Source organism: Asterias amurensis, chromosome 20 (assembly GCF_032118995.1).
Source record: "Asterias amurensis chromosome 20, ASM3211899v1".
Classification (NCBI taxonomy): Eukaryota; Metazoa; Echinodermata; class Asteroidea; order Forcipulatida; family Asteriidae; genus Asterias; species Asterias amurensis.
In genome coordinates this window covers 12,021,496-12,076,796 of record NC_092667.1, presented here as the reverse complement: position 1 = coordinate 12,076,796, position 55,301 = coordinate 12,021,496, and the positions used below count along the sequence as shown (strand labels likewise).

General features: G+C 39.6%; 4 protein-coding genes across 5 annotated transcripts; 2 read left to right on the top strand and 2 right to left on the bottom strand.

The window, feature by feature from the left end:
* Positions 1-1,790: 1,790 nt before the first annotated feature.
* Positions 1,791-9,692, top strand: LOC139952367 (uridylate-specific endoribonuclease C-like). Its single transcript, XM_071951480.1, has 8 exons — positions 1,791-1,883; positions 3,246-3,418; positions 3,998-4,126; positions 4,985-5,098; positions 5,678-5,864; positions 6,277-6,476; positions 7,312-7,532; positions 8,915-9,692. Exons 2-8 carry the CDS (start codon positions 3,370-3,372, stop codon positions 9,137-9,139), a joined length of 1,125 nt encoding a protein of 374 aa, XP_071807581.1. The 5' UTR covers positions 1,791-1,883; positions 3,246-3,369; the 3' UTR covers positions 9,140-9,692.
* A 146-nt stretch (positions 9,693-9,838) lies between these two features.
* LOC139952402 (DEP domain-containing mTOR-interacting protein-like) lies at positions 9,839-36,196 on the bottom strand. The gene is made up of 9 exons (XM_071951516.1): positions 36,065-36,196; positions 32,083-32,578; positions 22,472-22,656; positions 21,389-21,509; positions 20,279-20,345; positions 17,358-17,472; positions 16,307-16,734; positions 15,362-15,466; positions 9,839-14,959 (listed from the first exon to the last, which is right to left on the bottom strand). Exons 2-9 carry the CDS (start codon positions 32,214-32,216, stop codon positions 14,819-14,821), a joined length of 1,296 nt encoding a protein of 431 aa, XP_071807617.1. The 5' UTR covers positions 32,217-32,578; positions 36,065-36,196; the 3' UTR covers positions 9,839-14,818.
* A 97-nt stretch (positions 36,197-36,293) lies between these two features.
* On the top strand, positions 36,294-45,574 carry LOC139952573 (sister chromatid cohesion protein DCC1-like). Its single transcript, XM_071951753.1, has 11 exons — positions 36,294-36,314; positions 37,286-37,450; positions 37,944-38,106; positions 38,666-38,885; positions 39,485-39,623; positions 40,662-40,726; positions 41,716-41,795; positions 42,108-42,185; positions 42,389-42,474; positions 42,741-42,803; positions 44,020-45,574. The coding sequence occupies exons 1-11, from the start codon at positions 36,301-36,303 to the stop codon at positions 44,129-44,131; spliced, it is 1,185 nt and encodes a 394-aa protein (XP_071807854.1). The 5' UTR covers positions 36,294-36,300; the 3' UTR covers positions 44,132-45,574.
* Positions 45,575-45,621: 47 nt separating this feature from the next.
* On the bottom strand, positions 45,622-53,091 carry LOC139952572 (uridylate-specific endoribonuclease-like). 2 transcript variants are annotated; one of them, XM_071951752.1, is made up of 8 exons: positions 52,972-53,091; positions 51,059-51,190; positions 50,102-50,242; positions 49,327-49,434; positions 48,778-48,952; positions 48,034-48,233; positions 46,802-47,025; positions 45,622-45,852 (listed from the first exon to the last, which is right to left on the bottom strand). In XM_071951752.1, exons 1-8 carry the CDS (start codon positions 53,033-53,035, stop codon positions 45,628-45,630), a joined length of 1,269 nt encoding a protein of 422 aa, XP_071807853.1. In that variant the 5' UTR covers positions 53,036-53,091; the 3' UTR covers positions 45,622-45,627. The 2 variants fall into 2 exon arrangements, with proteins under 2 accessions (XP_071807853.1, XP_071807852.1); XM_071951751.1 differs by lacking the exon at positions 52,972-53,091 and adding an exon at positions 51,764-52,161.
* Between the last annotated feature and the right edge of the window lie 2,210 nt (positions 53,092-55,301).

The window sequence follows — 55,301 nt, the reverse complement described above, 5'->3', positions numbered from 1 at the left end:
CAAAGAAAGCCCAACATGACAAGTTTGTTGGGCGCTACCATAAATCCATAGGAGGGGGGGGGGGGGGGGGGAAGTAAGAAAAGTGTACAAAATAACACACACCTCATCTCATAAAGGTATGTGTGTGGTTTATATGATTAATGGCCACAATTTCAGTCTTTGTCAACTATATTATTATTTTAAACCCAATCAAAAAATAAATATCCAAAAAAAGAACTCGCCGAAATTCACTTTCGCGACAAGTAGAATGGGTGATTTTAAGTCAAACTTCACATTTAATGAATAATGAGACCAATACAATATAATATGGAGTTTTTCTTAATTATCTGACTTGTTCGCTGAAATACTTATTCCATGCTTATTCTAACAGCAGGACTGAAGTTTCTGTGATGAAGCGATGTGTTGGGGAACATAATGTTCCCCAACACATCGCATACTGTTCATCACAGAAATCAGTGCAGGGACGAGAAGGGCAATGTTATTCTGCTGCGATGAAACTAAAGTGCTATTCACACGAAAGCACTTTAACTGGGGTCCCTTGCTTAATGTTAGCATGGTTGCAAAATGTAGCAATGTTTAACCATGGAGAATTTTAATTCTACCTCCATGGTTTAACCATGGAGGAATAACACATTTTGCAACTGCAGAACTTGGTCAGAAACAATTTTTACATGCTATAATTTAGCAAGGGCCCGCTGCTAAATTGCTCTTGTGTGAAAGGGGCTTAAACCAACATGACCGTCTGAAGACTCTTTTAGCCTACTTTAATGAGCGGTGTTTTCCACAATGACATTTAAGTCTCAACCCGTGCCATCATCAACGCGGCATTCCCAAATCCCGGTGTATGGACAATCCACCGTGTCAGCCCAGATGAAACTTTAAAGGAACACGTTGCCTTGGATCGGTCGAGTTGGTCTTTGAAAAGCGTTTTTGACCGTTTATTATAAAATGCATATGGTTAGAAAGATGATGTAAAATTAACACAACACAATTAAAGCTGAACTAGGAGTAAATAAACCTAAATACTTTTTGCAATATCATTCGTGGACAATCTAGGACCTTCAACGCATGCAAAATATTATTGTTCAAATACAAATCAACATTACACACAATGGGGATATACTGAATCAGAGAATCGGAAGGACCAAATTTGTAAATTAATACATAGCCAAACAGTTTAACAGTTTTGAAAAAAGAAGGAATGTAAAGTACAAACTAATAGAATGTTATTTTCAATCTCATTCTGTGTTATTGATAAATTAATAGGCTTTAATTAAAGGAACACGTTGCCTTGGATCGGTCGACTTGGTCTTTGAAAAAGCGTTTGTAACCGTTTGTTATCAAATGCATATGGTTAGAAAGATGTTGTTAAAGTAGAATACAATGATCCACACAAACATGCCTCAAAATTGCACGGTTTTCCTTTTACATCGTCAGATAACACGGTCGGCCATTTATGGGGGTCAAAATTTTGACCCCCATAAATGGCCGACCGTGATAGTTCGCGACGTAAAAAGAAAACCGTGCAATTTTGAGAGATACTTGTGTGGATCATTATATTCTACTTTTAAAACATCTTTCTAACCATATATATTTCATAACAAACGGTTTCAAACGCTTTTTATAGACCAACTCGTCCGATCCAAGGCAACGTGTTCCTTTAATATTCAAACACAAGAGGGCGCTATATACTAGTCTGCTGATCGCGGTGCCCTGTCTCACTTTATGGTTTGCGTTCGTTTGGCTTCCCTGGGTCTGCCCCCGGTGCGTTCGAATAGCATTGACGTCATTCCAGGGGCTCACTCGGGTTAACCCCCAGTGCCTTGCTTGTGGAGTGGGTCACTTGGGGGCTGGCCCAGGTGCATGACGTCACTACGAGAGCGGTGAGTGGTCGTTCGTTTAGCTACCCTCAGGGGCTCACCCGAGTGAGCACCGCGGGGTAAACCCAGGGAAGCTAAACAACGCATCATATAAATGTCTTTTATTTATGTATCTGAAACGGCAAACAAATGTGCAACAAGGGTGTTCTTTCTTTCTTTATTTCGTTGCAACTTCGATGACAAATTGAGTACAAATGTTCTTAGACTTGTTAAATATTTTCTGCATGTTTAATTGGGATACACCAAGTGAGAATACTGGTCTTTGGAAGATTACCAAAGGTGTCCAGTGCCTTTCAGGTTTGCTTTTTATATTCCCAACATTTATCTGATAATTTTCATGATACCTTCAACCGTGTTCTAAACTGAACCGAAGTCGCTATAGCTAGAATGACACATACGCCCTTCTGCACATTCTTCCAGCAATGTTTCAAATGCCTTCTTTTGTTCCTCGCATACCATCCATTCGGAATGCTTTTGATAACGCGATCACTATACATGATCTTTTGCCTGCTGTACAACTGTAACGCAGGCAAAATGTCCGGCTACACACCTTTGTTCCGACAACCCTTCGTTCCGAAATCCCAATAGTTTCCTATTCCTAACCCTATAACCCGGAATGCTTTTGATATTATAACGCGATCACGACGCATGATCTTTTGCCTGCAGCGGCTGTACAATTCTACCTCCTTGATGTAACGCAGGCAAAAAAATGTCCGGCTACACACCTTTGTTTCGACAACCCTTCGTTCCGACATCCCAATATTTTCCTAGTCCTAACTCTATAACTCTAACCCTAACCCTAACCCTAACCCTATTCCTAGCATGTAAATCAAGTGGGGTTGTTGGAACATTGGGGCGTCAACATAAGGGTGTCGGAACTTAGGGGGGTGTCGGAATTACTGGAGTGTCGGAATACAGTTTCATGGAGCTGTATGTTTTTATAGGATTTGAAACTTTGCATGGTGGAAGTAAAACTATGGGTGCGTTCATTAAGCTTCCCTGGGTCGACCCCGGTGTGTGGCGTGTTTTTTCTTCTAGGACGAACGTGGGTAATTATCTGCACACGTTCGTCATGGAAAAAAGAAACGCCACACACCGGGGTCGACCCGGGGAAGCTAAACGAACGCACCCTATGAGAGTTTTCTTTTGTAACACCTTGTGAATATCTCCCTTTTTGAGTAATGCGGTTCTTCCAACACTACTCAAAAAGAGATCACGTGCATGGTGTTACTGCAATTCTTAGTTTGCAGCTGTCTGGTTACATATATTATTATGGTCATCATAATGTCCGATGTTAATGGCCGATTATATTGGGATTAAATGATAACAAAATTGTAATGTGAACGAATCTTCTAATTTTTAAAGACTATAAGTCTTCAAGTATTATCATTGCGTCATCATTGGGGAGTGAATCTCTATAAATACCGAGCTCTGGAGGGTTTTATGGACAAGCTCCACCATTAGGCCAGTGTGTCATCATCAACCGAAAATGAAAGTGTTTGCTTTGGTCTGCGTTGCACTCCTACTGTCTTTGTCAGGTAGGTTTATTAAACCAGGCTGTTTTGTCGAATTTGCAACTAGGTCGCCATATAAATAAATATCCCCTCTCCTTATTTCCACCATGTTTTGATGCATATGCTAAATATGACCGCCAAATTTATTTTACCAGTGTACTAGGGAATAAAAGTTTTTACACAGTTCGCAGTATGCATGGGGGACAGAAATACCGGTGTCGCAGGGAAATCTGCCCCCCTGAGATTGTGTCCCCCACATAATTTACAGGGCAAACTGTATCAAATCAAACTTCTTCTGTAGCGCCCTCTTTTGAATCATCCTCCTTTAGCCCTTTGATTTCCCATAATAATTATCAGGCGAACAGTCAGCAGTCACCACCTCCCTCCCGTTTGAATCCCCCGCCTGCATCACATCCTGTAGCCTTTAGTCAATGGTTTCGTAGCTTGGAGAGCACCGACCACAGGCGACTGGCGTGCGTGGTCTCCCGCTCAGTCACCCCATCCCAGTAAGCCACGAAGGCCAGGCTACATATCCTGCAGCGTGATTCCCGTTCAAACTGCTGTTTATGTTTTGTTTTTGAATGTTTTATCTGTATACTATAGGAGCTGCTAGTTCATCATGCTACAATCGATGTGGTAACAGTTACAGCGGATCGTATTCTTGCCAGTGTAACTCTAATTGCGCCCGATACAGAGATTGCTGCAGTGACTATGTCCTGCACTGTCAACTCGGTAAGTCAAAGGAACTGCACAATGATGATGAACTATATTTATGTAGTAAATGGAAGCCTTTGGAACGCTAGGTGGCAGCAGACTTACCATGTTGTATAGACGATGTGACCTCTGACGTCACACGAAAACCATAACATGACTCGCACGCATACCGCCGGGCAAAACCTTTGTGTTTTGGCAGCCAGCTAGAAAGTGTACGCAATCTTACTATATGACTACGCAACTCAGTGCCCGGCGAAACATGACGTATATAGTGTTTTGTCAACAGAGGGCGGTTTGAGTGTGAACATAGGTCACATCGTCTATAGGGTACGTTCGATTAGCTTCCCTGGGTCGACCCCGCGGTGCTCACTCCGGTGAGCCCCTGACGAGAGCTAATCGAACGATCACACTCGCCCTCTCATGGTGGTGACGTCATGCACCTTGGGTCACCCCCAAGTGACCCACTTCACAAGCAGGGCACTAGGGCTAACCCGGGTGAGCCCCTGGAACACGTCAAAGCTATTCAAACGCACCGGGGAAGACCGGCGTCGACCCAGGGAAGCTAAACGAACGCACACATTGTTTATGACCTGAGCATGCACACATTACCGAGAACAATGGATTTGACCTGCTAGTGCGGCCACCAAGGTGTCCCAACAGTCCCCTGTAATTTCATAAAGCTGGATAATTCACAAATTTTCCTTAAAATCTTCTACCATTTCCCAACTGCCCAAAGATGTTTATGATTATATAATTCCACAGGTTCCTGTCAGGGACGTTGCGAGAAATCGTTTCTCGTTGCGAGAAAACGTTGCCTTAAAATATTCTACCATTTCCCAACTGCCCAAAGATGTTTATGATTATATAATTCCACAGGTTCCTGTCAGGGACGTTGCGAGACCAGCTACGACGGTAGCAAACCTTGTCAATGTAACACGTCATGTGACCGGTATGGCGATTGCTGTGTGGACTACGAAACCCAGTGCTCTGGTAAGTTAGTCATTAGGGAGGATTAGCTGCACGTTACGCGAGCAAAAAAGAGAACGTGAGCATATCTCACGTTTTATTAAGCATACGTGAAGTTACCACTTTTTACGTCAGGTACGTACGTGCAGACGTCATACGTGAGCATGCCAAAAGTGGTGACCTAGAAGTTACCACTTTTTACGTCAGGTACGTACGTGCAGACGTCATACGTGAGCATGCCAAAAGTGGTGACCTAGAAACGACACATTTTTGTTTGACGTTCACGTTCACTTTTTTGCGAATTGCTCGCGTAACGTGCAGTTAAACCTCCCTATTGCTTCCACACAATAACACTATAGGCCCAATTTCAAAGCGCTGCTTAACGGTAAGCAAATTTTCCTGCTTACTGTAGCAGAACAAATTGCTATGGTGTAAATAGTTTCACATGTTAGCAGGAAAATTAGGCGGTCATCTTGCGCGTTCGAAAAAGTGGGTAAGTGTATTCCATGTACAGCCACAGGCCTGCTTTAACTATGACGACAGTGTCCATTGGAGCTTTAAAGCTGGTTAAAAATAATTATTTGTTTGAATAACTGTTCCCAGGTGATAGCCCCGTTGTTACATCAGCACCAAGTAACCCCGGTGATGGCAGCGTCCCAACCAACATGGACGAGTTTGCCACTGCCGTGTGGAACGCCGATGTCAACCGCTTGAGCAGCTCCGATTACAACATGAACGTAGGAACTTACATCAGTAACTCCGGAGCCAAACAAGACGTCTCCAGCAACCCGTAAGAAACTAGTTATTATTAATATAATATAATAATAATAACAGTAATGACAAAGAACATTTACGTCGCACAACACATTTATGACTATATTATGCTCTACTACGCTTTAAAACAATTAATAAAAAAAGAAATGCAGAGCAAAATTACAAAGTCAGATTCCCTTGTGGTTCATTACTTGTTTTATTTAATATTAAAAAAATCGCATCCCCTGGCTGCTGCTTCCCGGACTGTACCGTAAATTTGGATGTGAACCCTGGTCACACGGCAGATAAAGGATATAATTGGGGCTTCTGCTGACTGGCACCCCTGAACAAAGAATTTGAGGCCCGGTGTTTTAGACTCATTCCGGAACAAACTGGAATGCACTTGTTTTTTTTTAAATTCTTCACACTTTTCCCCCCAATTCAAAAAGGATGTTCACATCTGTCAACACCGCCTTCTTTCAGCGTGACACCTACAAGACTCTAATTAGCCTCTTCGATAACTACATCACATCCCAAGGTCAATCTGAGGTCACCACGGCACTGGAGCAAGCTGAGCAAGATGCCTTCATGGACGCCATGTTTGATACCACTGTAATGAGTATTGCCTACCAGTACGTCAAATCATTGGGTAAGACCACGCCATTGCTTCATTAAGCTGCCGTAAAATCTTTGTCGCGTTCCCAACCGTTTCGTATATCAATGAATACAGGTTCACAACGTCATAAAAGAGGGCCCGACTGTTTTGCCCTTCAAGTCTCGTTCTAGTTTATTGAGAAATAGTTTAAGTCAGAGAATAGACTCTCGTCCATTATACCTTTAAAGACACTGGACACTATTGGTTATTGTCAAAGACCATGTCTTCTCACAGTGGTGTATCTCAACATATGCATAACATAACAAACCTGTGAACACTTGAGCTCAATTTGAAGTTTTGAGATAATAATGAAAGAAAAAAACACCCTTATCACACGAAGTTGTGTGCTTTCAGATGCTTGATTTTGAGACCTAAAAATCTAATTCTGAGGTCTCGAATCATTCGTGGAAAATTACTTCTTTCTCGAAAACTACGTCACTTCAGAGGGAGCCGTTTCTCACAATGTTTTATAATGATCAACCTCTCCCCATTACTCGTAACCAAGTAAGTTTTTATGCCAATAATTATTTTGAGTAATTACCAATAGTGTCCACTGCCTTTAAGTCAGAGAATAGACCTTGAAGTGTTGAGTGACTACAATGTATTCGCCTTCGGCTCGTACGTACATTTTATCTAAGGTTCTACACGTAGGAGTTGAAACCAACGGTTCTTTTCAGAACCACCCCAACTCATTAGACTACTCATTACATGGTGTTACCGCAAACCTTTCCATATCGTATTTCCACCATGCAGAGTTTCAAATCCTACTTGTTCTACACTTTCTTGTCCATTCCCCTTTTTATAACAACCTAATGTTCTCTTTGTACAGGTTATTACTCGACTTTATCGCAGTACAAGGAGTTCGTACGCGGTCTTATATTCACTCCCTACACACGCAAGGCATCTAAGGATACCTCCGGCTTTGAGCATGTCTTCACTGGAGAGTTCTCTGACAGCTCGTCCGTATCTGGATTCCACAACTGGGTCCGCATGTATCTTCTCGAACAAGAAGGGGTTATGAACTACTATGGATACATGAATATTCAAGAGGTAGGTCAAGCAGTGCCCAATTTCATAAAGCCCGTATTAAGCACACATAAGAAACAGGTTGCCAGCCAAAATTACATTAAGTTGGCATTGTTGTGACTCACGGGTGCCCCACTTAACTTTCGCTTACCAAAGAAATTTGTCAAGCAGTATTTTCTGCTTAACAGCTTAATGAAGTTGATCCCAGGTTGGTTTGTGTACGCTATGTCCGATCTAAAACATAAGGAGCCACCCCATAACGCTTATCAAATTCGAATTTTGGGGCATACAAACTGAAATGTATTTAATACGTAAACACATTTACTTCGAAGTGAAATGTTTGTAAAATGCTTACTAAAAGTTATTATTGCCATCAATTATTGCCATCAAAGTGATAACCGAATAATACATACTTTCCATTGAAATACTTATTGACTGGTTGACATGGATTGTGACATCTTTTGATAAGACTTAATACAGATAAACCCATCTAAGTCGGTATTAGTTTGACATGGCACATTGTGCTGTTCACACGATTAGTAGATAAAAAGATACAGGAATTGTTTAGTTGACAATGATATCTTATAGTTTAACATGCAATCGTCAATGACAGGAGGAGAGGTGTCATTTATTTTAATCACAAAGAACAATTTCCGACGATTTTGATAATAGGGAGGTTTCACATGCGATTGGATACGCATACGCATACGTTATCCGTTATAGAATTACGTGTAGCGAGCAGGATACCAGTGTCGTCTGCACGTACGTAGAGCGGATGGCGAGTAGCGTATGACGTAATAATGATGACGTATCCCTTCGCATGCGCCCCTTCTTAATAACTTGACGAGTGGGCTTTATGTAATAATGTGAGATTATTTCCTCTTCGTATGACCCAATTGAGTAGTCATTTATGCAATAAATTAATTAGTTTTGATTAATATGATACTTCTGGTTAGGAAACCAAAGATGGTGAACACCCGTTTCAGACAGGCGTGCCAGAGTCGCGCCGAACCAAATAGATTGGGAGTGCTCTAGGTCGACCCAAATAAATGTTGGTTTCAGACAGGGGAACTGAACACACATTTACATTGGCTCGGCTCATGACAAGATCGACGCCTGAAACCAACGCGCTCCAGAGTCGTTCCGAACGTCTGCAACCGTCGATTTTTCGATTTCTAGTAGCGCGTCCAGTCGCTCCTAACTGTTTCAGACGTAAAACTTTTCATGTACTTACTATCTTATATTCAGAATTTGGTTTGACGCGACTCTGGAGCACCTTTCTGAAACGGGCGTCGACCACTAAGTTCAGCCCCCATTAAAAATAAGCAAATAAACCAGGAACACAATAACGAATCACACCGGGGAAAACAACTGTTGTCATTATTTTGTTGTTTCACTGTTTACAGCCAAACCAGATACTGTACCAGTTTGAATGGGAAAACCGCGTCAAGCCAATTACTTCGATCATGCATGGCGTCAGCCCCGAGTTTGAAATGGCCATCTTCTCCACGTGTTTCCTGACCCGACGCAACGCCGTATGTGACATGACGATCAATGGCGGCAGTGCTTCCGTCCAGACGTGGGACTACAACGGCGCCGATGTCTTCGGCTCTGCATACTTCATTGCTTAAACAAAAATAAAATTCTCCAAGTTGAGCTCAGTTTGAGCTCTCAAAGTTGATTTAAAATGATATTCCGATGGCCCTTTTCGAATCCACGGCCTCGGCTTTGGATTCGGCTTTAGGTTCCGTTCTCTCGTCTGAAGCCCTGAGCACGTACGCAAATCACGTGCAAATATTCAAAACAACCGCGGGGCCAAGCTAGCCTAGGCTGAATCTTGAGCCGTGGTTTCGAAAAGGATCCAAGCTAAAAGATTATGCGTCATCTTCTTCCAGCAAACACGGGACGGTCGACTTGGTATATCAACGGACGACATGTCTTTTACGCTAACGGTCGAAGTGTCTGATTTTACATTCGTTCATATTTGAATATTTCACGTAATGTTTAATTTTGAATCTGTTTGGGTTGATGTAAGTATACCACTGTCAACCCTCCAAAATAATATGTCCACAAAAGAGTCGTCTGACGACTCGATCCAAGCAAAGGTAACACTATTAAACTGCAAACTACAACTCTTTCCAGTGTGCTCAATAAAATGCATGGAGTCAAATTCCCTGGTAATAATCCTTCGTATTGCCAACTTTCAGAACTACAATAATGCAGGTATTAAATCATTATTAAATATCAACTGAAGAAATTTTGTGTTCTGTCCGGGGCGTTTGAACCCCTATTCTATTGTGTCACAAATCCACCGTAGGCCACGCCCCCACTTCACACAACCCGTCTCCAATAAAATTACCATCCAAACTAAATTAAAGGCATGAACACTATTGGTAAACACTCAAAATAATTGTTAGCATAAAAAGCAACGGGGAGCTGTTGCTAAGTATAAAACATTGTGAGAAACGGCTCCCTCTGAAGTAACGTTAGTTTTCGAGAAAGAAGTAAATTTTCACCGAACTTGATTTCGAGACCTCAGAATTAGATTTTGAGGTCTCGAAATTAAGCACCTAGGGGCACACAACTTCGTGTTACAAGGGTGTTTTTCTTCTATTATTATTATCTCGCAACTTCGACGACCAATTGAGTTCAAATTTTCACAGGTTTGTTATTTTTTTGCACATGTTGAGATACACCAAGTGAGAAGGCTAGTCTTTGACAGTTACCAATAGTGTCCAATGTTTAAGTATTGCCGTTCATTATGTATTTAGACAAACACAATCGAATCTGGAAAATACCGTCCGTCTGTTTATTCACACAAAATAAACATGGAACTTACAAAGTTGGATGAACACTTTGCATAATAATATACTAATATGGAATACATAAAGCATAGGGTAGACAAGTCGTTCAATGTCTGTCGCGGTGACTACCGTACTAAACTATCTCGAGATACTGCACGCGAGACAACTTCTCTCAAAGAGAGCAGTAGTCATGAGACTAGCATGGCCATTCCATGGTAAAACAGCCCAACTCGACTTTTTTTGTTTACATAAAATAATTTCTTGATAAGAATGAGGCAATTTTTGGTAATTTAATAGTTTAAAATGCAATTACAACATGTCCAATCCTCGGTACTGCTAACAACCTGAAGTTAACACCTTCGTCCCGTTTTTATGGCAACACAGCTTTTTGTCTGTACTGTTTTCTAAAAATGTTTCGAGTTTGGACTGATTGCTACGGAAGGGCTAGGTAGTATAGTCTCACGCTGCAGCATAGATAACGAGATAGTTACGAGTACCGTTTCGCTATCATCGCGACAGACATTTAACGACTTGTGGCACAAGCCTAAGCAGAGGGCGACAGAAACCTCGCAGTAAATAGGCCCTTTACGAATCCACGGCTTCGGTATTGGATTCGGCTTCAGGCTCCATTCTCTCGTCTGAAGCCCTGAGCACGTACGCAAAGCACGCGAAAATTGTCAAAACGACCGCGGGGCCAGGCTAGCCTGAGCCGAATCTGGAGTTGAAGCCGTGGTTTGGTAAAGGGCCATCTTAGTGTTGGTTTCATTAGACACAGAATAAGAAGCGCACATGTACACAATAATAATACTGCATAATACTAATAAACTTTCAAAGTAGGAATATTTCATTGAACAAAAATGAAATAAAAGTAAACATAAACCTATAATATAATAATAACTACATATAGAATTCGTGGAATTCGTTATTGTTATCGTTAATGTAATGATAATGATTTTTATTTTTTCTTCCTCTCTTTATAAAAAAAAAAAACAATAAATAGAATTATATCCTATTCTAACTGAATATTTAAAACGTTCCAAAATTTTCAGAACTATCGCAGCATAACAGTCTTAGCTTGTCGGACATTCTTCTCCTTATAACTTGGATTAAATAAACAATAACAAATAAGTAATATTCCCTTACTTATGTCACTTCTAAATAGTCACTTAAGTTAGAACCCAGCAACCCAAAATGTGCCTGTCGAACTCTATATTTCACCAATAGTGGGCCTGTCCCAACCCTCGAGTTTGGCCTGTCCCAACCCTCGAGTTTGACCTGTCTGAACAATTACTCACTCACGTTGGGCCCGTCGTAACTACAGTTGACTCAAGTCAGACCCATCTCACTCACATTAGACCTGTCACAACTATAATTGGGTCCAAACTAAAATTCTGCACTGTATTTTGTTCTCAGATCAAGCTTCAACAAATACATTTAAATGTCATAAAACATTCTTTAAAAAAGCGACATTGACATCTACTTTGACGGTTGGAATAAAATATTTCGTCTACTTCTTCTAATCTAAAATATCTAGCGAAATTAAAATAAAATGTACACTTTTGTTTTCTTTACATAACTCTTTATACTTTGTACACTTTTTGTAATTATAGAAAAGCTGAGAGCAGGACCCGACTAAATTGTCAGACAAATCACAATTTTGTGAAGAAAAAATAAAAATAAAATAAAGGAGTTTCTCTATCTGTCGTTGTGTGCAGCGATTTATACTCGGAACCAAAAGATTGAAAAAATTTCACTAAAATTTAAAGGCTATTTTCCCTTTTTTTTCCCTTAAAACGACAAACCGCAATAAAATCTTAAATAAATCTATATAAAATTTGAAAACATTCTGAGGTCCTGTTTCGGTGGGTAATAAAACAAAAACATACAAATGCCTTCAATAATTGTGAATAATTATAAGAATAAATGAGGTGATATCATTCCTGCCGTAATTGCCTGGGCCCAATTTCATGGCTCTGCTTACCAGAAGCAAAGAATCAGCGCTTACAGGAGCAGGAAATTCCGTGCTTACGTCAAGCCTATTTCACGGGTTAGCAGGGAATTTTGGCTTCTGCGCTTGTGTACTTCACTTCACTAGGCATTCTACGCTTACTCAGCTAGCGGCGAATGATGAGGGTAAGCGTGGAATTTGGCGGTAAGCAGAGCCAGTCTATCGACTATATCATTTGAGCTGATCCCAAATATGCTGGTCCAAACTTCATGAAGCCTGTTAGCACAAAACCTTGCTAAGCACATAAAAATATTGCTTAGCAGCAACTGGTTACCAGTGAAAAAAAAACCCATAAAAATTACATTATTTGTTGTGGAGACACCGATTGATAATACTGGTTTTGACAATAACCAAAGGTGTCCAAACAGATTTCAATAGAGGGCGCACCATCCAAAATGAACAAATTAATAAACAAAGTCCAAGTTCATCATTATGTACTGTAGGCCTACCTCTAAATGTACACATACAAAGCTAGCAACTTCTTTACTATTAAATAATGAGGGAGCAAACCGGTCAGCAAAGTGAATGAAAGAATACTATTATGATGACGGTTAAAATTAGTGAGTCAACAGAGTTGATAATAATATGTACAAAAATTCACACACATGTCACATCAGGTAGTAATGCACGGTTTTCCTCCTCGTATAAATGGGGCGAGGGTGTGGGGACTAAAGGTTTTCTGCTTTTTGGCACGTTCTTTTTTGAGTAGTCATACATAAAACTAGTAATAGTGGATTTGCAGTTTATTAAAGTCTACATGACGTAATAATGCCCCGACAGATATTTCCTGTGGGCGTTAGTTTAACAATGAGGCAGTACAAGGCATCTGCAACAATCTGCAATAATCTAAAATAAACCTAGAACTGACTGACCGGGCAACAAAAGCTCCTTGGCGTCACAACAAGAACTTTGTTTATAAGGCCTCAGTGGGAGACAAAGAGAGACACCGAGTTCTGGAAGAACTTTGTACAAAAAGAAAGGAATGAAAAAGAGAGAGAGAGCGAAAAAAAGAAAAAAAAAAAGAAAAAGGTTCCCGAAGCAAACCTCAAGAACTTGCAGTTGAATCTGCTGGAAGACAAACGCTTTTCCCTGATTTTTTTTTTCTGAAAAGATTGGACGTTGTCAGAAAGTGAGTACCATTTGCAATACAATTTTAATTACAGGCTTCAGGATACTACTCCTCAGTTTAGGTTTGCAGAAACTATAAGGCATATCAGTCTTTTAGTAAGTACATGTATACTTTTCACCCTACCTACTCTACTCTATGGAAGTGTCGTGGCCGAGCGGTTAAGAGAACCGAATTCAAACTCTGGTGTTTCTGATCAGCAGAGTATGGGTTCGAATCCCCAGTCGTGACAGTTGTGTCCGTAAGCAAAACACTTATTAGCCATTGCTTCGTCTTTCGGATGGGACATAAAGCCGTTGGTCCCATGTGTTGTGTAACGCATGTAAAAGAACCCAGTGCACTTTAATCGAAAAGAGAAGGGGTTCGCCCCGTGTTCCTGGCTTATAAAGTGCTACATAATTGGGTCTCAGAATTCATCACTGCAATCACCTATCTTTCTGAGAGTTAGTATATATTCAGCGCCTTGAGTACCTTGTTTGGTAGATACGTGCACTATATAAGACTACAATATTATTATTCCCCGGGTTAACGGCCGGCCTTTTCACACTATGATCGCTTCACCCCTGGTCTTCCCCCGGTCTGTCCCGGCAAATGGGCATACCGTGGGGAATAGCCACCCCTGCTCCAGAGTAGGTATAAGCAGTATAACACCAGAGTATTCCTGAAAATGTGCAACCAGAAAGTCTGCCGCCGTAACTGTGGGGTAAAAAAAGTACCAGGGGCTCCCTAGGGATGTATTCTGATGTGATCTGCTGCTGCAATAAAAGCGTCCTGACGCCATCTTACTTACAAGTCACATATTTATAAGACGACTTTTCAAAGGCAAGTTGCTGTACCCAAACTTGATTTTAGAGATCTTATAAACTGGTTATTAAATTACTGCCGATATATCACAAATGATGTTCAGTTCCTTTTATCTTCATTCAAAGAGGGCAAGTATACTGGTCGTAAAAAACTGCCAATATAACACAGGATGTACCTTATCTTGATTCAACGTGAGTTACAATGCTGGTACACTGTAGCATTAGTTCGGCCACAATTATTGACACAAAACCTTATCTTTACACACATAAAACATGAATACCAGTATATTAACTTGAGGGTAAACTTGCCCATTAAAAAGGGACTGCATTTGAGAATAAAGCCTTTTCTCTTAGACTTTGATACCACACTCACTTCACACAAAATGTGTGAAACTTGAAAGAAAAATAGAACAAAAACCTGCAGTGTTAATGCTTATTCCATTTCTTTGAATGGCTTGGGACTAAGTGACAGGAACTAAGTCTATCTATCCCCTTGGGCTGGCAGGGTAGGCACCTCAGTCGACACTTTGTAGATCTCCGGGGAAACTCTACGAACGACCGACCGACCGTTATTTCTTGTAGGCCTGGTTTCTTGGCATCAGTACGTCCATCGTTATTAGCTGTGTGTTCCTGAGAATGATGTGAGCCACCTCAATGTGATTCTTGTTCAAGACGTATTCACCGTTTACAAAGTACAGATACTGTTTGACCTGAGAAGAAAAAAAAGAAGAAAAAAAAATGAAAACAGATGCTACACACAAAACAAAATATTAAGAGTGGAGTGTCGTGGTCTAGTTGTCTAGTGCACCAGATTCGATTTCTAGTGCTGTTAATGGTTGGGTTCAGATTCTGTCCTTGAGCAAAACACATAAAAAGATGAGACAAAAAAACAGTAGGTCCTGTATGATGTGCGACTCAAGCAGAAGAAACGAAGCAGTATAGTGCACTGGACTCAAGTTCGGTGGCTCAGTCAACAGGGTGTGGGTTCGAATCCCGGTCATGACACTTGTGTCCTTGAGAAAGACACAATGACTTAAATTACTTTGGTTGCACTGGTTTGAAATGCAGACAAAAACAAGGCTACCCTTTTTTAATTGGCCTTCCATACACACCTTTAACCCTGCTGCAGCTGCTGGTCCGGTAGGGTCCACTGTCTGGACAAAGGATGGGCCGTCACCTCGGACAACGAATCCAAATCCAACTGAATCTCCGATGATCTAGCACAAACCAAAAAATAAAAAAATATCAAAATATAAAATATCAAGTCTGCTTTCATTGCTCAGATGAGACGAAGCTTTAAAGACACTGAACACTATTGGTAATTGTCAAAGACCAGTCTTCTCACTTGCTGTATCTCAACATATGCATAAAATAACAAACCTGTGAAAATTTGAGCTCAATAGGTTGTTGGAAGTTGAGAGATAATAATGAAAGAAAAAACACCCTTGTCACACTAAGTTGTGTGCTTTCAGATGCTTGATTTTGAGACCTCAAAATCCAATTCTGAGGTCTCAAAATCAAATTCATGGAAAATTACTAGAAAACTACGTCACTTCAACAGAGGGAGCCGTTTCTCACAATGTTTTATACTATCAACCTCTCCCCATTACTCGTTACCAAGTAAGGTTTTATGCTAATAATTATTTTGAGTAATTACCAATAGTGTCCACAGCCTTTAATAGTGTTTTCATTGGGTCCAATATTAAGGTGAGCTTCCAAATTAAATAAAGGGCCGGTGCTATAAATAGACAAATTTTAGTGGTTGGTTCTAAATCAAATTTACTCCACCAAGGGCGAGTGGTTCAACACAATTATTTATGTTTTGGGCTGGGGCCATCATTGCTGAAGTGCAATCTGGGGAAAATCGGTGCTGGGCAGTATAGTGTATTTTGCTCAGAGTGCTGGGCGAAATTTGTTAGTTCTGGGCAAGCCCGCCCGGCACCGCGGCTACAATACTGAAGGAAACCAGGAACGGGGGGGTTGTGTGACTGGAGTATTAGTTTCTGGATAGTTCTCCCAGGATTCAAAGTTTCTAAATCCTACAACCAATTATTTACTTTAATAGTCCGCTTGACGTATGGTGACTCGGGGTCGAGCAACATCGCAACTGATGGGTTCTGTTGACCAAACATGGTGGGCATGTGATTATCCTGCGACCCAGAACTCGTTGACAGATCCTCACTGTCAGACTCCGATACGGCGTTCCTTTCCAACATGGCAGAGTTCATATTATCGTCCTGCTCAGGGCCGTTCCCGAGGTAAAACTTTGGATTGGCTGGGGCAATCACTGGCGAGTCTGGCAGGGATTTGGTTGGGGAGGGTCTCGTGTGCGATTTTGTTCTCGGGTGCGCCGCCGTGTTAGTGTCTAAGGTCACGCTTCGGGGTCGGTCGTCCAACTCCAAGAGGTCGATGACCTTAAGACGGGCAAGCTCTGGATGGAACTGATACAGGTGACGCTCGTCCTTAAAATGATGCTCTGTCGTTACTAGGGAACGAATGACAGAAATATGGAATTGAAAATGTACTGGATCAACAGGCTTTCGAGCTACAGTGTTTAATTATACTTTTGTTGATCCTGGCCATCACAGTACGATTGTACATGTGCCTTCAGGTTTGTACTGTTTTTATTTACTTAATTGTTTTTAATATATTCATTTAAAGGAACACGTTGCCTTCGATCCGACGAGTTGGTCAATAAAAAACCTTTGTAACGTTTGTTATAAAATGTAAATGGTTGAAAAGATGTTTTAAAAGTAGAATACAATGATCCACATAAATTTGCCTCGAAAATGCGCGGTTTTCCTTTTGCTTTGCAAACTAACACGGTCGAACATTTATGCGAGTCAACAATTTGACTCCCATAAATGGCCGACCGTGTTAGTCAACGAGGTAAAATGAAAACCATGCAATTTCGAGGCATATTTGTGTGGATCATTGTGTTCTACTTTTAAAACAGCTTTCCAACCATTTGCATTTTATAACAAACGGTTACAAACGCTTTTTAAAGACCAACTCGACCGGACCAAGGCAACGTGTTCCTTTAACTTACTGACCATTTGTGATTGTTTAATGGCCAAATCAAGAACAAGAATAAGAGTGTGATCTTACCATGTCTAATGAGATCATTCTCCAGTAAATCTTTCCCCAGACCCACAGCCTCTTGCCTGGAGGAGCATGACCTGTTCTTCACCAGCCAGTTCACCAGCTGAGTACCGTAAAAACTCTGAATAAAGAAAGGAGAAACAGTCAACTACAGATAGTCTGTAAGGTTTGACTACATTTGTTGACTACATTTGGTGATAGGGCTTTTTCTGTGGCAGCCCCTAAGCTCTGGAATGCGCTACCGCTTCACATACGTAGCGAACAGAAACTCATCTCTTTTAAATGTAATAAAAAAACTATCTTTTTAATACCGCTTTTTAGCTTTTTATGTCTTCTTCTATGGTCACCTTGCCAGTAAGTTTAGAATTTAAGCATAGTTAGGGTTAGAGGCGTCTGTCTCCTGAAAATGTCAAAACATTACCGATGCCAGCAGAGATAGGCCTATGTAATAAGTAATTAATTAGTTCTCTGTTGGCGGGACAGACGTATCCCCATACTTTTGTTTGGGCACTGGCCTGGTGACCAGTCTTTTTTCTTTGTCTTTTTCTTCCACTCTGTGCTTTTTAACAAGTATTCTGCGCCTCTGATCATTTTGTATGTAAGGGGCGCAATATAAATTTTAATTATTATTATTATTATTAAGGTTTGTGGAGACACAAAAGCCTGGGCGACTATTGTCAAAGTCGCAACTATTGTCATTGAATGCTTAGTCGAGTCGCGACTACTGTTTTTCAAATAAATTACTACAAAGCTTGTGGAAAGGGTCCATAAAAAGCACAGCACAGTTGCTGTTTTAGTACTCACAGTTGGGATAAGTTATGAAAATGTACAAAAAAAACTTTTAAGGCTCTCTCGCAAAAATAAAAAAAACTTAATACACTGTACTTATTTGGTTTAATAATAACTGTATTTGTATCCCCTATCTCCAGTTTGGTATTGCTCGTTTTTTCCATATGAACATTGCTTAGTTTATCTAAATAAACAATAAAAACATCTAAGTTTCAAAGACCGCACTCATATCAAAAACCCCTTCAATACAAATGAATCAACGAGCAAATAAATGTGAAAATACAGTGCGAGTCATCCAGTAGCACGTGACAGTGACTTGCACAAAGCATTTGTGAGAAGTTTTATATGGAGATATTGTTAACAGTTACATCAGCAAAACCTGCAGAGCGTTTAGGGTAAACAAACCATGATATGGGTCATACGACGGGACAGAGTCCCATAAATGAGGTCAAAATACAAAAAAATACAGTTGGATGTGTAAATTAATGGCTATGAATTCATCATATCATGGAGAACTTCCATACAAGGCTCAAAATTAGATTTTTAAAAAATCCACAAAACAACTGGGTTTGTAGCTAAAAAATATCAAACCAAGAACATCGGGGCAAACCCCTTCTTTTTTCGTCAAGTTCACTGTTTTTTTGTTTACATGTGTTATACAAACACACGAGACCAACGGCTTTAGGTCCCATCCGAAGGACAAAGCACCATGGTTAGGTGTCTTGCTTAAAGACACAGGTTTCACAACCGGGACTTGAACCTACATTCTTAACCGCTATGACACGATACGCCACTTTATAACAGTAGTCTCTATATTGAGGGTTGACTGTGTATAATCACAATTTTTCTGACTTATCCAAGGGCAAACAAAACCGGAAATCAGACTCAAGTAGGAAGAAGATCAATGGCTATTTTAAAATCCATTTGATGTTTGCTTTCACCAACTGTAGCTCTTATATGGGAAAATTGTTGAAAGATTGCTAATCCTATAATGATTAACAGATTAATATTCTTAATCTGACCGGTGCATATTTCTGAGTCACAGAGTGGCAGCTGTTACAGCTTCCTGGTTTAAACTCGTACCCAATAATATTTAAAAAAGTACTTCTGTCTAAAATGCTTTTTAGGGTCGGTATACATTCGACTCTGAACATGAATGGCAATAAGATTTTCTGTGGTAAAGGAGTACAGCAGCTTTGGATAGTACATGCATTTTGAGACACATTTCACTTCAAAGTAGTCCGATTATGGTAAAAAAGATATCACTAAGAGGCCAGTAAATTTAGTGTTGTGCCAATAAAATCACGACTGGACAAGCCTAGTGGTCTTGTGTTTTTCAATTGACTTATTACAGTATTAGCTCATTATAGGCGAGTTGAATACAGAAAAATATAGCACTTTTGCATCCCATATCCAATGAGGCCGAATTTATTTTCATTTTTAAAATTCAGAGCGTTATTTCATGATGAACAGCATGCACGCGCAAAGTTTGAATGTTGTTTGTGCAATGGCCGTATGCGAAGCGTGACGCATTGACACTCACAACACAGAGTGCAATGAAAAAACTGGGAGCAGGTTATGGCTTGATATCATACTCCGGTTCGCGCGTACTGGAAGATAATGTTAAGTATCTTTGTGAATATTACTTACATAAATCTGAAATATCTTTTGACTCTGTGAGGTATCAAAGTAGCCTGACAAATGAGATAGGTCTTCTGTTAGTGCTTGTACAACTCATTCTGAATCCATTCTTGTAAAATGTAGGTTGGTTCTGTAGAAATGCTGAACTAAAGCCCAGGGTCCAATTTCATAAAACATGTAAAAACGAGCTCCCCTTAGCAGAATTTCAATTTCATAAACCTTTTTAACGTAAGCGTTAAGGGTAAATGCTTGCTAACCCGCAGTTTGCACGCAAATGACGTAACATTGCAAATCTATGGTGAGCGTGCCTGCGCGCCGAGAATTCTTCTGCTAACTTGAGTCATGGTGAAATACATTTATGCTTCCGGACATTTTTCTGCTACAGTAAGACCATCAAATTGCTTACCAGTAAACAGCTTTATGAAATTTGGCCCTGCAGTTTTGTGGATTTTCCCCAACCCACAAGTTTGAGCCCTGCTCATCGTACCATAACATACCTTATCATACATATTACCCAGCTCGTTGTGTACCTTCATGATGGAACTGTTTCCGAGCTGCGTTAACCTGGGGAAGAGAATCAAGAAAGATTGATTGGATTGACCAATGGGAAAGCTGCGATTTCCTTTGCCTAGCAACCCTTCAAAATATGCAGATCAGCTTCCTACAAACTGGCGTCTCAAAGAACCTATTGTTTTTATATTATTTACTAAGATGGAAAAGCTATGTACGAAATTCTTACCAACTCAGCTATCTAGCCCTTATGTTGGTGGTATCTCCATTTTGTTACATCTTTGTTTGAGGGGTCCCCCCCCCCCCGGCAAGTAAGAAGCAAGGGTGGGATACAAGAACACTTTAAAGGGCAATGCTTGAACTTGGAAACAATTGAAACTAGTATACGAGCAGAAACAACCATGTATGAGTCTTATTTGGGAAGAGTCTTGGCTCTGAAAAAGAGCTGTTGTGGTCTCGATGTTTCACACAATATAATAATAGTAATAACCTAGGGTCGATTTCACAAAGAGCTAGGACTAGTCCTAAGTTAGGACGAGTAACCGGTCCAAACTCGAGATAAGACTAGTCCTAACTCTTTGCGAAATCCACCCCAGTTTCCATAGGGCTATCACAGCGCTACCAACATTATTACCCCTGGTCACTGGGCCTTAAATCCTTCCTTAAACCATCTCAGCTCCCTAGGGAGTATACTGCCTGTGCAACATTAATATGTGCTACCTGGCTAAATCAATCACAAGAACCATCTCTGCCCTCACATGTACCCATGGGTGGAGAGAAGCAATTATAGTTAAGTGTCTTGCTCAGGGACACAAGTGTCACGACCGAGACTCGAACACACACTATGCTGAACAGAAACACCAGAGCTGAAGTTCAGTGCTCTTATCCGCTCGGCCACGACACCTGTCTTCAGAAGAACACAGTTGGAAACTTCAAGACCACACTCGCACTTTTCAGGGCCAACACTCCTCACAATTGAGATTTACACATGGTTGTACCTACAAGTTTACTAGTTATAGTTACTACTTACTTTCCACACCATACAACACTTTCAAACAATCCTTGCCTGACTGAGGTTCATGAATCAAACAACTTACTCATGATACAACTGGTGACTTTTGATGTACAGCTCTGTGTCTCTGCTCTGCGGCAAGGTACCATCATCAACTCGGAATCGGTAAAAAAGATACGCATCCTTAAAAGAGTGGTCGTCGCAAACTGTATCACGACAAATTAAACAAAATATGAAGAATTAGTTCCTTAAGAGATGGTAACATTATTGAAAATGACATTGTTATTACAAACGGTTTGTATTTTGGCTGGGCTGTTTAAATGGACTCCATATCTTTTTGGTTGCTGCACAAATTGTTTTCCATCAAGCTCTGCTCCCCTAATCCTTTCATTTTATAGGGTGTTGTGGCCGGGACGGATAAGAGCACCAAACTCAAGCTCTGGTGCTTCTGTTCAGCAGAGTGTGGGTTCGAGTCCTGGTCGTGACCCTTTTGTCCCTAAGCAAGACACTTAACTACATGTAATTGCTTCTCTCCACCCAGGGGTAAATGGGTACCTGTGAGGGCAGAGATGGTTCTTGTGATTGATTTAGCCGAATTTTGAACGCTAAAATTACATGACCACATGTAAAAAGTTTCCCCCATTTCTGCTGTGTCATGACTCAGGGGCATGACATGGTACAAAGCAAAACTTGTGTTCTGTAGGTCCTGCTTTGTACAGCATTTAAGTCTTTGGGTTAAAATCGTTGATTTTAAAGGACACGTTGCCTTGAATCGGACGAGTTGGTCTTTAAAAAGCGTCTGTAACCTTTTTCTATAAAATGCACATGGTTAGAAAGACGTTTTAAAAGTAGAATACAATGATCCACACAAATTTGCCTCAAAGTTGTGTGGTTTTCCCTTTTACTGTGCGAACTAACACGGTCGGCCATTTATGGGAGTCAAAAATTTGACTCCCATAAATGGCCGACTGTGTTAGTCGACGATGTGAAAGGAAAACCGTGCAAATTAGAGGCATGTTTGTGTGGATAATGGTATTCTACTTTTACAACCTCTTTCTACCCGTATGCATTTTATAACAAACGGTTAGAAACGCTTTTCAAAGACCAACTCGACCGATCCAAGGCAACGAGTTCCTTTAATAACTGTTATTTGAAAAAGAAAACTTACCGTGATGAATAACATTGTGGCTCTGTAGAATATTCAGCATCAGTGTCGCCGTCGGTCTGTCCTTGACACCGATGTTTTTAATCAGCCAATCAACAGCCTCATTGCCGATAAAACTCTTGGGGTACATGCGTAGGTGATGTCTTCTGTCCTTCACCATTGCAGGATCACATGAATGGAAACTTAGTCTGGGGGAAGACAAACGTTAACAAAAACGATGATTGTTAAAACAAATTTGGAACCAACTTATACAATCTCCAAACCAAACAAAACCTACTTTTTCTTTCTTTGTTTCCATTTGATATCATTATTATTGAAAAACGATGATTGATACAAAAAATGCTGATCCAACTTATAAATACAGCTTTCATAAGAATTTTTTATATTTTTTGTTTACAAGGTTATCTTGCCTACTTCAATTTTCCTCGAGCTAAAGTACAGTCAAAAGAAAACTTTTGTTTCTACCATACAATTCAGTTTCAATTTCTTTGCCGCGCTGTACTCTATTTACATCCATCATGTTACCTCATCCATCCAATTTGAACAATTTTAATACTTGAATCAGATAACAATCTTTGGCAGGTTTAGGAGTCAATGTTACCATAGAAAAAATGTGATGATTTATTAAAAAATTATTCAATGGATTCAAAGCCAAAAATTGCTCAGATTGCACCTTGAATGAAAGAAATATTGGCGCCATTAAACAGGCCGTGAACACCATGCTGTAAGAGCAACGCTCGTTTAGTCCTTTCACAAAACCTGCAACTATTTTTGTTTAACTGCTACAAAGTAGTTCACAGTATGGACAAATCTGGGTGCGTTCGTTTAGCTTCCCTCGGTTGACCTCGGTGTGTGGCGTTTTTTTTCTTTCCAGGACGAACGTGGGTAATTATTTGCACACGTTCGTCCTTGAAAGAAAAAAACGCCACACACCGGGGTCGACCCAGGGAAGCTAAAAGAACGCACCCTGTATGTGCAACAGGTATGACAATCTCCAAGATATCAAGTGGAATAAGTTGTCACAATTAGTTCATTGGGTGTTCAAATGTTTTTCAATCATGTTGCCCAACATTAAACAATATGGGGAAGTTGTTGAGCAGTGTAGAGTGACCTCCTTGGGGAAAAAAAAACTCCCTGTGTGTCCAATTCTCTGAAACTCAAACCCAAACTAGTGCCAGGGGAGTTTCCAATGTACAAGTATGTAGTTCATTCAGTCGAGGAAGAAAAACAAATACTTCCACATTTTCCAAGGCAAGGGAATTTCCAATTGTCCTTTGCAAGAAATGTTTTTCTACATCCTTGATTGCTTTCGAAACAAATTTTCTAAGGCCTATTTGCATTCAACTTTCTGCCGAGACAAAATGAAGTACTTTTACGACTTATTTACACGGGACAGAAGAGTTTATAGAGCCAATTACTTCCTCTTGGCGAGCACGCAGCGCCCAACGTCAACAAAATCCACAGTTCAGAGTCCAATGCAGTCCACTCGAAATAATGTATCAATACTTTGGTATAACAAGACCTACAAACTTCGGTATTATCCACTTGAATTGCCTCGTCTTGTGTAACAGCACTTGAAACTTAAAAAATAACACGTCCTTTGCCCGCGTTGTGAACCCTGTACTATGGACTAGAGAACGCTGCATTTTTATCACAAAAGCTAAACTTCCATGAATCAGTATCGGTGCTTCAACTTCTTCTTATCTGTCTGAATCGAGGCCCATGGATGAATTATTATTAGTCAATGTTAATCAAACAAATAAATGTCAATAACGAAGAGAGGTACGATATGAATCCTGGCATGGTGGGGTGGTGGTGGCAATACATATTAGAGATTGACAGGGTAGAAAAAAAAAACTAAGGCTCCTGGGGTCGATTTCACAAAGATTTAGGACTTAGTTCTAACATAGGACTAGTCCTAGGAGATATTACAAAACTAAAGGCTAACTTGTCCTAACTCGAGATAAGACTAGTCTTAAATCTTTGTGAAATCCACCCCTACCGGTACAAATTGTACCAGAGAAACTGTTGCTCAAAAGAAGAAGAAGAAGAAAAAAAACCAGTCACTATTCCTTCATGCCTTAAACTTTATTAAAAATTAAAAAGAAGAAACACTTTTGGAATGCTTGGTATCATTTTGGTTTGACCTTACAAACGGAATTATGATAAGCCACTTCAACGCTTCCTGTGCAATGGACATACATGTAGGCCCTGCGTGTTGTGTTCTACTCGTAATTATGGACTCTGAAAGCATCAGGTAATCTGTGTTAAAGTGGGACTGTACATCATGTAAGGTTAAAACCAATTGTTATCCTCGACAATGCATTCTTCGTTTCATTAAAGGCACTGGACACTATTGGTAATTACTCAAAATAATTGTTAGTAAGCTTGGGCGATATCACGATATTATCGAATATCGCGATATTAATTTGGACACGATTTCGATATCGGATGGATTTGGTTTTAATCGAAATATCGATATATTGCGATATATCGCGATATATCGATATATTGCGATATATCGCGATATATCGCGATATATCAATTAAATATTGCGATGTATTTGCTAGCTGAGACATCTTGCACCCCATAGGTTTGGAGTAAAACCAGAAGAATAGGTCATTAGAACACCTCTCTTATGCTAGGACTGTCTCTTCTACAACTTTCACTTGGAGTTTTAAGACCGATGTCAAATTTCATTAATCGCGAATATCGAATATCGCGCTATATTGTCGGCGATATATCGTGAATAAAATAAATCTATATCGCCAAAGCTTAATTGTTAGCATAAAAACTTACTTGGTAACAAGAAACGGAGAGCTGTTGATAGTATAAATTATTGTGAGAAATGGCTCCCTCTGAAGTAACGTGGTTTTCGAGAAAGAATTAATTTCTCACTAAAATATTTGCATTTGATTCTGAGAGGTCAGAATTAGATTTTGAGGTCCCGAAATCAAGCATCTGAAAGCAAACAACTTTGTGTGACAAGGGTTTTATTTCTTCCATTATTATCTCGGAACTTTGACGACCAATTGAGTTTAAATTTTCCCAGGTTTGATATTTAGTGCATATATATTGAGATACACCAAGCAAGAGAGAAGAATTGGTTTTTGACAATTACCAAAGGTGTCCTGTGTCTTTAAATTGATGAATGTACTTTATTTACATGTCATTATTACAGGTTTTGACATTTCTTCATGTACAGTGAAACCAGTTCTTTGGACCAGACCTCTCCCAATTAAATAGTAAAAGTGGGAACAAGAAGTTTACAATAAGTTTCAAAGTAAATTGAAAGGGCAATTACTCAGGCCAGTATGCTTTGTTTCTTAAAAGGGCAAGGGCACCAAGGCATTTCTCTTTGGTTAAAGGGCACCCTATGAGGAAATGGTAAATTTCTACTGGAGCATTTCAAGGGCACCAAGGCAATGACCAGGGGGCATGGAGGCAATCGCCTTCGCTGCCACCGTGAAGTATCAAGCCTGATTACTTTCTGATGGTAAACAGCTGTTTTTCTGGCAAAGTGCAGAATTGCAGAAGTAGTTAACCTTTGACATTGACCCTTGACATTGGAACCAGGGACAACCCTCAGCTGGATACACTGCATTTACTACTACAATGCTACATGTACTAGTCACAAATCCATCGTCATGTTAGTATGCATACATTTCTACCAGCATGCAGTTGAGCGAAATTGGCTGCATACATACTAACTGAAAGGAAGGGGACCTATATCTTTAGACAAACTGATGTGTCTACAAAATATACTTACAAAACAGTTATTTACGTTACGCAACAAACGGAACTTCAGTTATAATATTTTGTTCTCGACTCGACCACAAACCTTTTGGTTCAACAAATTGTATTTGTTATTCTTTGTCTTGATGCAAATGCATGTCTTTAGGGACCATTGCCTACAAGCTCTGCGTCTAAAATGGATCCCTCTGCAGTGTGTAATAGTTATTTTCATTTCAAAGAATCATGATACAAGTGTCATGACTAGGGCTTCATGAGTTTCATTTACCAGAATATAAAATAAAAAAATAAAAAAAATAACACAAAAATTCAATCAACAAAAATTTACGAGTCAACGATTTGGTTCCGACAACTAATGGCGATCGAAGGGTAGTTATTATGGGATTGTCACGCTAATGCACATTTTAATTGTACCAGCACTTTGTCTCCAGGCCCATTAGTTTCATTCTTTAAGGCAGTGGACACTATTGGTAATTACTCAAAATTACTGTTAGCATAAAAGCTTACTTGGTAACAAGCAATGGAGAGCTGTTGAGAAATTTTGTGAGCAACGGATCCCTCTGAAGTAACTTTGTTTTCGAGAAAGAAGTAATTTTTCCACTGAAATATTTGATTTTGATTTTGAAAAAGTAAGAATTAGATTTTGAGGTCTCCAAATCAAGCATCTGAAAGCACAGATTTTGTTCCATTATTATCTCGCAACTTTGACGACCAATTGAGTTCAATTTTCACTGGTGTTGAGATACACCAAGTGAGAATACTGGTCTTTGACAATTACCAGTAGTGTCCAGTGTCTTTAAGCAGCTTCGTGAAATTGGGCCCAGATGTTATGAATTAAGATTTGGACCAAGACCCCAATAAAACCAACCAGAGCTTGAGTCCTGCGCTCAGCCATGCAAGCTAATAATGTAGGCCATACACCCTGTGACCAATATTTCCCTGTTATGCCATATATGCAGCCACGCTTCTTGACTTCATTTCTTCAGACATGCCAAGGAGGAGGCAATGGATGGCAATTTACAGAGGAAGATGGAGTGAAGAAGATGTCTTACCTTACCTACATTACATAGTGTAGTCGAGACAGGTGCATGCAATTTGCAACTTTACACGCTTAAAGGGAAGTGTACGTTTGGTAGTCACTTAAAATTATCCGCAATAAAAACTATTGGTTAGAAGCCTTCAGCATCGAAAGTAAATCTAGTATTTCACTTCGAAGTAATGCGGTTTAAAGTAAATAGATGTTTTTATGGACCTAAATTTGAATCATAGACACATTACTCTGGTAGGCATATTGTTTCTTAGATTGTTAACTCCTACGGATAGAGATTATTCCTACTGCATGAAATGTTTTTTGCTTCGGAGGTTTCAACTATATCTCGAAACATGACCGCCTTTTGAAATAAGATTTTCACAAGTTATTTGTTGATGTATGATCTACAATTTACTGATTAAAACAAAATATCCATTCATTTTCCCAAGAGTATTTGATCACCTTGAAATTTGATGACAGTTTCACAAAATGGTTGGAAGGTGTGTTCATTGAAAAGAAAAAGAAAAAGGACATTTCCATTGGAAAATCTTAAAGTCAATGGGGAACATTTTAAAGGCCTTAAAGTCACCTTGAAATATAATTTTTTTCATTTAAACATAAGAGTATATGCTTACGAACAATAAAACAATTTTTTTAGTAATTGTTTGTCACGATTTATATGTTAAAAAAATTTGTAAAGTTGTTTGGGGGGCTGACTCCGCCTTCCCCCTTTTGTGACGTCAATCGAGGCAAACTTTGCCTGCAATGCGTATAGTAAACACACGTGCAAAGTACATCCAAAGTACGGCCAAGTCGTGAGTTGGTACATTTCAAAAAGTGTTTTTCTGCATTCAGCAGCAATACACCTGGTCGGCATTGCCGGGAAAAAAACAAAAAAATCTTTTTTGAAACGTACAAACTCACGACTTGGTCCGTACATGTACTTTGCAACTGTGTTTACTCTACGCATTACAGGCAAAGTCTGCCTCGATTGACGTCACGAACAGCGCCCTCTCGGGTCGGGGTCTACTCTTAAATTTGTAAATAACATTGAACTGATTTTTTTAAACCTTAGTGTCCAGGCCTGTGACTAGGTCATCTATTACTAGGAAGACCACCATCCACCAGCATAGGGCTAGAAGCTCAGTTTGAAGAACACCAGCAGGTTAATCCAGGTCACAGTTTCAAACCCCGCTCAAATAAACCTTGAGTTCGTCGTTCACCCCAAAATTATTTAAAATTTACCAGTCAGTTTGGCCTGTGGTATATTACTTAAAAAGGAAATTTGATTGGCTATAATTTTCCGTTTTTTTTTTTGGATCCTACCCTTAATCCCTCTCCCCTCTTTTTTCTATAAATGGATATATGCATTTGTTGTAGGCCTACTTGTTTATGCCTCTGAAGAAGGTCTGGTTTGGATCAAAAGCTTGGGCAATCTACCCTACTCATTAAGTCATTACTTAAAAGGGAATGACGTATTATAAACCAAGTGATGGCCTAAACTGAAAATAATAGTTTTTCAGACAAAACCTAAAATTGATTAAAAAAAAATTCGAGCCATTATAGCAAAGTATACAGCACACTACCCTTACTACATGTAGGGAAAGTCGCTCTATCACTATCTCAGCTGACGATCGGTAAGCATAGATAATGCCATTTGACAAACTCTGTACTGAAAACCCATGGCATACACAATGACCTTTTGGGTACTGGAAGGCTACTCCGTTTGAAAGGAGGCCAAGGACGTATCGCAGTTACTTAAGACTTGCCTAATACATTTCATCAGAGTGCATTCCCTCAATATGATTGCCAATGAATAGGCGGACAATGTCAACTCAATATCTGTTATACCACAGTCTGAGCCGACAGATGCTGCATTTATATCCAGGCCTAAAATGACCTACATGTTCAACACATTTTATCTATTCCATACCGTTGATTTGATAATGAACGCAGAATACAATTGTATTTTAAACCAAGACCCGGCCTACACTTCACAGTTCAATCGTTCAATATGGTCGGCAAAAATTACACTGTCTAACACGCAGTCCATATCATCTGGCAACACCAATAGCCAACTGTGCAATAAGCATGCACTTGGAACAATTGTGCGCAGAAGGTTGAACACATCTGGCAGTGGTGGAAATACAGCCATGACACATTGAGATGCATCAGCAGCGTTCCTTCCTCCATGGCCTAACTAAGGTTTATTTTTAGGGTGCCACAAGGGGGGCCAAATTTTTTCTAGGGGGGCACTTCAAAACAAGGGCAGGTTGGACCAAAATGTTCGGGGGCCAAATCTGTCAAAGATGGAGCAAGCGAGTGCAAAACCTTTACGGCGTGGGGTCCTTTGGGGTTTTAAAATCGGGCGAAAAAAATAAATTTCAATCGGCAATCCAAATGGGACATTCAAACACTGTACCCTTGCAGTGAAATGAAGGGCATGCTTTTTTTTTTAGTGACTAAATTGTTACCAACTAGACAATTCCGTCACATTCCAAGTCAAGTGTGTGATACAGAGTGTACTAATATTCCTCCATGGTACTACCAAATTTTTGGAAAGTCCATACATAATGTGCATTGTGTACATGCAGCCTTATATTTGAGGTATGGTGGCCACTAAATCACTGTTTGGTTTGGGTATACAGACAAATATACCCACATGTGTCCACCCATGGAGGTAGAAATACCCTGTCCACCATATCCCAAATTGTCTAATGCTCTGCAGCCACCACTCAAACCCCATCCATTCAAGCGTACAAAACACATCTTCATTGATAATTCCATCAAGCAGAAACCAGACTGCACCCAGACTTTACAAACAAAACAAATGTTGACAAAAGGATTTAAGCCCATTGACCAAGGAAAGAAAAGCCCTAGGGTTGCCAAGTCCCTCCCCTGAACAATATAGAGAGATTAAATACTTCCACTGATTCTGGGGTTCAACAAAAGGCCTATCATTCTCTATGGCTTGGGTCTGATAACTGTTAACAGTTAAATTCAGAATCCCTCTCCAGGACTCTCCTTGGACACATGATGGCAAAACCTTTACCAAGAATTTGAATGAATTATTCATGAAGCATTAGTTTGATCTGGCAGTAAATGACTGTGTGTGTACATGTATACAGCTTTTACCATGTACACTGTACATGTAACAATGAATATCTAGGCTGTACAGTACTTACAGCAACAAATTCATGAAACTATAAATTATTAATTAACATGTCCTAAATATGCAATTTTTTTTACAGCACCAACTTCGAAACCATTGTATAGAAATAAATAAAGGGTGGGGTTTTAGACTGTGGAAGTCTAGCACACGTCAAAAATGAGACAACCATTTTTAAAGTGCCTCATTTGAGATCTCCATTTAAAAAAAAAGAAAAGAGGTTTGCCAAATCAGGCAAAATTTGTGAATTATGAGACCTAATTTGTGAAGGTGGTGCGGCAGTGACAATTAAGTTTTGTTTTAAACATGGGTTGTAACTTCATGATCGTAGGCCTAGGTGCTGTAAATGAAATTATGAACTCTCACCCAGCTACAGCCCGTACGTAGGATAAAACAAGGCTATATTTTGCTATGAAATAAATGTTGTTTTATATTCAAACAGTGCAAAAAAAGTTTTCCAAAAGAATTCCCAGTAGCAATTTGTTGTTTTAATACACCTGCGATACAGATAATTTGTTTTAAAATAATTTCATTGAACAAAAATGGAAACTTCATGGACTTTGGAAACTTAATTTTAAAAACCCCATTTGCCTATTATGCCCAACTTTGTGCAACACTTACATCTGACCTTTTCGCAAATACTGGGGCGCGCGCGTAAAGCTTGGAATTAGGTGCATTGTGGTCCAGCTGATATCAAAATTTGATTCATATCTATTCCACAATGCACCTCATTCAACAGTCTGCACTTGCGCATTGGTATTTGCGATTAAGGTCTATGCAGGTTTACATGACATCTTGCAAGGCTCAAATATAAGGGCAAAACCCAAAAGACTTTAAGGGCTTTGAGCTCAAAATTTTTACTGAACCAGAATTGTGTCTCAAGACCAAATTAAAATAAAGATTATAAACAGCTTTTAGTATGAACCCTTTTGATTTGAAGTCAAATTGTCAAATTTCTTTCATATTGGTTAGTATACATGCAGGCCCAACAGAATTTTATTTAGGAATTTATCAGATAAAAAGTCAACATTTGAACCTCAATTTTGTTATCAAAAAGATAACAGAGTGATGTATTATCTTTCAATTGAAAAATACAAGCCGTGGGACTTGAATTTAATAACCCAATGCTAAAATCAATGGCCTCAGGCCTCTAGTAAAACTCTGTCTCGGAAACGAGAGATGAACAATTGAAAAAAAGAAAGTCGTCCTAGCAAAAGAAATAGGCTCCATAGTGTTAGCACAAAGGAAAAGGACTGACAAAAGCAACCTTTAAAACAACCTTTAAAAACACTGGACAGTGAACTTTGGTAATTGTCAAAGACTTGTTTTCTCACTTGGTGTAAACCCAACATCATAAAATATTGACTCAATTGGTCACCAAAGTTGCCAGAGAATATTGAAAGAAAAAAACGCTGTTGTTGCACAAATTTGTGTGCTTTCATAAGCCTTCAGGCCTGAAGTCTTTTAATATTTAAGTGAGAAATTACCTCCTTGCAAATAACTATGTTAATACTTCAGAGAGAGCCGTTTAACTCCCAATGGTTTATACTATCAACAGCTCTCCGTTGCTCGTTACCAAGTAAGTTTTTATGCTAAATATTATTTTGAGTAAATACCAATAGTGTCCAGTGCCTTTAACGCATTTTAACTTAATTCTCTTACCTCAATTTCTCTCCAATAATTAAGATTTTACCGAATGTTCTCGTACTAATGGATGCCAGTGATGATGTCCGATGAGGTTTGGTGAGCGGAAGACCTAACTGACCGGTGGATTTACGGTGATGGCTAGACAGCATCTTGGCATTGACGGCTGAACAATTGTCCGGACTCACAAACAGAACTTCCTTTAATGTGATGATCCTAACATCAAAGTTCTTTCAGGCCAAATGCTGGAGTACACAACCATGTTTTGCAGAACCGGAGCAGATGTTTTCCAACTTTTCCAGACATCTGTTTTCGTCGGCGCTTCTAAAGTAACAGAAGTTTTCACACTGCTTTGAACTGTTGACCGAATAGCTAGAACCTTGTTTAGAAGCCAAACTCTCTCTCTGAGTCCGACTGTATAAATTCTGGTGTTTTCTTTCTTGTGGATCTACCAGATGACTTTTGCCCGAGACACAAAGACTTCACTTGCTGCAGCTGCTCCCAGCAGACAATGCTGAAAAGAAAATAATGAGTGAAGCTTGCTCAATTGCGACTCCACAACAGATAAAATGTCTGGGCTTTGAATTGGTAATGGCCAGTGGCAGTACAGAGTCCAAATTAAACTGTGCACCAATCCTTTCATTAAACGTGATTATCATTGCAAAATAATTGATCATTAAAGATGCTATGTCAGATTTTTGGCTGATTTGACCCAAAAATTTTGATTTAAAATTCAATAGGTATTTTGATGGGGGTCGAGAAAGTTACAAGCTATCATTTGAGCCATTGCTCGAAAAAGTCCGCCAATTATTAGTAGCAGTGAAATAAAGTGCTCAAAATTAGTTATTGTCGGTATCCCGACAATATATCACGTGACCAATTCTTATGTGTTTTATAAGAAACATTTTAAACTTTTGTCATGGTTCCTGACCATTAAAAGTAAAAGTTAAACTTTTTTCTTTAGAGCGGGTTATACTCAAATTTGAAATAACATTCAGTCAAAAAATCTATTTTTAAATGTTTGGGACCAAAAATCTGACATAGCATCTTTAATGCTGTTGTTACTTGGACGGAACTAGTAATTTGTTTTCTAACGACACAAATTTGAAAAGGATAATCATGTAATTTTCAGCATCATTATCATTGGTCATGTCGACTCTTTACTTTTATTGTCCTAGAATGATAACATTTTGTCTTATTGCGTTAAAGGAGTTGGGTACTTTTTAAAATTGTCCACAGATTTACATTAAACTTACAGGGTTTGAAGATAATGATAGTGGAAAGCTTCCCTTCAAAATAATTTTCGTCTCAGGAAGACGAAATTTATTTTAGCATGTAAAATCCCATTAACCAGTTATAAATGATACACCTAAACCATAGCATAACTGGTTAATACGTTTTTACATGCTAAAACTGAGACGAAAATTATTTGTTTTATATTCATTTCTCAAAAACTACATTACCTCAGTAAGTAAAATTTCCAGGGAAGCTTTCTCATATATATCTAAATCTTCAAACTGTGAAAGTTTAATGTAAATCTGTGGACATTGTGTTTTGTGTAAGGAAAAAGTACATTCCTAAGTAAGGAATGTTTCATAAATTGAATTACAAATTTGGGTTCAAATTTCAAGATTTTCTCCAGATATGGGACTCAGTTTGCCGACCCAACGATCCAATACTCTATTGAACTAATTCAACATTACTGACACATCAAGCCTGCAACACCAATTGTTCAACAATGTCAAAAGGAAGAAACAATATAATTTTGGCTGGTAGCCTTTTTGTTGAGTAAGACTTTTCTGAGAGCAAGTTTACACTTACTGTGCTTACAGACTTTCATATAATAGACCGATCCAGTAGGCTCCGCCCACAACGCACGTGTGAGCAAGAACACGTGGGACTCTCCAAGGCCTTTCTGCACAACTCTGCCACGCGCGCCAAGATACGCGCACGCATGTCAGACCTTATTTGTCGAACCTTCGTTGCAGTGTGATTGGTCAATAAGCAATGGGGGGAGCTTAATGGAATCGGTCTGTTGGGCCCTGCTGGTAGCTATAACCCTGCCAAGTTTGTCCTACTAAATATTGAACTTGGAGGCTTTGCCACTTCACCGTTAATAGTGTGTGAAGCCATGTTTTTATGGTGTAGGTGTCTGCCCTGTTGGTTTTAACAGTCTGTTCAAACAGCAAACAGCAAGAAATAGCACAGTCACTGTTTTCATGCAACATCTGGGCAATTGAAACTGACTACACACCGAGCAGCCATAGTAACATCCAAATTCATACCATGGAGGTTCAGATACACTCAACATGATGTTTTATGAATAGAGTACTATCTGCAAAAATACTGGCAGAAAACTCACTGAACAAATAAGTTGGAAACTGACTGAGTTGTCCTCCGATAAAAGACAGCTGAAATGTATTCTTGTATTTTGGGACAGTGATATTTTTGGAGGGGAAAAAAGTCTAGTTGGCATGGAACCGGATTGTTGCAATAGTTGTAACCCTCCATCCTCCAGACGGTCGGAGCTCTCCAACCATCGGAGGATGGAGGGTCATGGGCATTATAATCACAGTCAATCACGACACGATAACTTTATACTGATTCTAATATTTATAGTGAAATGCTGTACTGTACGATTTTATTAAGTAATGACTAATAAGAATAAGTCATACACTACAGCATTTCACTTACATGTCTTGACCTTTTGCTTTTTCAGTAAAAAAGCACTGATGCGTCCAAGCGAGCCTGCCTGATTGAGTCCACTCTTAAGTTATTAAAAAGGTTCAGTTTTACAGCTGGTTAAAGGTTAATACATTGGAAAAAGTTTAATATATCTTCCTACGATTAAGATAAAAAAAACAAAAAACAAAACAACAAAAACATGCGATTCTGGGAAAAGTTTCCGTACTGGCACCACCAAGGCACCACTCTTTCATTCGATATGAAATCATGTAGTATAGATTACCTCAATGAGATTTCTCTTTTTGTAAAAATGGGTGAAACAGTGGTGGCGCCATACGGAAAATTATCCATACAAATATACACACTGCATTAAATTTAAATTAGACAAAATACTAATGTATTATTATTTAGGTCAATCGCTTTTATTTTTGAATATTATTTATAATTATACAGTGAAAATGACCATGCACTGCCGTTACTTTTACTTCTTTCGATACTTGGCATAGTCCTTCAGTCAGGATATAAACGTCAAACACCCATCTTTCTAATGGGTGTTTTAATTGTATGGATTTTAATATGTTTTCGGAAAAGTTTCCGTATGGCGCCACCACTTTTTCATTCGATATGAAATAATATAGTATCTAATTTACATCAATGAGATATCCCTTTTTGTAAAAATGAGTGAAAAAGTGGTGGCGCCATACGGAAAGTTATCCATGTTTTCTTTTAATTGTTCAGCGCCCAGGAGCATGTTTACATGGATAGGCGCTATATAAATTTCCATTATTATTATTATTATTATTAGCTGCTGATGTGCGGTGCCAAGTGTTGCAGGTGCATTTTAATAATTAATAATCATCATATATGGAAAAGTTTCCGTATGGCGCCACCACTTTTTCATTCGAAATAAAATAATATAGTATCTAATTTACCTGAATGATATATCCCTTTTTGTAAAAATGAGTGAAAAAGTGGTGGCGTCATACGGAAAGTTATCCTCATATATAAATAAAACTTTAACTACAATGTTGTTGAGAGCGACAGCCTAAAACATGAGGTACTTTTACAAACATTACTAGTACCACAGGTTAACTAGAAAAAGACGAATAGATCATGCTAAAATTAAAAACTACCAAACACTGCACACACAACATATACAGCATGTACACGTGTACAGCGTGGTGGTACGTACTCACCATCATCAATGATCGAATCATGTCTTGTCACGAAACAAAACTCGATCGAAAACAGGAGACCTACACTAACATTTCAAATCCGCAATAGTCAATCAAAAGGTGACAGAGAAAACACATACCTTGCTAGCTGTTTGGCATGATCTTGTTCTGGTTCTTACTCTACAATCTGATATTTTAGTGGGCGTTTTATTTTCCAATGCTGTGTTGATCGCGGGTCGTCGTCAAATCTAAGTGCATCAAATCGTAGTCTCACATGCGATGTGATGTTTTTGTGTGGTGTGTGTTTTTTTTTTTTTACATGTGTGATTGAAAAAGCACGTTTTGTAGCGCCCTCTATCGAAACAATAACAAAAACATGGCGGGAAACAGGTGAGTGATTTTATCAAAATAAAAATGTGGCTAATCTTATTCCATTGTGTATTTAATTTAACGTTAACGATACTTATTATACGATAACTGAAACACTGAGCATTTATGTGAAATTTGTGGTTAGAGCTATTCAATAAGGGTTTGGTTTCCGGTGTTGCTTTCTGCATCGATTCGTGGACACCACATCAGCAAAGAGACAAGTCACAAACAAGTGACACAAGAACATGGCGGACTTCACAAGAATGAATTTGAAATATAAAAAACTGCTTAGTCCCAATCTATGCTACAGCTGTAGTAAGAAGTACACACCACAGTGTTAGTAACACTAACTGCTAACAGTACACTACCATGAGTCGCATGACACCAGTGCTAGATACTGAGTGATATTTAGTTTGACAAATGTGGGGCCATATAAATATTCATAATAACTAAAGATGTTGGCTATCAACTCATGACATGGGCATGATGGGATGTTGTTGTTTGGGGGGGGGGGGGGGGGGGGGGGTCCTACTCCTAGAACTATTTCGGTTTCGTTCCGCTATCGTCTCCCGAACAGGAGATGATAGCGGAACAAAACCAAAATAGTTCTAGGAGTAGGGGAGGTCCCATCTGAAGGGTAAAGCGATTATTGTAAAGTATCTTTCTAAGTACTGAGTGTCATGCTCAAGTATCATGACTTGGACTCGTACCCACACTCTTCTGATCAGAAACACCAGCGCTTGAGTCCGATGCTCTTTTCACCACTCGGCCACGACATCCCCTAGTGGCTGCCGCCTGCCGGTGCTGCATACTCCCAAGGAAGGAGTTGAGATGGTTTCAAGAAAGCTGAGGACATGATGAAAAAGGGTGATACAACTGATTACCGAAAATCACTTTGATTGTAATGATTGTAATATTATTAGGGTGTTTTATTTCTTTGCAATTTCAATTTGATCCCTTTGTAATACCTGTTGCTTTCATCCATATTGCAGAACTCTTGAACAGGTTCATACCATAGCAGAATTAGCCAAACTCGACTTGTCAGACTTATCACCGAAATGTCAATGTCTGTATTTCGGATCGGATCTCAATGCGGCCGACATGGTTCTCATGGAAGTAGAACACTCCGTCCTCAAATCCCTCGAAGAAGGAAAGAGGTAAGCTGTGGGTGGATCGGGAATGACAGTTCTTTAAAGACACTGGATGCTATGGGTAATTGTCAAAGACCAGTCTTCTCACTTGGTGTCTCAACATATGCACAAAATAACCTGTGGAAACTTGAGCTCAATTGGTCGTCAAAGTTGCAAGATAATAATGGAAGAAAAAACACCCTGGTCACACAAAGTTGTGTGCTTTCAGATGCTTGATTGTGTGACCTCAAATTCGTGGAAAGCTACTTCTCGAAAACTGAGCCGTTTCTCACAATGTTTTAAACCATCAACCTCTTCCCATTACTCGTTATCAAGTAAGGTTTTATGCTAATAATTATTTTGAGTAGTTACCAATAGTGTCCACTGCCTTTAAATATCTAGTAGGATTATACTTTTGTAATGGCACCGGGCATGGAAACACACAGATGCCACGGAGGGGTCTTGGCCGCCAACAATTTTCTAATTTCAGCACTGCGTTTTTTAATTTCTTTTAATACAGTATCATCATTCGTGGTGAGAAATCTGACAGTGCAGTCCTGTGTCTAGATGACAAGACATATGACATTAAGGAAGCGGAAACATCAAATACTCTACTAATGCTCCCTGACTGCTCCACACCGGAAAGTTTTGAAGACGGAAAGAAACAAATCATCAACAGATATGTGAGATATAAATTATTGTAACAAATAACTTTAACTCAAGTGGTAAAATTGGAAGGCCATCATTTCAGCGAACCGCCTACAAATTCGATCCTAGTTTCAGATATTTTCGTCAGGAGGTAGTCTCACCCCCATATTGGCCTATCGTGGCTGAGCGAACAAGAACACTGAACTCGAGCTCGGGTGGTTCTGATCAGCAGAGTGTGGGTTCGAATTCTGGTCGTGACACAAGCAGGACACTAAAACCATTGTTGCTGCTTCCTTCGGACGGGACGTAAAGCCGTAGGTCGAGTGTGTTTTGTAATGCCCATAAAAAAAACCCAGTGCACTTAATGTAAAGGAGAAGGAGTTCACCCCGGTCTCTCCGGTTTGACCGGCAGCATCTTGGTCTCATACTTCAAAAAAATAACTCCACATGCCTTGCAGGAGAAAATACTGAGCACTGTTGTACACCCCAGGGGTGTGATAAAATAATGTAAGAGCCTAGTATTATTACTTGGCAGACATTAATCCAACAGTGTAGCTTCAGTTTTTTTTTAAACTTCTTATAAAACTTTTCCAGGTGACAGGAGTAGCCAAGTCCTACTATGAGGTCAAGAAGATGATCCCCCGGCTTCGGAAACTGCGCACGCTTCTTGAGGAGTGTCCATACAACGGGGAGATGTACGAGGAAGACGCCGAGGGGAACAGGTACACCATGGATCACATCTTAGACACAGTGCAAGCGAGCGAGACAGAAACCAGGGAAGAACTGAGGAAGCTGAGAGCTTGTTGCATCAACGGTATGTCAAATGATCTAGGGTTTTTCTCAGGCCTTGAGTTTCGTGAAAGGGGCACAGCAATTTTCTTTTGGTAAAGCCCCCATCACAACGAACTCAGTCTCACTACAATCTGTTGGATTGGACTGAAACTTTATGCAAACGGAGTGGACGCAACTTTTTAAGGTCTGTTACAAACTTCATGGAGGGGCCAGTATGGGTTTGATCGGAATGGTGCTCCAGAACTTTATGGTGTACACACAGACTGGGTCTGTTTGTAGCAAGTTCGTCCCGTTCACAGACACACCCAACTCGTTACTGGTTGTATTGACCCATTTCACCTGACATCATCATCAGCAAACCCCTTGAATGCGCCATACTGGTGGGCGTATTCACCTTGTTATTTTATATATAATCCTAGGCTGTGCGTTATGCAGTGAAGTGCACATTTTAGGCGACGCGGCGTTAATAGACGTAAACCTAACCTCATTTGCTGCGTGTGACGCGCGTGCAGGGGGTCAATAGAGACTTAACGGGGAAATGTCCTCTGCCTATTTTCGTATTACTCATCTCAGGGTAGTCAAAAATATTTTCGTTCAATTATTTTTCCCCTTTTCTCTTAGGTTTCTGGAGAATGTTACATTTCGACTATGAGTGCCAAGTACTGAGTCATATTTTGTCGCTCATTGAGGAGAACTCATGGACATTCCATAAGATCCCTCTGAGGGAGACGTTAAATACACTAGAGAACCTTGAGCCAAGGTTAGTTTTTAGAAAGTCTCCGCATCAGGACAGTTTTTGTTATAGCGCCCTCTATTGAATCAAAATCTCCAATGTTTCCATGATCATACCAATCGCCATTTTACAAGTCCAAATCTGAACTAATCACGTAAATTCCTCAAATAATTCCTAAATATCCAGGTTAATCCAATCATCGAATCACGTCTATTAATCACCAAAGTCCCGTGCGTGCGTCTTTATCAACCACGGGTATCAACCACTGTTGTGAAATCGACGGCAGGGCACTAAAGCTCATTGATACGGTTATTGTAAAATGTGCTAAATAAGGACTTTTTATCATACCCCTTGTATTGGTTATTTAAAATGGGCCAGTATCTGGCACAGTGAATAGGCATGGTATTCTTCCTACTCTAGTCTGATTTCCAATTTGTTTACCTTTTGAAAAATTAGAAAAAGTATGATGAAATAGCCTGAAAAGAATGTTAAAGGCAGTGGACACTTTTGGTAATTACTCAAAATAATTGTTAGCATAAAACCTTACTTGGTAATGAGTAATTGGGAGAGGTTGATAGTATTAAACATTGTGAGAAACGGCTCCCTCTGAAGTGACGTAGTTTTCAAGAAAGAAGTAATTTTCCAAGAATTTGATTACGAGACCTCAAGTTTAGAATTTTAGGTCTCGAAATCAAGCATCTGAAACCACACAACTTCGTGTGACAAGGGTGTTTTTTCCTTTCATAGTTATCTCGCAACTCCGACGACCAATCAAGCTCAAATTTCCACAGGTTTGTTATTTATGCATATGTTGAGATACACCAAGTGAGAAGACTGGTCTATGGCAATTACCAATAGTGTCCAGTGTCTTTAAAGCTTTCACCATGTTGTGATGTAGGTCAGCTCTTCAACTCAAGATTATGTTCCTACTTTTTTTGCAAGAACCAAATATCATGCCTGTGGCCCATCCACTTAACGTCGATAGGTTCAAATCCTGCTACAGTAAATGTGTTTTCCTCAGCACAATATTGAAAATTTAAACCATTGTCTAATGTTTAATTTCAGAGCTATTTTAGAGCACTGCTTGGACTGCTTTGCAGACAGACTTGAAAGACGCGAGGACGATGAAGGTATGTTTAGTTTTAGTTTGAAGAAAAGCAGAGTTTGTTTGTTTGTTAACAGGGGTATGCTCCTAATGCTTTCAGTATAGCCAATTGGAGAAGTCATTTCATTAGTCCGCCACTTATTTTAACTTGTCCATATTTCATTTATAGTTTTTTGTAAAGTGATGCTTCTGAACACTGAACTAGCTGGCCGAACCACTTAAGCCCAGTTCATACTTCCTGCGAATGCGAAGCGAATGTTGACATAAAATTCTCAACAGATATTCACAGCAGTTCAGCTCTGGCTATTCACTTGCGAATATCACTGCGAAAGGATAGTTGTGACGTCAAATTCACCCCAAATTCGCCTCGCATTCGCATTCGCAGGAAGTATGAACCGGGCTTTAGAGAGCTTTTGGTGCTCAATATTGTGTCTTCCGAGTGTTCTGGGAATCTCGGGAATTATCTGTATGTTTTTGTGAGGATTGATTACTTCTGTACAAGAGGATATGTTAAAGGCAGTGGACACTATTGATAATTACTCAAAATAATTATTAGCATAAAAGCTTACTTGGTAACGAGTAATGGGGAGAGGTTGAAGTGACGTAGTTTTCGAGAAAGAAGTTATTTCCAGCCAATTTGATTTTGTGACCTCAGATTTAGAATTTGAGGTCTCGAAATCAAGCATCTGAAAGCGACTAATTACTCAATTTGAGCTCAAGCTCAAATTTTCACAGGTTTGTTATTTTATGCATATGTTGAGACACACCAAGTGAGAAGACTGGTCTTTGACAATTACCAATAGTGTCCAGGGTCTTTAAAGTACAAGCAGTTTTTGTTGGAGGGCACCCTCTGCCATAAAGGCCTACCATGTATGATATGTTGGAGAGAGTTTTGTTTTGGACTGTCGGGTCCTTTGGTGTTTTAACTTGCCCGTGACCAGCGAACCATTGTTATAACGGAGAACACTGCCATAAACAGCAACTCACTATATTATTCTTGTTTTTTGTTCTCAGAGGACGAGGTATTTTACTGTCTTAATGAGGACACAGTTTGCCAGCTTTTTGCAGAGATGCTTCTCAGACCAGCTGAAAAGGTAGGAGAAAATTGTTGAAAGGAAAATGTTTCTTCGGTCTTCAAAAACATTACAATCATTCATATTGACCACTAACAGGTTTTCAAAAAATGTTTATTGAAGCCTACACCATGTCCTTTAATCAATAAGATATTCCTACTTTTTTTTAAGGACCCAATATCACGCCCGAAGTAGGGAGGTTGGCCCCATCACGTTTGAATGGGCAGTGGGAACACTGCCTATAAACTGAAGAACATCCTTGTAAAAAAAAAATTAAGTTGAATTTGACGACTTGAATCATTATATCTGTGTTCATTTGCATTTTTGTTTCAGTTTAATTTTGCTGAATTTTTGTTGTCGTGGCAACAGAGCGTACCAGAAGGAATGACAACCGGGATGCATCAGTTACAGGTGAGATGGTAATGATAACACAATACTTGCATAGCGCCCTCATACACTGTGTTTCAAAGCCCTCTTCAACGGAGTGAGAAACAGCTGCCAAATCTTTACCTGATTCTGCGAAACAATTCCCTGAAAATAAACCATCCAAAACAGCATCCAAAGGCTTTTCTGAGTATTTTTAAATCACATTTTGGATGTTGATGTTACTGCAGGGGGTTGCCTTGATCGACAAGTCCAGCAAGCCAGAGGTTATCTTTCATTTTCCACTCTCGTCAACACCGGAACACGAGGCAGACAGGTAAGAGAGATGGATAAGACATATTTTGTTTCATAAAGCTTCTTAAAGGGAACATAGACATGATTTTATTAGTTTTAGATATTGTTGTTCTTCAGTATAATTTGTATTTCTGTAATTTTCAACAAACATTTTTACTGTTAGTTATAAGCATGTCCGACAAAGCAAATTTCTATTTTATGGACAAAAAACATTGAACTGGAATTTAATTGATTTGAATTTCTGCCTAAACTTGAATTTGTATGTTTGTATTCATTCCCGCTTACCAGGTTCAACTTCCTGTTTAAGACCAGGGAAAGATGGACACAGGAGGAAATTCATCCGTACATTGGGTAAGAATTTGTTTTGTTAGAGCACAGCATTTTTTCCTACTTCAGAAAAATGTTGTTCCAACCCATATAAAGCATACTCCTAGTAAGCTTTGCTGGGATGTAAAACGAAGAACCTTTCCGATACCTCTAAGGCTCGGTCACACAGGCCCCGATAATGAGAACGAGATCAATAAAAATGCACGCCCTCAGCATGGGCGTCGTCTGCGTGGAGCAATTCAATCAACTGAGGGCGTGCATTTTATCATTCTTGTTTTCGTTCTCGTTATCGGGGCCTGTGTGACTGGGCCTTTGTTCTTCTACAGCATTGGAACTCCTTCAATCGATCGTTAAATTAATAAGGCGCTAATCCAACAGTCGTTGCTCATAGCGCCTTGCTTGGTGCTTGTTTCCCTCCGTCCTGCAATCCTTCCCCCGAGTTATTTTCATCTTAAATGTGTTCTTTTTGTAGCCCCTTGCCAAGAATGGCCTTTAGTCTTTTTTGGGGGGCGATCTTGCATTAAAATAAACTTCAAGCTGCTATGCAAGTGGTGCGACTGACCAACTTGCTTCTAGATTTCAACTTTGCCTAATGTTTGTATTCTCATGTTAGTGTTGGCTTAAATATCTGTACACAAATTTCAATCATTACTAACCTTAAGTGTCTTTCTCAAAGGCTACATGAAAACAGAACCACGTACAATGAAACAGAAACACATTTTTTCTTTTCTTTTTTATTTTATTTAATCATTTATGTATTTTGTTTTTTAACTTTTTTTGAGCCATCTCTACTGTTACTGTTTGTAAAATTTTGGGAGACACCATGTTAAATAACTCCCTTTATTAAGAACTGTGGCTGTTCTGAGGAGAAGTGATGGTTAACAACTCGGTCGTTGTGAACCGCGAGTGTCACAGGGAAATCTCCCCCTTCCCCCAGGAGATCCTGTCCCCCATGATGGGAAATTAGCATAAGCTGAAGGAGGATTTGTCAAAAGAGGGCGCTTTTAGAAGAAGTTTGTACACAGTTCTCCACAAGCACAAAGAGAGAGTTGGTTACATGGTGTCTCCGCAAACCTCACTTGATTGTGTCCACCATGGAAATTTCCAAATCCAAGTTTCTACAAGATAGATGAAGTATTAATTTAATTGTAAACAAAGAAATTTCCCAGTAACTTCAACTGATGTTGTACCTGCTCTTCATATTAATTAATCTTTTGGGGTTATTTTTTCCTCTCTGCAGGGATTTGGTAACAGAGAAATTGTCCGAGGGAGCTTTGCTTATGAAATATTGTAGGGCATCTGCTGGTGTTAATGGGATAACAGTATACAACTCCAAAAGGCCAATCAAGTAGCTGCAATTCTTTGAGATGTGAAAGTGCTTGACTATCAACATTCAACTGATTTGACAACGGAACAGTAACTTCCCTTACGGAACTTCAGTTTATGATGTGGAAGTGTCGTTGCCGAGCGGTTTGGAGCACTCTGGTGTTTCTAATCAGCAGAGTGTCGGTTCGAATCCTTAAGCGAGACACTTAACCATTGCTCTGTCCTTCGGATAGGACATAAAGCTCAGGGCTGTATGCTTCGTTTATGAAAGGGCAAGGGTACCAAGGCATTTTTGTCTTGGTAAAGGGCACCCAATGATGAAATTGCAAATTAGTACTGGAGCATTTCAAGGGCACCAAGGCAATGACCAGGGGACACGGAGGCAATCGCCTTCGTTGCCTCCGTGAAGTATCAGGCCTGAAAGCTGTTGGTCCCACGTGTTGTGTAGCGCATGTAAAAGAACCCAGTGCACTTATCGAAAAGAGAAGAGGTTCGCCCCGGTGTTCCTTGCTGAGGCTTCTGAATTTGCCACAGCATCTGTATAAAGTGTATATACTAAGCGCCTTGAGTACCTTGTTGGTTGATACGTGCGCTATATAAGACTTCGATATTATTGTTATTATTATGTGGACATTTCTGTGGTCACTATGCAGGAAACGTGGTCACAGGGCAGTAGGGTTGGCATACTGGTATCTTTCCTCATTTGCCACCTCTAGGACCCTGTGGTGGATTTCACAAAGGTAGTCCTAACTTGGGACTAATCATAGGTAATGCTAAGAGATAGGACCGGTCCTAAGCTAGGACCAGTAACTCATCCTAACTTAGGACTGGTCCTATGTCTAAGCATTGCCTAGGACTAGTCCTAAGTTAAGACTACCTTTGTGAAATCCACCCCTGGTTCGAATCCTGTTAGGGAGCACTTCGTGTAATGAGTTTTCAGGCCGAGATAGGACGGTTATGTTCACATACATACATAGTAGGGCTTATGCCTTAGAAGATTTTAGTCTTGAAATGGGGAAAAAACGCCCTCAATTTACCAACAAAATTAATCATCTTATCATAAGAAACCAAATTTCTTTTTAGTTAGGCTGTTTTGTCATGGACGCTCAGTGCAAAGCACTTTTGTTGTTGTTGAGGGTTCTTTTGTTTCTTCAAACCAGATAAATGTGACATTATTATTGTAACAATAAAATTTAATGAAATGAAACCTTAGAAATTTTCCCCGATTTCCGTAATTTTCTTTTTGTTTTTCATTTAATTTATACATCATTGTAATGGTTTTTGCAAAAGTGAACAAACGCTGCACAAATTGTGAATCCATTTGACCTGGACCTCCAATTTACACGGGAAGTTAATTTTTTATAATGGGGAAAATGTAAAACTAACTCCTGAACCAGACATTGGATTGATGGTAAAATGTTAACACCAACTCGTCTAATAATAGTTTGATGACATCACTCACGGACACCCTGTTTTTGTATTATTAACAAAAACTTACTGTCTAGTTGTCTGTGTGTCACCTTTAAGATGTAAAGTATGCTGATCCAAATACTTGCGCTCCCTTGTAGTCGTATGTCTGTACATTTGCAGTCTGTCCATTGATCTTGAGTCTGCAGAGTGAGTTTGGAGACTTCAGGAAGCAAGTCGAGAAGAGTGCAATTTCAAACTCGGGGCTGACTCCGTACATTGTGGACGTGACTGGCTTGACACGGTTCGACCACTTGAACTGGTATTTGATTAGATTGGGCTGTGTAGGAAAGGAAAGCCAGGGAAAGTTTATGGATCGGATGATTGATGAATAGTTGATTGGCAGCGCAAATGATATACTAATTGATCTTTGGATTGATTGATTGATTGATTGACTGACTGAATGATTGATTGATTGATTGATTGATTGATTTAATACACCGGAAAAGTTAACCACACATTGTTTTTCACGCACCACCTTTTGCAATGAAATTTGTAGATGTTTAGTTTAATTAATAAAAAAATGTACTTATCTACATTATAGACTAAAACAATCGACCGATCCACAATTTGTTTATGACCCACACAAATAATATGTCACTTTGGCTGGTACGAGCGTACGTGACACAGTTATTATAATCTTATCTTTTTGCAATGAGATTAAAATTATTTATAGAGATCCCTGACGTTTTGGGGATAATAATGTAATCTGAACATCTGGATCACACACGTCACATTTTGCGCTGAAACTGAGACCAACACAAGAACTGACTCCGCGATAGTGCAGTTAATTACGATCCTATACGCTAATATAGTAGTCCAAGCCAATTGTCTGTACCTTCCGCCTGGGTAGTAATTAAATCAAGGAGGTCTAATAAAAAAAGGGGGACAGTTCTTTTCAGATCTGAGAAGTCTCCCGAACATCTGATTATCTACTCGTCGGCGGTAGTAGAATAATAAAAGACAGTTCTCTAAAGAACAAACTCTTCAGGGATCGATTTCACAAAGAGTTAGAACTCGTCTTATCTCGAGTAACTCGTCCTAACTTAGGACTAATCTTAAGGTCTACTTGCTACAGTGCAGGATTTAGACTCGTCCTAAGTCCTAAGATTAGTCTTAAGTTAGGAAGAGTTTTGTGAAATCGACGGCTGACAAGTAGATACACGTACACACATGGTGTTACCGCAAATTGATACCTCACCATCCCCAATGCCTCAAAATCTATCTACCTGTTTTTGTTTGATGTATCCGTAGTAGTTAGCATGCCCCTGGTCTTCCAAAAGGTACATACGGACCCAGTTATGAAAGCCAGATATCGTGGAGCTATCTGAGAACTCGCCAACGAACACGTGTTCAAATCCCGAGGAGTCTCGTGTGGCTTTACGAGAGTAGTGCGTGAAGAGAAGTCCTCGAATGAACGTCTTGTATTGGCTGAGACTCCCTGAATAATAGTCTGTACATAAAAAAAAAATATATGTAATTTTCAATTGAATGTTCCTCACTACACCTATAAGCCTTCATATATTTATATGTAAAACAAGTAGTCCAAGTAAAGCTATAAGGCAACGAACAGACAAACAACGTCACAACTAACGAACAAAATGTGACCGTTTAGCTTTCGATCCAACCATGGTTTACTACAAAAAACTGGGGTGTTAAATTGCGTCTTCCTGCATGGTATATATTATGTGACAACACCAACATGGTGTTATTTTATCCACATTACTATATCGTTGGTGAAATTAACACCCCAGTTTTTGCAGTGTAGATGCATAACCAAGCGCACATATTATTAGGGGAAGGTATCAACCAAAAGGCGGGAAAATATTTGTCAATCAAAGTCAATAGTTTACAATGGAGTGGCAAAGAACCAAGCAGAGTACAGTTATGGAGGCAAAGGATGGTCAGATGAATTGGCGGATGGTTGAAACCATCCATGGTTTTCACGTGTGCAGGGAAAATCAATTGACTGCATTATAGTAGGGGAAAGCGCTTGAATTTGAATATCACGTGTAGATGTTTTAGAATGTTCTGATATCGGCCTGGAAAACCTATATAATAAAAACCCTTACTCTTGGCTTTGACAAACTGGTATACGCCCGCTGCATGATCACAGTGTTGAATTTGAATACGACGTGGAAATGTTTTTGAATGAACTTTAGCTGATACCGACCGGGAAAACCTTTAGACCCTTACTCTTGGCTTTGACAAACTGGTACGCCCGCTGCGTGACCACTACATGATCACAGTGTTGAATTTGAATACGACGTGGAAATGTTTTTGAATGAACTTTAGCTGATACCGACCGGGAAAACCTTTAAACCCTTACTCTTGGCTTTGACAAACTGGTACGCCCGCTGCGTGACCACTACATGATCAGTGTTGAATTTGAATATGACGTGTACATGTTTTTTGAATGAACTTTAGCTGATACCGACCGGGAAAACCTTTAGACTCTTACTCTTGGCTTTGACAAACTGGTACGCCCGCTGCATGATCACAGTGTTGAATATCGCATTTATGAACTCGTCCTCTTCGGCCGACTCTGTTGACGTCTTGGTCTCAGTCTGTCCTTGTGTGGTGATGTAGTTGTTGAAGAGCTTTATGAGGGCCTTGTACGTCGGTCTTTGAAGCATTTGAGCGTTAACTGAGGAAAACAATCTGTAGAGGGAGAGGGTATCTTTGTTTTAGATTTGTTGGCATGGTGTTGGACACAGAGCGCTTTGCAACCTCTTGAAAAGGCACTCTAATAAACGGCACAGCTTATTATTTTGAACCATCCTGCAATAATGTGATGTAAAACTTTTTGTCATGATGAAGACTGGATTCATAGGGGATTAAACATCTCTCTTACCCATTTGATTTTACGTCGATGATTATGAATTGCACAACTCAAGAAATTGTGACCCAGTACTATAGACGACAATATTTATTCTAGCCATTTTGAAACCAGCGGTTAGCTTGGTAGGATTCGATCCCACAACCTTGTGATTGCAAGTCATGTGTTCTTACCACTGGACCCGCACGATAACTTGATGCACTGACTTGGAGTGGACGGGGTTGAAGCTATCACAAAACAAATGATCTGTATTAAGAATTGGGTCTATTTGTGATTTCAGAGGTCTTGTTGGAATAGGGGGCAAGGATTTTACTTATGGTGTTGGAGTGAGGGGAGCTCGGGGAGGTCATTGTCAAATATAAAAACCTGTTGTAGGAGACGTCCTGATGCAAATACGAGTCACTGATGTAATTGCCAGTGTTCATCACGAGATCGCTACCTATGGTCAGTCGGTTGACATCATCGGCCCAGATGGCGCTGGCAAACGCAGATATGTCCACAGGGACTGGGGCAGACGTTGGTGGAGGGGCTGGGGCACCACCTGAAAAGATATCAAAAGTTAAACAAAATAGTATTTTGAACCTTTCTACATTATTAGCATTATTTATTTATTTGGCAATTCACATTACAATACAAAATTACAAATAATTTATACGAAAAGGATAAAGCTCTTAAAAACATTAATTATATAAATAGATACATCTGGAATGGAAAACTGTAAAAAGTGTAATACATAAAACAAGGTATAAGTCACAAAGAAGTTGACTGGGATTTGCGATAACAACAACTGAAATTCAAAATTCCAGTGACGCATACTAAACAAGCATTCTTTCCAAGTTGTCTGAAAACAAAATGAAAATATTTTTTTAGTAATGAAATTACTGAAAATTGTATTTGTGTTATCATTGTCATTACATAGACTTGCGTAGTCGCTGCAACAGTCCCCGAACTTGGAGCATTTAGAGTTACATTGGCATGGCTGGGTCGAGTCAGGAATCTGACCACATCGTCCGGTACACGAGCCTGTATTATTATAAGAGGAAAGTTTTGAAAGTTTAAAACATACAATCAAGTTTAATATTGGATATTGGGCATTCGCTGTAAAAACATAGGGCCTAATATGTGAATGTCCAATCAAACTAATTTGTTTTGTATACAACCGCTTCTTTGCATTGTCTTTGCATCAAAAGGTGTACATTTCAACCTAAAATCCATTAAATTATCCTTCCAAAGCATTTTACCAGCACTTCCGGTACATGATGTATTGTCCTATTAGCTTGTGCGGTTGAGGAAATGTGAACTTATGAATCGAAATGTGCAATGTATTTTGAAAACGCCTTGAACGCAGACCATACACGAAGGTATGCGTACCGCGCTCAAGGATGAGCACTTGAGCGTGACACTACACTTGGGTAATTCTTTAGACGTAATTCTTTATACATGATCTTTTGCATTCTTCCGATTTGAACCAGAAGACAAGGTCAAAATGGGGTCATGTGTCTGTGAAGCATCCACGAATTTTTTTTTCCGATGGCTTTTCCAATGATTTACTGATTGTGAGAATCCCTCATGTAGGTCAAAGCCGAACAATGACCATTTTCCTCCATGACATTACCTAGGAGGTAGGAATTCTTTGAGTTGTTTGGGCTGTTGACTGAACACCTACAAAATAAGTATAGTATATAGCTACCTGGTGCAGTTGTGGTCACCACAATCTTACATCGGGCGTCGTGGTCTGAACAGCAGCCTGCTACCGGCCACGATCCACACTGAGAATCGCAAGTACATGGATAGCGAATGTCGGTATCGTCACATCGATTGAGACAAGATCCTGGAGCGGAAGACTAGACAGGGTAAATACACTATGTGTGTTTGAAGGAACACAAGCATGTGAATACAATCCGGTGTATAAGGGTAAAAACAAAGTATACAATAATGTTAAATCACGAGGCAAAGAAAATAGATGGTTTTGACATGACGTCATTGACCACCATCTTTGATGAAACGTGCACAACACAGAAAGGCTATCATTGGCTGAGAGTTCGCACTAAACACACGCGTGCACCATTCTATAGTTTTACATCAAAGATGGCGGACGATGACACTATGTGCAATCCATCTATACAAACAACCTCTGGGACATTGTCGGGCAGAAAGCCAAATGGAGGACGATGGACGATGAACGACACAAAAGTTGAACGGGAAAAAGGGCGTAGCCCTATAAGCAATCCCAGCTAACATTACGTCGGTCCAAGGTTGGTAAACGTAGTTATTGTTTTGTTGGGCAACTATTGACAAGTGACGTTGCGTTGTCGTTGTATTTTTCCATCGGGCAACGTCGAGGATGTTGGGCCACCAAAGTTGACCCCCCCCCCTCCAAAGAAAAGGGGAAAAACTAACAAAGTTTTGTATATCAGTTGTGCATTTGGTTACTGACTGGTAGTTACCAGTCAGCACTCTCATCTAGAAGGGTTGGAGTTTTTTTTTGTTTTTTTTGTTTTTTTACTTTGCCGTGTTAAACCTGGCAAAATTAGTCACGCACGGTGATAAAAAATAAATAACCCAATGTTGTAAATTTAGTAGCAAGGGACATGGCTATACATTTTAGATGAGTAAAAACAAAAAAGATCATGTGACCACACTTTACCCTCTACGCAGTACCGATTATAGTCGTTGCAGCAGTCGTTGAATTTCAGGCAGGCCGAATTGCACTGGCAGCTGTACGCGCTGCTCTCCTTATCACCGCATCGTCCGAGACAGCTAACGGCTGCAGTTGCGCCTACGACAGAAAGCAGAGACAGGAAAGAACACGAACATGTAAAATCCCAACGAGCAGAACCTCTTACTACAATTATTCTTTATACTTTTCAAGGCAGTGGACACTATTGGTAATTACTCAAAATAATTATTAGCATAAAACCTTACTTGGTAACGAGTAATAGGAAGAGGTTGATAGTATAAAACATTGTGAGAAACGGCACCCTCTGAAGTGCCATAGTTTTCGAGAAAGAAGTAATTTTCCAACGAATTTGATTTCGAGACCTCAGATTTAGAACTTGAGGTCTCGAAATCAACCATCTAAATGCACACAACTTCGTGTGAAAAGGGTGTTTTTTCGATGACCGATTGAGCTCAAATTCTCACAGGTTTGTTATTTTATGCATATGTTGAGATACACCAACTGTGAAGGCTAGTTTTTGACAGTTTACCAATAGTGTCCACTGGCTTTAAAAGAGAGCAGACTGTACACACTATACAATTAATAAGAATACATATACAGAAAAGGATAGTTCTTGATGAAATAAAGAAACCCGTATAGTCGTTGTACTATAGGCGGCATTCTGAACCATACCTTTACGAATAATAGCAGGACTTACGCTACCTTCAGCTCGATCATAAAATACACCGGTGAAGTAAAGCGATATCATCAATGAAATGACCAGTACAGATGATAATATTGACGCTTTGATTACTGCCGGTCGGCACGAAGTTGACGGGGGGCTGGCGTCCATTTACACGGCGTGCGTCAAGCTCTTTCACACCCTACCCCGTGTGCAAGAACGGAGTTCAGTTTCCTTATTTTTTGCGAGCTCGCTCTTTCTAGCGGCTTATATCACTGCACAAAACTATTCCGTTAGCATTTTGGAAGTATGGCTGACACTAAAAAGTTCACGGTTTGGATTGGGTGCATTCAAACAAATTTACCTATACCAAATAATGCAGCTGCAGTGATGTGCCCATGCACCATACCACAAGATAGCGTCTGGTGATTTGGCGAGTAAAACAAAGTCGTTCCAAATTCTAGGAAGTACATTGGTGTCGTTGTGTACTGTAGTGTAGACATGTATTTTCAGTTGACTCATCGTCACGACATCCCGTATGATTCATAGCTAGCATTGTTGCAACCCTCATCCCCTCGTTCTAATGGTGTAGTGCTGCACTCACACTGCACCAACTTGGGTGTTAGATTGCCGCCAATGGGTGTTGTCACACAAAAATAACGAGGAGGGAATAAAAAAAAACATCATAGAGTGGTAAAATACCACCAATGTGCGTATTTTGGTAGAAAACTGTTGTTTTTAACACCCTACACTGCGCAGTAACCTTTTATTGTTTTTTTTTTTTTGTATCCATAAGGCGTCAACACCTATGGTGTTAAGTTGACCACCCTTGTTTTTGCAGTGCCATGTACATGTACATGGTTTGTTTGTATGACATTTCATGTTTAGCACTTGAAATAATGATGTGTCTTCGAGACTCTGTGATGACGAAGAATGTATTTTTGGTGTTGTCAGCCGCATCAGTTGACGTCCGGTCATGACACTTGTGCCCTTGAGCAAGGCACTTCAAAATAATTGATTCGTAAAAAGTTGGGAGGTGTGGTGCATTCTGACCTGTCGACCAGGCTCCTAGTGGATTAAACCCATGTCTACATGTTTAAGCACTATTTTAGGCTTGATCAGCTCTACGAAATTGGGCACAAATGTTAAAACACTGGAAAGTTGACACATTCCCAAAGGTAATAACAAACTAATACACTAAACTCAACTAAACACTCACTTTTAATTGCTACAGCAACGACCAGAATATAACAGAGCAACGTCATCTTGCACGCGTGAAGCATCTTTCTGGCACGGGATCGCACGTCTGAAGTAATGATTACCTTTTAGAATAACCGGACGTTTTATTCAAAATACTGAGATCCAACCACGTGTTGTCTTTCAAACCAGGAAGTCCAACTACCGGTCTGCTACTTAGACTTGATTCAAGTCCCGTTCGCGTGTCAGAGGTCCCCAAGCATATCGCGCCACTAGCAAACAAGTCGTACAGTGCGCGCTCACCGTCAAAATGTGCGTCCCGAGAATGCGGCACAGGCTGGGGAATGCAGAGCATCACAGAAACAATAGTTTTCTGGTGATGGCACGGGATTGAGACTTGAGTCAAGTCTATCTGCTAACATGACAAACAAACCTGTCATGAAAATGATAGACAAGAATATCTAACTTGCTAACCGCCCAGCTGTCATGTGTTTTTCTCTCGTTCCGTGGAGCATTGTTGTTTTGAGATAATGAAGTAATTATTTTAACTATTATTTTAAGATTAGTATCGTTACTTATTATGATATAACTCTGAAAATATCTCAAGTCATTTCAAGGTCAAGGAACAAAAAATACACAAAGTCACTGGACACCTTTGGTAATAATGACATAGGCCCGTATTCTCACTTGGTGTATCCAAACATGGGTTGTGTATAATAATAAATCTGTTAAAAGTTTGGGCCAAATGGTCATCGAAGTTGCAAGAGAAACAGTGAAAGAAAAAAACAACTTGTTGCACAAATTATTTGGTGTGCTTTCATATGCATAGTAAGAGGCTTCAGGCCTGAAGTGAGAACTTACCTCTTTCTCAAAAAAACTACGTTACTTTCTGAGGGAGCCGTTTCTCAAAACGTGGTATACTATCAACAGCTTTCAGTTGCTGCTTACCAAGTTAGTTTGTATGCTTACAACATATTTTGAGTAGTTCCAAAGTCAATCATTTTGTTCGTAATGCTATTCACTTGTTCAACAACAATGCTAGCAGGGTTACTAAGGGTTGTTAGAGCTTTTTTACCACGGTTTTGTAATAAATGTATTGTTCGCACTGTTGGAATGGATTGGTCGGGGCAGCGTTAGCTGGTCATGGGTGGCTACTCGGGGTAGGCGGACCGGGATTTTTTTCCAGCCTGTTGTTGTCTTGATGTCCTACTTGTGACCGGTTGGCGTTGTTTTGGCTGGTGTATTTTGTTGTTAAGTGTGCGGGTCTTTTGCATTTTGTTGCTTTGTATTTCTAACTTAAAGGAACACGTTGCCTTGGATCGGACGAGTTGGTCTATAAAAAGCGTTTGTAACCCTTTAATGGGAGTCAAAAATTTGACTCCCATAAATGACCGACCGTGTTAGTCGACGAGGTAAAATGAAAACCGTGCAATTTCGAGGCATGTTTGTGTGGATCATTGTATTCTCTTTTACAACATCTATCTAACCAATGCATTTTATAAAAAAACGCTTACAAACGCTTTTCAAAGACCAACTCGACCTATCCAAGGCAACGTGTTCCTTTAACTTATTTTGTAATTGATATAGTTTTGTTATTTTGTATACTTGTGTTTGGCCAGTGGATGTCAAGTTTCTATGTTTTTTAACGTGGACAATAAATAAAATCTAATCTAATCTAACAATTAATAATGCTAAAATTAGCTCTTATGTAGTTACTACATTAATCATAAACAACTAGTAGATAAATTTGAGTGATCGTAAACATGTTTCATAATTTTTTTTTTTAATTTTACATGTTCCCTACATGGAGGATTTCAAACGACATTCAAAACACACGTAGCTCCCAATTGTTGCCCACGTCTGTTTTGTATTTAAAGATACTGGACACTATTGATTGTCAAAGACCAGTCTTCTCACTAGGTGTATCTCAACATGTGCATAAAATAACAACTCTGTGAAAATTTGGGCTCAATTGGTCGTCGAAGTGGCGAGATAACAATGACAGAAAAACACACTTGTCACACGAAGTTGTGTGCTTTCAGATGCTTGATTTCGAGACCTCAATATCTAATTCTGAGGTCTCGAAATCAAATTCTTGAAAAATTACTTCTTTCTCGAAAACTACGTTACTTCAGAGGGAGCCGTTTCTCACAATGTTTTTTACTATCAACCTCTCCCCATGACTAGATACTTAGTAAGGTTTTATGCTAATAATTATGCTGAGTAATTACCAGTAGTGTCCACTGCCTTTAAGTAACAGCACCTTCAACAAAACAGCCTTGGAAAAAACTCAAACACAGCAGTATGATAATGTTTATTAAAGGGAAGGTATTGGTATGGTAATAACTCTTC

What these genes read in the sequence shown, in the direction of transcription:
- LOC139952367 (XM_071951480.1), top strand. Translation starts at nt 3,370, where the DNA reads ATGAAAGTGTTTGCTTTGGTCTGCGTTGCACTCCTACTGTCTTTGTCA. An exon ending in CTACGAAACCCAGTGCTCTG is followed by an intron (nt 5,099 to 5,677) that starts GTAAGTTAGTCA and finishes AACTGTTCCCAG; the next exon opens with GTGATAGCCCCGTTGTTACA. An exon ending in GATACATGAATATTCAAGAG is followed by an intron (nt 7,533 to 8,914) that starts GTAGGTCAAGCA and finishes CACTGTTTACAG; the next exon opens with CCAAACCAGATACTGTACCA.
- LOC139952402 (XM_071951516.1), bottom strand. Translation starts at nt 32,216, where the DNA reads ATGCTGTCTAGCCATCACCGTAAATCCACCGGTCAGTTAGGTCTTCCG. An exon ending in TGGGTAATATGTATGATAAG is followed by an intron (nt 17,473 to 20,278) that starts GTATGTTATGGT and finishes TTCTTTATTCAG; the next exon opens with AGTTTTTACGGTACTCAGCT. An exon ending in GAATGATCTCATTAGACATG is followed by an intron (nt 16,735 to 17,357) that starts GTAAGATCACAC and finishes TTCGTTCCCTAG; the next exon opens with TAACGACAGAGCATCATTTT.
- LOC139952573 (XM_071951753.1), top strand. An exon ending in CTAGAGAACCTTGAGCCAAG is followed by an intron (nt 39,624 to 40,661) that starts GTTAGTTTTTAG and finishes GTTTAATTTCAG; the next exon opens with AGCTATTTTAGAGCACTGCT. An exon ending in AAGACGCGAGGACGATGAAG is followed by an intron (nt 40,727 to 41,715) that starts GTATGTTTAGTT and finishes TTTTGTTCTCAG; the next exon opens with AGGACGAGGTATTTTACTGT.
- LOC139952572 (XM_071951751.1), bottom strand. Translation starts at nt 51,923, where the DNA reads ATGGACGCCAGCCCCCCGTCAACTTCGTGCCGACCGGCAGTAATCAAA. An exon ending in GGTGACCACAACTGCACCAG is followed by an intron (nt 49,435 to 50,101) that starts GTAGCTATATAC and finishes ATAATAATACAG; the next exon opens with GCTCGTGTACCGGACGATGT. An exon ending in GATACATCAAACAAAAACAG is followed by an intron (nt 45,853 to 46,801) that starts GTAGATAGATTT and finishes TTTCCTACACAG; the next exon opens with CCCAATCTAATCAAATACCA.